The sequence below is a fragment of the Cervus elaphus genome, chromosome 12 (genome assembly GCF_910594005.1).
Source record: "Cervus elaphus chromosome 12, mCerEla1.1, whole genome shotgun sequence".
NCBI lineage: Eukaryota > Metazoa > Chordata > Mammalia > Artiodactyla > Cervidae > Cervus > Cervus elaphus.
Window position 1 is genome coordinate 94,053,318 of NC_057826.1, and position 71,470 is coordinate 94,124,787.

A 71,470-nucleotide genomic window follows, 5' to 3' on the forward strand; every position below is an offset into this window, starting at 1 on the left:
AAATGAAGTAAGTGTTGGGAGCTCCCCAAAAGAAATTGGGATGCTGAGAAGGTAAAATACACAGAAGAAAGAATTTTTGAAAAATAATGTCCCCCCATTTTCACTTGTCTATATATCATAGCTATTTACAGTCACCATGCATCTTCTCCCATTAAGAGATAAAGAATCTGGGCTGGTCGTGTGACTTACTTTGACCAATAGGATAAAGCAGAAGTGAAGGCAACCTTGAATTGCTGGAAAAATGAGACTTGGAACAGAGCCCTGTCAGTCCTCTTGTACTCAGATAGTGAGAAAGCCCTGCCAAGACCTACAGAGCCACCAATTGAGTAAGTTTTGCAGAGCCCAGCTTTGATTGGCAGAAGTGCCAGCCAACATACAGATGCAGGAACAAAAACAAACCTTTATGAGTGCATACTCCTGAGGTTTTTGTGGTTCTGTTGCAGCATCAATGTCGCAAAAGATAACAGATAAACTTTGTATCTACCAGACCTCTCTCTTATCCCCATTCTGCAGGCAGAGGTAGGCATCCCTCCCATGTACTCATAACACTTACTTACACAGCCCATATTATACTGTGACAGTGTTTATACTGAGTTATAATCATTTATTGTAACTACTTGTTTACACATTTATCTCCTTGCCACTAAGTTATTTTAGGGAGGAATTTTTAAAAAATCTTTTTGAGCCCAACACTCGGCACAATATGTAGTAAAGAAAAGAAACTGGTTAAACGTTCTTAGTAATTATAAGTTACCAAATCACTAGCCAGGTTGAATATCTTTCCTTGGGTATCAGGGTCGTTTGTTTTTCCTTCATGAATGTTTCATAGTTTTCTGTATGTGTTTCTACTGGATAGCTTCTCTTTCTTCCTCTTAATTTGTGAATCTTTAAAAATATTGCTTCCATATGTATTCTTTGTCAGATCCATGTATTGAAAACATTTCCTGCCAGCCTGTAAACAAACTCTTTCCCTTTTATTACAGAGTACATGAATTGTCTAATGAGGTTTAACTTTTTAATCTTCCCTTTATATTCCATTCATGCGTGTATGCTCAGTCACTCAGCCGTGTCTGACCCTTTGAGACCCCATGAACTGTAGCCCACCAGACTTCTCTGTCCATGGGATTATCCAGGCAAGCATGCTGGATTGGTTTGCCATTTCCTCCTCCAGGGGATCTTCCAGATCCAGGGATCGAACCCGCATCTCCCACATTGCAGGTGGATTCTTTACCACTACACCACCTGGGAAGCCAACAGTCCCTCTATTTTGTGTTTATTTAAGCATGCCCCCTTTATTCCCCGGTCATAAATGTACCTTCCTATATCGTCTGTTAAAATTCTGGGAGTTTTGTTTTTTTTTATTTCAGTCTTTAAACTGTGTGGAGCTCACTTTCACAGATGGTTTAAGGTAGGGATTCAATTGCCTCAGCATCATTTAATGGATATTTAAACTTCCCCTTCACCTGAAAGTGAAAGTCGCTCAGTCCTGTCCCGACTCTTTGCGACCCCATAGGCTATACAGTCCATGGAATTCTCCAGGCCAGAGGACTGCAGTGGGTAGCCTATCCCTTCTCCAGAGGATCTTCCCCACCCAGGAACTGAAGCGGCTCTGCTGCATTGCAGGCAGATTCTTTACCAACTGAGGCACCAGGGAAGCCCCGACACTGGCTCGCCTTCACCTGGGATGCAGCTAGCAGCGGGTTTCTCTGTGTGCAGGGCTCACGTCTGGCTCCTCTGCTTGGCTGCAGTATTTGTTGTTGCCTGCACAAACACCCAACCTTCTGTGTTCACACAAGTCCCTCCACCTTGCTCTTTTTCTTCAAACGTGCTTTGGCTATTTCTGGCTCTTTATTTTTCCATATTCACTTTTACAGTCACCTTGTCAAGTTATCCGTCACACTCTTATACCCACTAGAGTTGTCAGAATTTTGTTTGGAAGTACATTCAATTTTTAGGCTGATTTGGGGGAGAATTTACGGCTCTAAAAATGGAATCTTCCTATCCGCTAAATAATGTAAATTCACCATTTGTTAGATTTCATCTGCCTCCAAAATATACCCAGAATCCAGTAATTCTCACCATAACCAACTTGGTCCAAGCCACGATCATCTCTCCCCTGGCCAACCAAAGTCGCCTGCCTACGGGCCTTTCTGCCTCCACGTCACTCCTCCACAGCAGCGGGGGGAGTTTTGTGAAGACATAAATCAGGTAATGGCCCTGGCACCATGGCAAATCGATTTGTCTACTCCGTGCCAGATTCCACACTTTGGGAAACAGTGGCTTAAATGAATGACTGAGACGATGCTGGTAACTGGGAAATGATCAAGAAAAGGAGGCGGAGTGGGTAGCCTTTCCCTTCTGCAGGGGACCTTCCCAACCCAGGGATTGAACACAGGTCTCCCGCACTGCGGGTGGATTCTTCACCGAATGAGCCACAAGGGAAGCCCAAGAATACTGGAGCGGGTAGCGTATCCCTTCTCCAGAGGATCTTCCGGATCCAGGAATCCAACAGAGGTATCCTGCATTGCAGCGGATTCTTTACCAACTGAATGAGAAGATGAGTGAGTGAGTGAGAAGATGAACAAGATGCTGGTAACCGGGAAATGATCAAGTAAAGCAGGCGGTCTCCTGGAAACCAAAATGGGAACCGAGGCACTGGCCTGAGCAGAGCCCCCCACCGCCGCGAGGATGAACTTGGGAGTGCCTGACCGAGTCAGAAGCAAACGCGCGGGCACAGCGGTTCCGCTCTTGGACCAGCCGGAGGCTGCGCCCAGAGCGCAGTGACAGCGAGGGCGCGTCCGGGCCTCCTGGCCTCGTGGCCGCGCACGGGGGCGCGCTCCGAGGGCGCGCTCCGGGCGGCGGCTGCGGCGGCGCGCGGGGCCGCCGTGGCGGGAGAAGCGCTTCCGGTGGCGGCGGAGGCGGCGCCGAGCAGGTTCTGAGAGCTGCGCGGGCGGTGGCCCGGAGGGAACGGTGAGTCGCGGGCCTGGGTGCAGGGGGTGGGAAACGCGCAGGGAGCCGGGCGGACGGGCGCGGGCTGGAGCTGGGGCGCGCGCCCGCGGGCGGCTGCTGGGAGACCCCCGCCCCCACCCCGGCTGGGAATTCAAAAGCCCCCTCGGCCCGCCCGCGACTCCCCGGGCCAGGGGTCCCGCACCTTGGAGACCCCACCTGCCGTCCCGCTGCCTGGGCTCCGCACTCCGGCAGCCTGACCTCCCGCGAGCTCCGCCCGGAGCCCTGCGGTGGAGCGGGTCCCCCGGCGCGGAAGGGGGTCTGCATCCGCGCCCGCCCGCGCCCAGCCACGCTGTCCCCGGGACCGCGTGCCGAAACCCGCCGCGGGGCGGACGCCAAGATGGCTGCCGCGGGGACGCGTGCGGGCGAGGGCCGGGCGGCCGGGGGCCCCGACCCCCGCGCCCCAGCGCCTGGTCAGAGCCCGCCCGGCCCCGGCCCTGGAACGGGCCGTCTAGTAGGGAAGACACAGGCAGGTGATGGAAGCAGTCGTGGTCCCGCTCAGAGCTGGCATCTCAGTGCTGACCTCCTGAGCTTTCTCACTTGCCACGGGCCTCTAACCTTCTGAGAACGACAGTAGCCACAATGTCTGCTAAGTGTGTGCCGGCGATCCAGGTCCATGCACTTTTACATCACATTCCTGCAGCCCCGTGAGGTACTTGGCCTTGCCTTCCTAATCCCGATGAGGAAGGAAACTCTGGATCTCAGAGAGGTTGTGTGTCCTGCCTAAGGTCACACAGTGGGTCCTCTGTAGTCTCAGCTTAAGTGTCACTTCCTCAAAGATGCTTTCCCTTGGCTGCCTTGCTTGACGTTGTCTCCTCCTGCACATATCCGTTGTTACATTACCCCTTTGATTTTTCAGTAAGAGAATTTGTCACCAGTTGGAATGAACTGCTGACTTCCTTGTTTGAGTCTCTGCTTGTGGTCAGGGCCTCTGCTCGTCTTGCCCATCTATCTGTTCCCTGCACCAGGGCAGCCCTCATTGAATATTTGTGAGGGCCTGAATGAAAAAGCGTAGCATGGGTGACTTCAGAGCTTGGACACTGAATCACTCCATGAGCCACTCACTGCCTTCTGAACCCCCATAGCATTTTGTTTGTACTTATCTCAAAGTTGTAATCTCTCTTCTGCCTCCTCCTCTAGATTTTTCCTTGCATACCTCTAGCTTGTCTCTTCCTGCGCCCACCCCCAGTTTGTTGAGCTGCTTCCTTGTTTCAGGCCTTGTAATAGGTGTGAGATGGATATGCAAGTGAATAAGGAAGCTTTGCCACTCTTGTGGTGTTGAACTTGGACTTGCCATGTAAGACTGACTTGCCATATGAGAGCCATATAAGATGAGAGGGAATCTGGGTCAATGAGGCTCCACCAGGAGGCTCTGGGACCTCAAGCAGCTCCTTTATCCCCTGAGGACTGTGGGTGTCTGGTTTGTAAAAAATGATGGTGTTTGGAGAGGTGGATATATCAGTTTCTCTCCAGCTCTAATATATAATTGCTCTAAGTCTGTATTCAAGGGTTCAGTTGAGTGTGCAAGCATTTAAAGTCCCATGGACTTTCAGGAAAGTGTTGATACCTGAGTTGCAGTTGTCAGAGAAAAAGCTGTAGCTATAATTCAGAATCAGGAAAATATTTAGAATGCTTTTAATAGTCTGTAGAAGTTTTATGAAATCCCATGTGGATGAGTATAGGAGGAAGCGGAGAGGACAGCACCAGCAGCAGTGACCCTTAGAACAGATACATCATACAGCTCCTTTGTTCTCTGATGCCTTGGAATGAAGGATAGCCTCTAACCTACTAAGCAAGCAGTGGTTAGATGCATTCGATTAGAGTATAGATGTGAGTGGGACAAACCTTTTGTTTGAGGTTAAAGGTAAGCAGTCAGCAGGCAGTCGTTTCTTTAAAGGCTGACGATGGCCTCAACATTGAAAAGTTATTGTCAGAATACAAATCAAACCTACAGTTAGTTAACTTAATTATACAAAGTTCAAAATTATTAAGTTTTTGATTACTTATTACTTTGTGAAATAGACAGTATATATAATCTGTGACTTAATTCTTTAAAGTAGGTGGTAAAATGTGCAACTTGGTATGTCCAAAGTACTAGAGTTTGGGAGTATTTTATTATTTTCATAGGCTGATACCACTATCTCAAGTATAAACCAGTAGAATTTTTTTTTTTAATGGATAAGAACTTCACTCATCATAAGAAATTGATTAAGAAACTCAAAGGTGATCTTGAGGACCATCGAAATATGAACAATGATTATATTGTCACCTGTGTGTTTTGAAGTTCAGCTAAGAATGGGGTCTTCCTTGTGAACTGGGAGGTGGGGGGCGGAAATGGTGGCAGGGAGACAGACAGAAGGCAGTCATTCCCCCATGGCTTCTTGATTCTACATGGGCCCTATGTCTTCATGCAGACCTCTCCCTGAAACAGAGGAAGGTATGCCACAGAAAGTCATTGCTGAGATTTGAAAGAATCTGCTTCTCGGCACAGGATTCAACTTTCTGTCCTATAAATTCATCTCCTGGGTGGCCACACCCATAAGAAAGGAATGCTGTGTGCTAATGACTATGTCAAAGCCAAATTAGGAAATGTGCTTCTTAAATAAATGTTATTGCTGTTGCCAGACACATCACTTTTGGCCTCACAAGGGTCTGGAGTGAAAGAAAGCGTTAGTTGCTCAGTCGTGTCCGACTGTTTGCAGCCCTATGGACTGTAGCCCTCCAGGCTCCTCTGTCCATGGGAGTCTCCAGGCAGGAATACTAGAATGGATTGCCATGCCCTCCTCCAGGGGATCTTCCCGGCCCAGGGATCCAACCCGGGTCTCCTGCTTTGCTGGCAGATTCTTTACTATCTAAGCCACCAGGGAAGCCAAGCAGGATATAAAATCAGGTAGAAATGCCATCTTGGGCATGACAGTTGGTTTCACTGAGTAGCTTTACAAAATAGGGGGAAGTTTCTTAGCTGAAGTGAGAGTTTAGCCATCTAGTAACACATGGAAAGTCGGGTGTCTGGTACACAGTGGGGAGCCACGTCCGCCTCCAGGGACTGGGATAGGGTATATCGCACTCTCTGGCCCTAACTGAGTAAACCAAGGCAACCAGATTCCTTCTCAGCTTTTTCAAATGCAGTTATCTTAACTAACAGTAAGCTTCAGTTTAATAATTATCATTGTTAATCTTTAGCCTGGGTTAAAGGCCTTTCCCAAGTCCCTGGGAGAGCGCATTCCCTGATAGTTTGTTGTCTGTGAAGTAAATAATTCTTCTTCGTCTTTTTTTTTTTTTCACAGTAGTTAAGCATTTTCTTGGCATGTAACTTGAAGTTTGAGATAAAGCCTGTCTTAGGAGAAAAGTGTTTTTCTCAGGTGTTCCTGGTCATCCTCAGGAAGTTCAGGCAGCCAAGCACTGTTATTCCCCTCTGGTCCCACCACACCAGCGGCCACTGTATTTACGGACAAGACTTCATCAAGTGAGGACAGGAGAGTCCGTGTGTTAGTGATGATCCTACATTTGTCTGTCGCTTCACAGTTTAACTAAAGGTCAATAAAGCCCTCCTGTACATCTGTTTTATAATCCTTTCAACTCTGTTAGCCAGCCCTCATCTCCAGCTTCAAGATGAGACATGCTTGGAAAGGAAGTGACAGAATCAAGACTCTAATGCAGACTGCAGTGGTTCAAGTCCAGTTCTCATTCTGTGGGTTGGTTGTCAGGGTAGATGCTCGGGCAGCCAGGACGCAGGGTGAGGGTTCTTCCTCACAGGACCCAGCCAGCATCTAGCGTGGGTGGCCATGGAGGCATCGAAATGTTTCCCCAGAGAGAGGGTAAAAATCTTCCCTTCATCAGAAGAGCATTTGGTTATTAATGTTTACTCACAAGTTTTATGTTCTTTACCACGTAGTGTTTCCCAAACTTAGCTAGTCATAGGATGATGCTGGTTTAGTCACTAACTTATGTCTGACTCTTTGCGACCCCATGGACTGTGGCCCACCAGACTCCTCTGTCCATGAGACTTCCCAGGAAAGAATGCTGGAATGGTTTGCCATTTCCCCTTCCAGGGGATCTTCCCAACCCAGGGATCGAACCTGCATCTCCTACGAGTCATTCATATTGAAGTCATCAGTAAGGTTGATAAGTTAGTTGAAGACTTCAGCAGAGGTAGGTGATGTCCATCCGTAATAAGCTCTATATGGGAAGGGTATCTGTACGTACGTTTGGGGAAATTTAGGCTATAGTCATTAGGATGTGTTTGCTTTTCAGTCTGTTCACTGTGTATCAGGTCTCTCCAAATCCAAGGCCAAGCCAGCGGGGTGCAGAAGAGGACTTCAGTCCTTGGTGACAGACGGTGATAGTGACAGTCAAGTTGCTCAATCGTGTCCGACTCTTTGAGACCCCGTGGACTATAACCTATCAGGCTCCTCCGACCGGGGATTTTCCAGGCAAGAATACTGGAGTGGGTTGCCATTGCTTTCTCCAGGGAGTCCATACTGAATGTGCAAATTAATTTTGTTCTGGGTTTCCCTCGTAGCTCAGCCAATAAAGAATCTGCCTGCAATGCGGGAGACCCTGGTTCGATCCCTGAGTTGGGAAGATCTCCTGGAGGAGGGCATGGCAACCCACTCCAGTATTCTTGCCTGGAGAATCCCATGGTCAGAGGGGCCTGGTGGGCTACAGTCCAGGGGGTTGCGAGAGTTGGACACGACTGAGCGACTAAACCACCACCGCTGTGGCTCCACCCCTGGGCTCCCCAGGAGGCACCAGTGGTGAAGAACCCACCTGTCAATGCAGGAGGTGTGAGAGACCTGGGCTTGATCCTTGGGTGGGGAAGATCCCCTGAGGAGGGCATGGCAGCATTCTTGCCCGGAGAACCCCAGGGGCGGAGGAACCTGGTGGGCTGCAGTCCGTGGGTGGCAGAGTCCGACATGCCTGAGGTGACTCAGTATGCACACAGCGTCACCGTCATCCTCCTGGTGCCTAGCATCCTCCCAAGGGCTGTCCAGCGACATGCCTCCGTCTCCTCTGAGGAAATTCCTACCCGAGAGGCACCTGCTCTGGTGTTGTCACCATCCATTGTCATGACACACTGTGAGAACCACGTCATCAGGTGTGCTCGGGAACACTCTGGAAAAGTGTCTGATCTTTGACCAAAGTCAGCGTTGAGGGGGAGAGAGGGAGGAGCATTCAGGGGTTGTAAGTAGGGGTATGGCTGCACTCCTCATGCGTACACCAGAAACCGTAAACCTTCCCCGACCACGCCGGGGACTCCGCTTCCTTTCCACGACGGGGCCCTGGGTAGGCAGCCCAAGTGTGCAGGCCGGATGACCCCTAAGCTCAGACCCCGCCAGTCGGTGGGCGCCCGTGATGCTGCAGGACCAGGTGACAAGACCCGCCAAGCCTCAGCACCGAGGCAGGTGGAAAGATACTCTACCCAGTGACCCCCACCTAGCAGTCAAGGCCATGGGGTGCTTTGCCCCCAAAGGCGGCTCCTGGGTCAGGAGCCCCCGCCTCGGCCCCCTGCACTTTGGGCAGAGGCTCAGAGCTTCTCCTGGGTCTACAGCTGGGAAGACAAGTGAGCCAGGGCCTTGTCCACCGTGGCACAGTTTTATTGTGAAATAAGAAATAAGTTTCGTTTGTTTTGTTTTCAAACTGGACTCTTACTTATAGAAACTGGTGATTTTATTTAGAGTGGGAAAAAAAGTATAAACTGTTCCTGCGCTTGAAGGTTGGTGCAAGAAAATGCTTGTTCAATTAGATCATGGGAATCCTAGTTAATAATTAAAATTTTATCTGGTTTGAGATCAGCTTGCTTTGTAAGAATGTTCATATGGCATTTCTGATTAGCCTTTATGGTTTTGAAATTGGTGGGGTCAGGGACGGGCTCTCAAGTTTAGGTGGTATGTCTTACGCCAGGACAGAGTTGTATTGAAATCCTTTTTAAATAGTTTTATTTGTTTGTTGTTACTGAAGTTTGGTTGATGTACAATGCTGTGTTAGTTTCAGGTGTATAGCAAAACTATTCGAGTATATTTATACACACACACACACATACACAATAGGTCCTTGCGGTGCACCTGTTTTATATACGTGTGTGTGCTCAGGTGCCTCAGCCATGTCCATCTCTTTGTGACCCCGTGGACTGTAGCCCACCAGGCTCCTCTGCCCATGGGATTCTCCAGGCAAGAACACTGGAGTGGGTTGCCATGCCCTCCTCCAGAAGATCTTCCCGACCCAGGGATCGAACCTGAGTGTCCTGCATCTCCTGCATTGCAGGCAGGTTCTTTACTGCTGAGCCACTGGGATGTATTTTATACAATGTATAGATGTTACTCACAAATTCCTGATTTATCCCTCCCCCGACCCCCACCTTTCCCCTTTAGTGACCGTAAGTTTTTTCCTAAATGAACTTATTTACAAAATCACATCCTTTTAAGTAGTAAAAAGAGTGCTGTGTTTGTAGCCTAATGCTACTTAGCATATTGCTACAAATGTAGTACCTTAAAACAACTAAACCTTATCCTAAAACAACCATGTATTAGCTTATCTTTCTGGAGGTCAGAAGCCTAGACTGGTTCTGTGTTGCCTCTGGAGGCTCCAGGGGAGACTCGGTCGTTGCTCTTGGCAGCTTGCAGAGGCCGTGCCGCTCACTGGGCCCCTGACCCTGCCTCACACCACGCTCTGCCTGTCCCTTGCCACGGCTACTTCCCTGACTCTCCTCTCCTACCTCCCTCTTTCTCCCACAAGGACCCTTGTGATCAGGCCCACCTGAATCATCCAAGGGAGTTTCCTAGTCTTAAGACCTTTGACTTGACTATACCAGCAAAGTCCCTTCGCCACATAAGGTAATAGAGTCAGAGTCTGGAGGTTGCGGGGTGGGCATCTCTGGGGGGCCATGGTTCTGCCTGCCGCAGTCTATACAGAGTGGTTGGTATGAGCTTTCGGTGTTGGGGTTTTGGCAGGCTAGGCCTGGGGTCTGATGATAAGCCTGCTTCCTCCCTTGCTGGATAGCTATGAGTGACTTCTGAGAATCTCACTTTCCTCCTCTGTGAGTTGTGCATACTATGCATAAAGCGCAGGGTTGTGGAAACTGACATAGAATATTCTTCCCCTTGCACACGTAGGGGCTTGAACTCTCGGCAGGCGTACAGCCCTGTCTCTTGTATGCAATGGAAACTCCAAAACTGTTGCGGTGCCTTTCCCTATCAGGCTCTTTCTCCTTTGCTTGTTAAAGAAGAGACTTTGTATACGCTACTATATATAAAATAAACAGCAAGATCTTACTATACAGCACAGGGAACTGTATTCAATATTATGGAAAAGAATCTGAAAAAGAATATACATACAGATACTTACATATATTGATACATATCTGAGTCAATTTGTGATACACCAGAAACTAATGCAACATTGTAAATCAACTATACCTCAACTTAAAAAAAAAGAGACTTTGTGACGCCTCCACGGCAGTCTTCTTCTCATGGATGCTGTGGAGGCACCATAGGGTTAGCATAGCTCGGAGCGTCATGGTGTGAGTATACCTGTTTTTATTTAAGGGAAAAAAGAAGGGCCTTAAAGACACTAGTTCTGTGTAGACATTGATTGCTATAATTTGTGGGGTGGGGGTATAGCTGAAAGAGTGATAGAGAAGAAGGAATGGGCTGGCTGACCAGCACCTGAGTGTCCAGCCCAGCTTTGGGCCTTTGCCCACTTCCTTCTGCCAGCAGCACCAGGGGCACCTCCTGGGCAGTTGTTTCCCCCTCTGTGCCTCTGTTTCCTGTATGGTGGGCACATTGAGGGCATCATTTTTAAGATCCTCTCTAGCTCTTATCCGATCAGAACATTTTTCTTTTATGAAGTACCATGCTATAAAACCGGATCATGTTTTCAATAACGTGACCTTAAGTTTGCCCCGTGTTTAACAAGTTAGAGGTTGGTTTGTCATTAAGAACGAGAATTCTCTGAAAGCTATATTAATTTTTTGTTGTTGCTGTTATATATATTAAGTGTAGGAAATAGTGACAGAATTAGACTTTACAGGGAAGAAGGATGACTTGGTACTCAATTTTATGAGAAGACATCAGTGTCAGATACCCATGGGGGAGCACAGCAGACCACCCAGGGCTGTGAGAAGACTTGGCGGAGCAGAGAAGGACGTGGGGCAAACAGCTCCCAGCCTCGAGCAGAGTCACAGCCCGGTGCCCGGAGAGCCGGAGGCCTAGGCTCAGAGCACCTGCGGAAACACGTGCCGGGCCTCATGCTGGACCTCCTGGATCTGAGTCTCTAGAAGGCTGATAGTGTTTGTCTTTTTCAGAAGCTCTTCAGGTGATGTCAGTGTGTTCTGTTGGTTAGGAACCACCAGTCTGTACTGGTGGCTTCGCAGGAATAATAGTGTCCCGGGGAGGGGGCATTTAACGTGTTGTGTTTTCACTCCCTGCTTGCCACCACCATTGCTTATCATTTTTAGAATTTGTCAAGATAACCATCTTTGCAGTGTCCTCACTCCCCTGATGGCCCTTTGGGAATTGTCTCCACCTCCTCACTGGCCCAGGGTGGAAACAAACAGGGGGATCTTCCTTTTGGGCAGTGGGACAACCAGTAGACTCACTTCACGTGCCTCCAGGACAGCACACTCTGCTGAGTTCCTGTCACTGCTGAGCCCGCTGTCACTCTCTCTCGGCCTCTTTTGCTGTAACTTAGTCTTTCCCGACCTCTTAACACCAGAGGCCTTGGATCCCTTCTCTTTTTACAGGCACATCCCTGTTGATCTCCTCCCATTGCATGAGTTTCCCTAGTCTCTGTGCTATAGCTCCCAGATCTGTAGACAAAACCTCACCTCTGAACTCCAGACTCATTTTCAACTGCCTCCAACTTAGAAGGCCCCTAGGCACTACAAACTTCATTCATCCAAAGCTGAACTTGCTGTTTTCTCCCTAACATCCGCTCCTCTTCCACCCAGATTACCTTAAGAGTCATGCCTTTTTATTCTGTCCCACCCCTCCATCCAAGTTATCAGGAAATCCTCTTGGCTCCGTCAACAGCATATCCAGAACACCAGCACTTCTTGACACCTCCCTGCTCCCACCTGCTCCATCAGCCCTCCTCTGCATGCCTGCAGGAGCCTCAGAGTGACCCTTCCCGCATCTGCTCTTATCACCCCACTGCATCCTCCACACAGCAGCTAGAGAGCCTTTTAAATTATAAGTCAGATCATTTTAGGGCCCTGTTTGGAACCCACCAGTGACTCCTGTTTCCCTCAGGGTAAAACGCAAAGGCCTCACAGTGGCCACATGGCACCAAACAGTCCTATTCCAACTTAAACCCTGCCCCCTGCCTCTCAGACCCCTCATCTGCTGTCTCCCTCTTGCTCTCTCCACCTCAGCTTCCTGCTGTTCTTTGAAGACATCTGCCTCTGGGTCTTTGCAGTGTCTGTTCCTTCTCCCTGGAATGCTGTGCCCCCATTGCCCGCATGCGTCGGTGCATCTCTTCTCTCTCATCTTGCTCTATTGTTATTTTCTCAATGAGGCCCACCCTGCCTGCCCTGGTTAAAAACACAGTCTGTCCTCATGGTGTTTCCTATTCTGATTTTCCCCAAAACCGCCTATGACCTTCTTATATCTTTGATACTTGGTTTACCTTCTGTTTTCATTGTCTAATTCCCCTTCTATTGCCATCATCCAACATCAGCTCCACCAGGGCAGGGATTTTTGTCTTTGTTCACTGATTTAGCCCAAGAATCTGTGACATGGATGCCCAGTCAGTGAACACTAAAGGTAGCAGCATTTTCTAGACTTTAAAGAAAGAAGAAACCTGTACCTGTAAGTCTTGTCTTGGCAAGAATTTCTTCTGTATTTAATCTGTGACCTACTGTAGTGTAGAGTATAGGAACTGTACCTTATAATGGTCCATTCAGAAATAGGAGTGAGTTTGACCACATTATTTGGTTTAATTATTATAGCATAGAAAGTATAAGTATAGAAACAAACTGTGACCTATATGCATAAGTGGAAATTCAAATTATGATCCTTAGGCAAGGCCAGTGTGAACTGTCTGTTACAGATCCATACTGGAAAAAGTACAGAAATTGGAAGTGCTTAGAAACTTTCATAAGAACATGTTAGAGTTCTATTATATTAATATCTGCTGATCCAGTAACAAAAAATTGAGACTTCTTTGTGTCCAACCTTTTTCAAAATTTATTTTTAATCTAGTTTACAAAAGTATTGGTTCATGACAGGGATTGGAAATTAGAACAAACAAACCAGGTTTTTCATCACACGTAGTTCAAGAAGCACTGATCAGATGGACTCCAGGGCTGCCTCAGGAAGTTGGAGTGAAAAATAGCTTGAGACCTTCTGTACCTTTATTAGTCATCTCATAGATCTTCAGATTATTGTCTCCTATAGTGATTTTCAACTTTTTTTTTTTCCTTTTCTTCCCCCCAAGCAGTAGAACCCTATCTTTAAAAGATTGTTGCCATAAAACACAGCTGTAGAGGGCAGAGGAAAACAGACCTGCTGTGGTTGAATATGAATCCCCTCCACTCCCCTCAGTTCAGTTCAGTCGTGTCCAACTCTTTTCAACCCCATGAACTGCAGCACGCCAGGCCTCCCTGTCCATCACCAACTCCCAGAGACCACCCAAATCCATGTCCATCGAGTCGGTGATGCCATCCAACCATCTCATCCTCTGTCATCCCCTTCTCCTCCTGCCTTCAATCTTTCCCAGCATCAGGGTCTTTTCCAATGAATCAGTTCTTTGCATCAGGTGACCAAAGTATTGTAGTTTCAGCTTCAGCATCAGTCCTTCCAATGAATATTCAGGACTGCTCTCCTTTAGGATGGACTGGTTGGATCTTCTTGCAGTCCAAGGGACTCTCAAGAGTCTTCTCCAACACCACAGTTCAAAAGCATCAGTTCTTCAGTGCTCAGCTCTCTTTTATAGTCCAACTCTCATGTTCATACATGACTACTGGAAACACCATAGCTTTGACTAGACGGACCTTTGTTGGGAAAGGAATGTCTCTACTTTTTAAAATGCTGTCTCAGATGATCATAGCTTTTCTTCCAAGGAGCTGGTGTCTTTTAATTTCATGACTGCAGCACCATCTGCAGTGATTTTGGAGCCCAAGAAAATAAAGCCTGTCACTGTTTCCATTGTTTCCCCAACTGTTTGCCATGAAGCAATGGGACCGGATACCATGATCTTAGTTTTCTGAATGTTGAGCTTTAAGCCAACTTTTTCACTCTCCTCTCACTTTCATCAAGAAGCTCTTTAGTTCCTCTTCACTTTCTGCCATAAGGGTGGTGTCATCTGCATATCTGAGGTTATTGATATTTCTCCCAGCAATCTTGATTCCAGCTTGTGCTTCATCTAGCTTGGCATTTCACATGATGTACTCTGCATATAAGTTAAATAAGCAGGGTGACAACATACAGCTTTGATGTACTCCTTTCTGGATTTGGAACCAGTCTGCTGTTCCGTGTCCAGTTCTAACTGTTGCTTTTTGACCTGCATACAGATTTTCCAGGAGGCAGGTGAGGTGGTCTAGTGTTTCCATCTCTTGAAGAATTTTCCACAGTTTGTTGTTATACACACAGTTAAAGGCTTTGGCATAGTCAGTTAGGCAGAAGTAGATTTTTTTTGGAACTCTCTTGCCTTTTTGATGATCTAATGGATGTTGGCAATTTGATCTCTGGTTCCTCTGCCTTTTCTAAATCCAGCTTGAACATCTGAAAGTTCATGGTTCAAATACTGTTGAAGCCTGGCTTGGAGAATTTTGAGTATTACTTTGCTAATGTGTGAGATGAGTGCAGTTGTGCAGTAGTTTTAACATTCTTTGTCATTGCCTTTCTTTGGGATTGGAATGAAAACTGGCCTTTTCCAGTCCTGTGGCCACTGCTGAGTTTTCCAAAGTTGCTGGCATATTGAGTGCAGCACTCCACTGCCCTAGAGGTCACTGAAGTTCTTCAGCAGAGCCCTAAGTCCCTGCACGCAAGTCTGATACCTATTTTCCTGGGTGCGAATTGGAGTTTCTGTTTTGCTTTTTTATGTTTTGTAGATAATACATCTGATACATCTTTTTCTAGTCTTATTTGAAATTTAGACATTTCTTCATACAGTGACCCAGGTCTTTGAAGTGTATCCTCAAATCTCCGGACTTGACATGTATGACTTAAAGGTGCCCAAATTTGACATTTAGACACTTCTTTTATCATAGCTGAACTGGCTGAAAACTAGCAGGGACAGACTTTAGTTAAACAAAGTTGTGTGTATTTCAGTGAGAGAAATAACAGTGGAGGAATTGGGGCTGTCTCAACAACAGAGGAAGAGATAGATCTTTCAGAGCGTCTTGGAGGATGGTGGAATTTTGGAAGCTTAGTGAAGCAACATTATGATTGACTCAGAGCAGGGCTGGCTGTGAAGCTCTGGACCATAAAGTAGCCCCATGACCTTGTTTCCGTGGAAATGGCAAGGTTAAGAAAGATGTGGAATATTGTTTCCAGAAATTCCTTAATCTGAAACTCTCCTCCTGGGCTGGAAATCCAGGCTTCTTTTCTGTGTCAAAAGTGGGATGTTTCATTCTTCCAAGTTCTATTTCAAACAACAAAGTTTCTGACAGTCTGTGATTATGGAGAACAAGGTTTCTTATCCACAAATGAGATAAGGAAGCGGGGTCACCCAAAAAACGGAGTCATTTTGACACCTTTTAGCTGCATTATGAGTTTCAGACAAATATAAAAGGAAGTGTTCATTGCTCAGTCATGTCTGACTCTTTGCGACCCCATGGACTGTATGTAGCCCACCAGGCTCCTCTGTTCATGAGATTCCAGAATGGAATTGCCATTCCCTTCTCCAGGGGACCTTCCCAGCCCAGGGATCGAGCCTGGGTCTCCCACGTTGCAGGCAGATTCTTTACTGTCTGAGCCACCGGGGAAGCCCCTGGGAGAAATACAGTTTCCCGTTAACTTCACAGCTGACTTTATCTGTTTGTCATCTCAGCCTGTTTTATGAATAATAGGGATAATTTTTTACTTTCTCACTCTCACTGACCCACTATTTCATATACACTAAATTCCTCACATCTGTGGGCCTAACATGCTTGATTTTGATCCAGTGGGCCATGATACATGTTAATTTGAGATTCTGATAAAGTTTGAGTGACAGGCACTGACATCTTAAAACACCTATGATCTAGTGAAGCACTGAAAAATAACTTAATGAAGAATGACCTGGAAAAGAAAGCTACTAGAAGAACCAATATTAGAAATGTAAGAAGAGACCAGTGTGAGAAAGCAGTGGTTCAAAGCCATAATAGTGACCAAATCCTTCGACCTTCTAAGATCGTATAGAGAGATATAGTTTAATTTAAGGAAGTCACTAGCTATGAGGGAAAAAATTAGTAGACAATGATACAGCATTACTTCTCGTAGTGAAAAACTGAAAATAACATTAACTTTGAAGGTGTTGCTAAATACCCCAAATGAATATTTAGTGCCATAGGGAGTGCTTATGGAATAAATGCAAGAAACAGGATATTAAAATACCAGATATGAGATCAACTTTGTTATTTGGTTTAATTAGATGATAATATGTATAGAAAATATCTGCAAGGAAATATACAAAGAGAGCAACAACAGTTATTTCAGAATGGCTAAATTATAGTAGATTTTGTTTCTTTATTCTTTATTTTCTACCATAAGCTTATATTATTCAAAATAGTACAATAAGCATGTATTATAACAATACAGAGCAGTTCTAACAATAAACATATATTACTCAGAGAAAGAAATTAGTTACTTTAGAAAAAAGTAAGGGTCCTTAGCCAGAAAATAAGTATTTTATAAGGAAAATTATATGCTCCTATTATAGAAAGTTATTACTATTCATGGGGTTGTCAAAATGTGTTTTCCCCCTTATGACCCTGTTAGATTGAAGAACATGATTTTTCATTTTTGGTTGGTGGTTTTTACACTGAATAAGGCTGAATGAATCTGAATCTTTTTTTAATTGCAGAATTTTCAGCATGTAACCCTTTTTTGCATAATTAGTCACTTCTACTTGTAGGAATAACAGATTTAGTAAACCATAACGCAGCAGTAGTTTGACGTTGGTTCTTTCACCCAGAAAAAGGATTTCAAACTTCAGTGCCTATTATTCTTGATGTTATTTCTAACTTTTCATATTTTAATTTCTTTCTAAAGGATAGGTTTTCAAAAGTAAGGGATGATGAAATACTATGTCCTTTTAAAAAGAACTGTGTGGGAAATTATTGAAATTTGGTTAGGATCAACTGATATTTGCAAACAAATTTAGCTTTGGACTTAAATTGTCTCTCTGCCATTTATTACAAAGTTATTTTCAAAAACTGAAGTGTCTGTAACTCTTTAGTGTGATTACAAAGTTTCCAAATATATGGTAACATTGTAAATCTTAAATCAGCTTGTCTTTCTGATCCTCTCCAGTCCAGGAAGATGTCTGGAGAACTTCCACCAAACATTAACATCAAGGAACCTCGATGGGATCAAAGCACTTTCATTGGACGAGCCAAGCATTTCTTCACTGTAACTGATCCCAGGAACATTCTGTTAACCAACGAACAACTGGAGGCGGCGAGGAAAGTAGTCCATGATTACAGGTAACATTAGTGGTGTGCGTTTTGACTTAATGTGTTAACAGATCGTGCTGGTGGCCTCTTGTCTTAAACCCTCCCTTAGTGAGTTTTCAACATGTTTTTGCAGTTGAATCCTTTTTATCAAAAGAAAAAAAGAAGTGAGAAATAAGAAGACAGGTTTTGTACCCCATTGCTGACCCTTAACAGAAATGTCCAAGGTTCATAATAACCTGAATATAAGACAACCATCCTCCAACTCATAAGTGCCAATCTGTGAGGCGCCCTGCTTCCCACTCTCTAATACAGCTGCCCCAGCATCCACATCCTTCTGTTTCCAGGTGGAGACCACCTCTTCCAAAACCAAGTTGTCAAGAATTAGGGTAGGTTGGTCGCTGCTTCTTAAAGCCTCAATGAGTAAACCCCACGTATAGTAGCTTAGATGGGAAGGATGCTGGTGGCATGGTGCGTAGGTTTGGGATGGATTTTGTCAGTTCAAAGAGCCAGGCATGAGGTAGAGAAGAGGCGTGGGCTCTGGGCAATAGTCACAACTTTCGTTTATTTTTAAAATTTTAATACAGTTTTAAAAGGCTGTACTCAGTTTACAGTTGTTAACAAAATATTGCAGTTATATAATAAAATATTGCTACATTTTGAATATTGCTATGTTTTGAGCCTTATACCCAGTAGTTTATACCTCCCAGTCTTCCACCTGTATATTGCCCCTCCACAACTTATAACCTCTAGTTTGTTCTCTGCATCTGTGTGCCTGATTCTTTTTTGTTATATTCACTAGTTTGTTGTATTTTTTAGATTCCACATATAAGCAATAATACACAGTGTTTGTCTTTCTCTGTCTGCCATATTTCACTTAGTTAGCATAATGCCCTCCAATTCTATCCATGTTGCTGCAAATGGCAAAGTTTCATTCTTTTTTATGGTGAGTAGCATTCTGCCACATCTTCTTTATCCACTCATCTGTTGATGGACATGAAGCTTTCTTGATAAACGACCATATAAGAAATATTAATATTTGAAGTTTCGTGGACCACAAAGGGTTTCCATCTTATTCTGCATGCTCTGTCTATTCTTGCTAATTTCTTGGCTGTTTGCTTCTTGGTTGGTTGGTTGGTTGTTTTACAATCCTTTAAAAAACAATAGAAAAACCACTCTTAGCTAGCTAGCCATATAGGCCACAGACAGTAATGCTGACTCCTGCTCTCAGGGAAAGTTAGAAGCTGAGAATTGGATTAGTGGGAGCTAGGAGCCTAAATGTGCCATAAATAATGCATGCAGGGTACATACTTGGCTGTCATGTGGGTAGTCGGGGAAGCCAAGGGCAGTCTATAAACTGTCGCCGAGCACTGAGTCTGGTCAGGTCCTCGCATGCGCAGGCTTGCAGAAGGAGGGCTCCCTGGGCAGAGAACGTCTTGGAGCCCTGTGAGCAAGTCCTGAGAGAAGAGGCGGCGAAAGAGAGCAGAAATGTTATTTTGGGAATTCTGACAAGTAAAATGTTCCGTGATTCTGGAACAAAAGCCAAGAAAAGAAGAGAGGAAGAGAGGTAAAGACAGCTAGAGGAGTTGAAATGAAGCCATAAAGGAGATTGCAAAGCCCCTAAAAAAGAGCAAAATTAAAATCTTCACTGGAGCCAGTGGTGGCGAACTCAGGATGGCAGTGGTACCGAGAAAAAGTGAAAACAGAGATGCTGGGGATAAACCTGAGTCGCTCTCCAAGGGTGAGAATCCACGGTCAGTATACTTTCTAAGCGAAGGGCCAGATGGTAAACATTTTCACTTTTCGAGCTTTACGGTCTTATTCTTCTGTGTTGTTTTGCATGTTCACCACCCTCTAAAAATGGAAAAACCATTGTTAGCTTATCAGCCATTTAAAAACAGGATGTGACTTGTCAACTTCTGACCCAGGTGAAAAAGTGAGTGTGAAAAAGATTATATTTCAGGGGAATAGAGGATGGTGCGTGAAGACATAATTCACTGATGCTTCTCAAGGAGAAATTAGAAAAATGTGAAGAAAGTGATATTAAGTGAATAAAGAATTTTCCTCTAGTGAGGAAAAATATCTAGAAATTAAACTCACCCAGTTGCAGGCAGAGACCTCCGCAAAATGGAAATTTTTTTCCTTTTCTTTTTCTACAAAGAAACTTTTAAAAATTTTATAAGCATCCAGAACAGGAAAAAAAGTTTTTTAAAAAAAGAACAAATGACAGAGGAATCAACCTTTTCATCTATGCATTGAGCTCATGAGGACAGCAAAAAATGTGTGCTGAGTTTCCTGGAGAAAGCATGTAACCAAGGAATTCTATACCAGAGAGTCTGTTTAGAGAGGCAACAGAAAAATATACAACATCAAAAATAAACTCCTAGGGACTTCCCAGGCTGTTCAGTGATTAAGACTTCATCTTCCAATTCAAGAGGTGCCTATTCGATCCCTGGTCTGGGAACTAAGATCATGCCTCAGTCAAAAAGTCAGAAGATAAAACCGAATCAATATTGTAACAAATTTGATCAAGACTTTAAAAATTGGTCCACATCAAAAAAAAAAAAAAAAAAGCTTTAAAAAAATTAAAAAATAGACTCTTCATCAATCCTTCTTGTGAGGTCAGGAAATAAAGCAAAATTGAGTTCAAGAATAAGAAATCTATGGTATGCAGTGTTTCTGCAAACAATTCAAAATGGAATTACCATATATCCAGCCATACTGCTTCTGGGCACGTATCCAAAAGAATAGGCAGCAGGGTCTTAAACAGATATTTGCATACTGGTGTTTATAGTAGCATTACCACAGCAGCCAAAGGTAGAAGCAATACAAGTGTCCACGGAAGGATGAATGAAAAAATAAAACAGTATATTCACGCAATAGAATACTATTAGGCCTTGAAAACAAAGGGAATCCTAATACATGCTCAGTTCAGTTCAGTTCAGTTCAGTTCAGTAGCTCTTTGCAACCCCATGGACTGCAGCATGCCAGGCCTCCCTGTCCATCACCAACTCCTAGAGTTTGCTCAAACTCATGTCCATTGAGTTGGTGATGCCATCCAACCATCTCATCCTCTGTCGTCTCCTTCTCCTCCCGCCTTCAATCTTTCCCAGCATCAGGGTCTTTTCCAGTGAGTCAGTTCTTCGCATCAGGTGACCAAAGTATTGGGGTTTCATCTTCAGCATCAGTCCTTCCAGTGAATATTCAGGACTGATTTCCTTTAGGATGGGCTGGGTGGATCTCCTTGCAGTCCAAGGGACTCTCAAGAGTCTTCTCCAACACCACAGTTCAAAAGCATAAATTTTTCGGAGCTCAGCTTCCCTTATAGTGCAACTCTTACATGCTACATGACTACTTGAAAAAATATAGCTTTGACTAGATGGACCTTTGTTGGCAACATAATGTCTCTGCTTTTTAATATGCTGTCTAGGTTGGTCATAACTTTTCTTCCAAGGAGAAAGTGTCTTTTAATTTCATGACTGCAGTCACCATCTGCAGTGATTTTGGAGCCTAAAAAAATAAAGTCTGTCACCTTTTCCACTGTTTCTCCATCTGTTTGGCATGATGTGATGGGACCAGATGCCATGATCTCAGTTTTCTGAATGTTGAGTTTTAAGCCAACTTTTCCACTCTCCTCTTTCACTTTCATCAAGAGTCTCTTTAGTTCTTCACTTTCTGCCATAAGGGTGGTGTCATCTGCATATCTGAGGTTATTGATATTTCTCCCAGCAATCTTGATTCCAGTTTGTGCTTCATCCAGCCTGATGTTTCTCATGATGTACTCTGCATATAAGTTAAATAAGCAGGGTGACAATATACAGCCTTGACATACTCCTTTTCCTATTTGGAACCAGTCTGCTGTTCCATGTCCAGATCTAACTGTTGCTTCCTGACCTGCGTACAGGTTTCTCAATAGGCAGGTCAGGTGGTCTGGTATTCCTATCTATTGAAGAATTTCCCATAGTTTTTTGTGGTCCACACAGTCAAAGGCTTTGGTGTAGTCCATAAAGCAGAAATAGATGTTTTTCTGGAACTCTCTTGCTTTTTTGATGATCTAACAGCTGTTGGCAGTTTGATCTCTGGTTCCTCTGCCTTTTCTAAATCCAGCTTGAATATCTGGAAGTTCATGGTTCGTGTACTGTTGAAGCCTGGTTTGGAGAATTTTGAGCATTACTTTGCTATCATGTGAGATGAGTGCAACTGTGCGGTAGTTTGAGCATTCTTTGGCATTGCCTTTCTTTGGGATTGGAATGAAAACTGACCTTTTCCAATTCCATGGCCACTGCTGAGTTTTCCAAATGTAACACAGGCTACAACATAGATAAACCTTGAAGGCACTGCTCAATGAGATAAAGGGATAAATTGTTGCATAGTTCCACTTAACGAGGTCCCTAAAGTAGCAAATACATAGAAACAGAAAGTAGGATGGTGATGGCCAGGGTCTAGGGAAGGGGAGGATCGGGAGTTATTTAATGAATACAGTCTCAGTTGGGGACAATGAGAAAACTCTGATGATTGATGATGGCGAGAGTTGGACGATAACATGAATATGCTTAGTGTGCTAAAACTATACTCTTAAAAATGGTTAAGATGGTAAATTTTATGTTATGTATATTTTATTACAGTAAAAAAAAAAGTAAGGAAGCTATAATATAGACTAATGATGGATGCTGAAATAGTTAAAATAGAAATGGTTGTTGCATTTCTAGTTATAAGGGCTTCCCTTGTGGCTCAGCTGGTAAAGAATCCACCTGCAATGCGGGAGACCTGGGTTTGATCCCTGGGTTGGAAAGATCCCCTGGAGAAGGGATAGGCCACCCACTCCAGTATTCTGGCCTGGAGAATTCCATGGACTGTATAGTCCATTGGGTCGCAGAGTTGGACACGACTGAGCGACTTTCACTTTCACTTTCTAGTTATAAAGCATTGTAAAGGCAAAGAGAAATTTTAAATGTTTTGTAAAAAAAAAAAAGTATCTACCTGAATCTAAAGCTCTAGATTGTAGTATCAAGAAAAAAAAAAAAAAAGACTAGGAATTAAAAGTATACCAAATATTTATCTTAAATAGGTGTGTGCTCAGTTGCTCAGCCGTATCCGACTCTTTGTGACCCCCTGGACTGTAGCCCACCAGGCTCCTCTGTCCTTGGGATTTCCCAGGCAAGAATACTGGAGTGTGTTGCCAGTATTCCAGGGGATCTTCTCCAGGGGATCTTCACAACCCAGAAATCAAACTCGGATCTCCTGCATTGGCAGGCAGATTCTTTACCACCAAGCCTCCTGGGAAGCCCATTTTAAATAGGAGGTGGTCTCAAAAATATGTATGATTTGGCTCTTCACCATATTAGAGAAATGCACCGTATTGTAGAATGGTTTCAAGAATCTTAATGGTAAGGTCAAGTTAAGTCTTAGTATGTGTTGGGCTTCCCTGGTGGTCAGACAGTAAAGCATCTGCCTGCAGTACGGGAGACCTGGCTTCGATCCCTGGGTTCAACAGATCCCCTAGAGGAGGGCCTGGGCAACCCCCTCCAGTATTCTTTCCTGGAGAATCCCCATGGACAGAAGAGCCTGGCGGGCTACAGTCCACGGGGTTGCAAAGAGTCAGACAGGACTGAGCGACTAAGCACAGCATAGCATGTCTTCTAAAATCCCAAAGTCATAAAAACAGACTGTGTAATAAGTGTAACAAAGATAAAACCAAAAACCTGACATTGAAGTTTTTTAAATAACATCAAATAAGATAAAAGAGACCAGAGAGTCCAGTAACAACAGTACACGTAAAAAAGGGTCAAAATCCTCTACTAAAATCAAAGACTTTAAAATAGAGTAAAAATTACCTAAAAAGCTCACCAGTGATGTGGCATCCCAGTAGGAATGCAGGAGGGTTTCCAGCCACATGACTCATCTCTGTATGAGGTCATCGCAAAGGGAGAAATAGGGTGTCTTCCTCCAAGAACCGCTGAACACTGCACTTTCTCTTCATATAAACCCTTAAAGTCTGTGTCATAAATTGCCTAGGCCTGCTCCACTGGGGATTAGGAGTAATGCTGCTTTAATCATGTCTGCTTTTATATGTATTATATGTAATATTATATATAAGACATATATATTCATTTGTAAAACCAATTGTTGAATTAATGACTAAGAAATACCCCAGAGTTCTACTTCTTCCACCAAGAGACAAATTATCTGACCTTTCAGGGGAGGATATCTCAAAGGGTTAGTTGGCATCAAAGAAGAATCATGTATAGTGTGGCTTCAGAAAGTATGAATACTAATAACCTGTAGTCTTTGAGAGATTCCAGCAATGCCACTTTAACGTAAACCCAACAGAAGGTAACAAAAATGGCTAACATTACAAAGCAAGACAAAGGTAACTGCAAAGAAAAAGGAAGTTGTATGAAAATCAGACAAAATTCAATTCAGGGAAAATAGATCAGAAAAAAATGGATATTGAGAAAATGAATATATTCGGTATTCATGAAACAGCTAATGTTGCATCAAATACACAAAGAAAAGACTGTTAGAAATACAGACAGAACTTGATTAAACACAATCATCTAATCACATCAGAATTGTTCAATACTTTCCCTTAATTGTATGAAAAGAAAAACCAAGAGTAAAATCACAAAGTAAAAATAATGAGAAAATTAATATAAAAACTTAGGGGATTGTGCCAAAATTGTACTGTGAAGGGAAGTTTCTAGTTTTACATGTCCCTCTGATTAAACATTAAAGGCTGATGACAAATGAACTGAGACTTCAGCTTAAGAAATTAAAGAGCAACTCAAAATAATAAGAAAATAGCAATACCACATAGCACATGCTGTGGGCTGATACTGCCTGAAGCACTTTACATGCATTCATTTAAGCATCACAGCAAAAGTAAATGCTAGTCATGTGCCCATTTTTCGGATGAAAGAATTAAGGCAGGAAAGTTTAACTGGCTCTGAGTCCTGCCACTGTTAAGTGACAGAGCCAGCATAGGAACCCAGACAGTCTGACTCCAGAGTACATTTTGTTAACTACTCCATAGACTGCTTTTCAGGGAAAACAGAGGGAAGTTCATATTTGTTTAAAGCCAGGAATTAATAGAAAAATAAATGTAAAGACTAGTTCTTTGATAAGCCTAGAGAAAGATAAGTCTCTAGTACATCTGCTGCTGCTAAGTCACTTCAGTCGTGTCCACTCTGTGCAACCCCATAGACGGCCACCCACGAGGCTCCCCCGCCCCTGGGATTCTCCAGGCAAGAACACTGGAGTGGGTTGGCATTTCCTTTTCCAATGCATGAAAGTGAAAAGTGAAAGTGGAGTTGCTCCGACTCTTAGCGAACCCATGGACTGCAGCCTACCAGGCTCCTCCATCCATGGGATTTTCCAGGCAAGAGTAGTGGAGTGGGGTGCCATTGCCTTCTCCGCTAGCACATCTAATCAATATAAAATAAATACATAAAATTCAAACTATATAACAAGAGGATAAGAAAGTTTCCTGTGGGGAATATAAATATAAAAATAAAGCCTACTATTTAGCTGTTTGCTATAAATTTCAGAAATCTTAGTAAAATATCTAACCTTCTATGAATATACAAATTACCAAAATTGACTCAGTGCAAAAGAAGGCAAGGAAAGAGAAAAAAGGAATAAGGAAGAAATGAGATGAATAAAAAATAAAGAGAAAAATGGAATAAATAAATATAAAACTTTCCCACTAAAATCTCTCAGACTAGTTAGCATCGCAGGTGAAAGAAATTTCTTCATAGGAAGAAACAATACCAATTCCATCACAAACTTTCCCAGAAAATAGAAGAGGGGGAAAGTCTTCCTCATCCATTTTATGACTCTACTGGCAGCAAAGCCAAAGGGATTGCAAGAAAAAAATTACAGACCAATATCCCTCATTAACATAGACACAAAAATCTTCAACAAAGTTAACAGCTTAAAGCTAGTCATATATAAAAAGGATAATACCCAAAATAAGCAGAACCCAAATGTGGTTTATTACAACAATGCAATTTCATTTTAACATTTGGAAATTACTGTATTAGTAGACTATGACAGAAAAACACATGGTCATCTCAATAGATGCAGAAAAAGCAGACAGAAGAATCCAACGTCAATTTACTATAAAACTCTCAGCAAACTAGGCATAGAAGGAATAAAATATATCTAAGAAAACCCTAAAACAGACACCGAATTTAATGATGAAAGAATGAAAACTTTTCCCCTGAGATCAAGAACAAAGCCAAGATTTCAACAGTCACTACTTTCATTTAGCATTGTGCTGAGTAGCTAGTAGTCCAATAAGGAAAAATAGCAACATAAAAGATGTATGGATAGGAGAGGAACTAAAACTGTCTTCATCCACAGAAAGCATGATCATCTGTGTAGGAAAAATCTACCAAAAATGCAAATAGGGTGTGCTTAGCCCAATCATGAGATATAAGATCAATATACAGAAATCAATTGAGTTTATATATACTAACAATTAATAACTGGAAATAGAAATTTTAAAAATAGTATTTTCAGTAGCAACAAAAATATTACATGCCTGATTTCAAGATTTACTATCAAGCTCAAGTAGTCAAAACAGCATAACATTGGCATAAAGATAGGTATATAGGTCAGTGGAACAGAATAGAGGATCCCAAAATAGGGTTCTCAAGATAATTCGGTGGAGAAAGAATATTCTGTTTGATGAGTGGGTCTGGAAAAATGGATTTTCATATTAAAAAAAGCATTAATCCTTAAACAAAACCATAAACATAACTTGAAATGAATAATAAACCTAAATATACAAAACTATAAAACTTCTAGAAGAAAGCAAGATAAAATCTGTATGACTTTGGGATAGGCAAAGATTTCTTAGGCTGTAAGCATGAAGAATAAGGGAAAAGTTTATCTCTACACTTCAGAAGACACTGTTTAGAAAACAAAAATGCAGTTCACAAACTGGAAGAAAATGTTTGCAAAACTTGTAACTCATAAGGGACTTACATCAAGAAGAGATAAAGAATTCTTTTAAACCCAGTTTTTTAAAATGGGTCCAAAGATTTGAGTAGACTGCTGACACTCAACCAAAGAAAATATGGAAATATCAAGCAAGTATATAGAAATATGCCGAGCATCATTAGTTGTTAGGGAAATGCAAGTTAAAACCACAATGAAGTATCATCTCACACCTGTCAGAATCAAAAAGACAACAAATAACAACTTTCTGTGAGGATGTAGAGAAAAGGGAGCCCTCATGTCCTGTTGGTGAGAATGGATAGAATGGAGATTCCTTTAAAAATTAAAACTATTAGGTGGTGCAAACATAATTGCAGTTTCGGATCGTGAATTTTAAATCATTATAACTAGGCTCAAACACATCTTTATTAATCAAAATAGAAACCATTATAATCAACGCATTTTTGCCAATGAGAAATAAGTTTTATTTATTCCTGTAGCATAAAAATCCATGCTTCAGGATTCAACAAACTCTTGGAAAGCATTTTCCAAGCCTCCTGCTGGTTGTGGAAGCATTTTCCCTGCAAAAAGTGATTCAGATGCTTGAAGAAGTGGTAGTTGGCTGGTGAGAGGTCAGGTGAACGTGGTGGATGAGGCAAAACCTCGTAGCCCAACTCGTTCACCTCTTGAGGTGTTCAGTGTGCAAAGTGTGGTCAGGTGTCGTCATGGAGAAGATCGGGGGCCATCCTGTTGACCAGTGCCGGCTGCAGGTGACAGTTTTCGGTGCATCTCATCAATTTGCTGAGCACACTTCTCAGATGGAATGGTTTTGCCGGGATTCAGAAAGATGTGGTGGATCAGGCCAGCAGCAGACCACCAAACAGTGACCATGACCCTCTGTTTGGGTGCAAGTTGGGCTTTGGGAAGTGCTTCGGAGCCTCTTCTCAGTCCAGCCACTGAGCGGGCCGTTGCTGGTTGTCATATAAAATCCACTTGTCGTCACACATCACAGTCTGGTTGAGAAACAGTTCATTGTTGTTGTGTAGAATAAGAGAAGACAACGCTTCAAAACGACGATTTTTTGATCTGCGGTCAGCTTGCGAGGCACCCACTTACCGAGCTCTTTCACCTTTCTGGTTTGTTTCAAATGCCAAACGACCGTAGAAAGGTCAATGTGGAGTTCTTCAGCAACTTCTTGTGTAGTGTAAGAGCATCAGTTTCGATGGTTGCTCTCAATGGTCCTTGTCAACTTCCGATGGCTGGTCGCTGGGCTCCTCATCTTCAAGGATCTTGTCTCCTTTGCAAAATTTCTTGAAGCACCACTGCGCTGTATGTTCATTAGCAGTTCCTGGGCTGAATGAGTTTTTAATGTTGCAAATTGCCTCTGCTGCTTTACAACCCATTTTGAACTTGAATATCACTCAGATTTGCCTTTTGTATAACATCATTTCCTAGTCTAAAAAAAATACGAAATATATAGCAAGTAATAAAGCATTTCACAACAAACTGTGGAAAATTCTTAAAGAGATGGAAATACCAGACCTCCTGACCTGCCTCCTGAGAAATCTGTATGCAGGTCAAGAAGCAATAGTGAGAACTGGACATGGAACAACAGACTGGTTCCAGATCCGGAAAGAAGGACGTCAAAGCTGTTTATTGTCACCCTGCATATTTAACTTATATGCAGACTACATCATGCGAAATGCCAGACTGCATGAAGCACAAGCTGGAATCAAGATTGCTGGGAGAAATATCAATAACCTCAGATATCCAGATATCCACCCTTATGGCAGAAAGCAAAGAAGAACTAAAGAGACTCTTGATGAAAGTGAAAGAGGAGAGTGAAAAAGTTGGCTTAAAACTCAACATTCAGAAAACTAAGATCATGGCATCTGGTCCCATCACTTTATGGCAAATGAATGGGGAAACAGTGGAAATTGTGAGAAACTTCATTTTCTTGGGCTCCGAAATCACTGCAGATGGTCACTGCAGCCTTGAAACTAAAAGATACTTGCTCCTTGGAAGAAAAGCTATGACCAACCTAGACAGCATATTAAAAAGCAGAGACATTACTTTGCCAACAAAGGTCTGCCTAGTCAAAGCTATGATTTTTCTAATAGTCATGTATAGATGTGAGAGTTGGACCATAAAGAAAGCTGAGCACTGAAGAATTGATGCTTTGAACTGTGGTGTTGGAGAAGACTCTTAAGAGTCCGTTGGACTATAAGGAGATCCAACTAGTCAGTCCTAGAGGAAATCAGTCCTGAATATTCATTGGAAGGACTGATGTTGAAGCTGAAGCTTCAATACTTTGGCCACGTGATGCAAAGAACTGACTCATTTGAAAAGACCCTGATGCTGGGAAAGATTGAAGGTGGGAGGATGAACTGCTTGTATGGCATCACTGACTCGACGGACCTGAGTTTGAGTAAACTCCAGGAGTTGGTGATGGACAGGGAGGCCTGGCATGCTGCAGTCCATGGGTTCATAAAGAGTCAGACACAACTGAGCCACTGAACTGAACTGAATAAGTCATAGTGAAAAACAATAAAGCAAGGAATGCATATTAAAATGATGTATAACATAACCACATTTATTTAAGAATGTTTTACAGTATCAAATGGCAAAATTCAGCAATGCAAAACCAAAATTACTTTTGCACCAACCCCATACATACAGTCCATCAGTTCCACTCCTGGGTATTCAAAAAAAGATATATGTACACCTGTGTTTATTGCAGCATTGTTTACAATAGCCAAGATATGGAAGCAATCTAAGTACCAATCAATAGATGAATGGATAAGAAGTTGTGATAAATATATATATGTAAAAAATATATTACTCAGCCATAAAAAAAAAAAAGAATGAAATCTTGTCATTTCTGAGAACACAGCTGGACTTGGGTGTGTTATGCTAAATGAAACAAGTCAGAGAAAGACAAATACTGTATGATTTTACTTGTATGTGGAATCTAAAAAATGAAACAAATGAACAAACATAACAAAACAAAAGCAAGCTCACAGATATAGAGAACAGACAGGTGGTTGTCACAGAAGAGGAGGTTGTAGAGAGGAGAGAAATAGGTGAAGGGGATTAACTCCCAGTTGGTACAAACTCCCAATTACTGAATTGTTGTCATTGTTCAGTCGCTTAGTAGTGTCCAATTCTTCATGACCCTAAGGACTGCAGCACACTAGTCTTCCCTGTCCTTCACCACCTCCCAGAGTTTGCTCAAACTCATGTCCATTGAGCTGGTGAGGCCATCCAACCATCTCATCCTCTGTTGCCTCCTCCTCCTCCTGCCCTCAATCTTTCCCAGCATCAGGGTCTTTTTAATTACAAAAGAAATGAGTCACAGGTATGAAATGTACATTGTGGGGATATATCAAGAATCATAATTTTAATATCTTTGTAAGGTGGCAAATGGCAGCTAGACTTACAATTTTGAAACGTACAGAAGCACTGAATCACTGTGGTGTGTACCAGGAGCCCACGCAGTGTTGTAGGTCAGTTATCCTGCAAAAACAAACTCATAGAAAAAGAGCTCAGGTTTTTGGTTACCAGAGGCAGGGGGTAAAGGAGAGGAAGTGGATAAAAGCAGTCAAAAGGTACAAACTTCCAGTTACAAGATAAGTACTTGAGATGTGATAAATGATAAATGAACACTTCTATACATTATATGTGAAAGTTGTTAAGAGAGTACATTCTGAGTTCTCATCATAAGGAACAATATCTTTTTCTGTTCCTTTAGTTTTGTATCCGTATGATATGAATGTTCACTAAACTATTATGCTGATCATTTCATGATGTATGTAAGTCAAGTCATTATTTTGAACATCTTAAACTTATATGGTGCTGTATGTTACCTATATCTCAACAAAACTGGAAGGAAAAAAGGGTATATACTGGAAAGTCTAAAGTAAAAGACAAAAACAACAAATACCACTTTATGCCTATTGACATTGACATTTACCAGTCGCTCAGTCGCCTCCGACTCCTTTCGATCCTATGGCCTGCAGCCTACCAGGCTCCTCTGTCCGTGGGATTCTCCATGCAAGAACACTGGAGTGGGTTGCCATTTCCTTCTCCAGGGGATCTTCCTGACCCAGGGATCGAACCCAGGTCTCCCACATTGTAGGCAGACGCTTTACCATCTGAGCCACAAGGGAATCCCCTTTATGCCTATAAGAATGGCTAGAAAGAGAATTGATAAATGTGAGGCAAGTGCAAGACCGCTGGGCGTCGTCATTAAAAGAAGTCCTTTGAATAACTGGAGGAATATGTGGTAGGCCTGGATATGGTACAGAGGTTTCAGATCTCTCCAGATTAATACAGTTTTGGTCAAAATACAATTGTGATAACCTATAAAATTAAAATAATAGCGGAGGTACTTTCAAAAAAGCAGAGGAGTAACGGAGTGAAGGACCTTGGTCTACAAGATACTAAGTGGACTGTTGTACAGTGGCAACTAATGCATCATAAATCAACTATATTCCAATAAAAAATTAATTTAAAAAATAAATCATCGATTAAAATAGTGGCTTCGACACCATCAGATGAGGGGATTACTGTGGAAAGTCCAGAAAGCAAGCCTAACGTTCATAAAAGCTCAAGTGATGATAAAGAGAACACTGAAATCCTTGTATTGGAATGGAGGACCAGCCAACTGGAAACAGAAGTTAAGCACTTCCTCATATTTGTATCTTAATGTGAATCCCAAATAGATTAAAAACTTTAAGTGACAAAAAAAAGACTATCAGGAAAATGCAAGAAGTGTCTGTGAGCATACCTGTGATCCTAAAACGGGTCACACCTTTCCAGGCAGAGCCTTCTTCTGTTCCTCTGCTGTGCTGTGCTTGGTCGCTCGGTCGCGTCCAACTCTTTGCAACCCCATGACCTGAATGCATAATAATAAAGATTTTCATGACAGCAGATAACCTAACTAGACAAAATTATCCACATTGTATAAAGGGTACAACAGGTTACCTAGATAATAATGATGGTACCGCTGCTGAGGATAAGAAAAGGGACCTACTCAAGTAGAGAAAAAGGATAAAATATGTACAGTCTTAATATTCCACATAGTTTTCATCTCAGAGAATATACTCATTTCTTTCTAAATAATCTTGGATGTGGGAAAAGTTTTATTTATAAGGATGTTTACTTCCTCATCCTTTACCAGTGGAGAAGGTTAAATGCAGTTACAATGTCCTACAACGGGGATTAGGATGATTTCTATGATTGCCTTAACACATTACCACAAACTGAGTGACTTAAAACAGTGGAAATGTATGGTCTGAAATCAAGGTGTTGGCAGGCCCGTTCCCTCTGACAGCCCTAGGGCAGGCCCTTCTTTATCTCTTCCAGCGTCTGGAAGCCCTAGGCTTGTAGCCGTGCCACCCAAATCTCTGTCTCCCTCATCACACACCCTTCTTTATGTGGCTGCGCTTGGTCTTACAACGACATCGGCCATTGAACTTGCCCCCACTTCCCTGCAATCCAGCATGACCTCATCTTAACTACATAAGTAACAGCCCTGTTTAGAAATAAGGTCATATTCTGAAGTTCCATGAGAATGTGAATTTTTTGGGGGGAAAGTATTCGACCCAGTATAGATGATATAGAAGAATATATAAAGATACAGAGAAAGGTTTACCTTCATTGATAAAAAAGGTGATAAACGCATCATGTATATAGATCTAGAAAAGCCTGAAAGGGTATTCAGTAAGCATTACCAGTGACTGAATCAGGGAAAGCTTGAACGGTTTTAGTTATGCTAATGAATTTCTGTATATTCTAAATTTCTTGCAAGGAATATGTGTTTCTTTGATAAGGAAATATAATGAACCTTTCTAGTCTAAGGTTTTCAAAATACAGGTTTAAGAATGATTTCATATTCTTGGTTGCCACAGCTTTTGTCTAATGAGGTAAAAATATCTTAGAGTTTACAGAGTTCAAAGTACATTTTTAAAATGTTGTTTAAAACAAAGAATATTTCAACGTTGAATAGTTCCCTATTATACAACAAATTTGTGTTTTTCCAAATTATAGATAATTTGAATTTGTGGGTTTAAAATGCTTATTTTAAGTGTATACTCTCCTTTGTGTTATTGGAATTTCCCTGACTCTATGAAATAGTTTGATTTTTCCCTCTATCTAGACACAGATGTTCTAGGTCTGCTGAGATACTTGGAATGAACAATTGCTATGTTGTTTGTTGCTGTTTTCCTAGGCAAGGAATTGTTCCTTCAGGTCTCACAGAAAATGAATTATGGAGAGCAAAGTACATCTATGATTCAGCTTTTCATCCTGACACTGGTGAAAAGATGATTTTAATAGGAAGAATGTCAGCTCAAGTTCCAATGAACATGACCATCACAGGTTGTATGATGACATTTTATAGGTAAGTTCTGGCAATGTAACAACAGTTTGTTTTCTATTCCAGGAGCTTAAAGCACATTTTTGTACTTGAATGATTTTATTGAAATAAATGTCATTTCATGTGGCGTTTCATTGTGTATAAAAGTTACAATCCTAGGAGGTTGTTTTACCTTTTCCTTCTGTTGAATAGAACTCTCCTTGTTGCCCAAAAGGAGGTCGAATTTCTCCCTAAGTCTTAGACCGAAAAGAAAATGAGAAAGAAAGTTTGGAAAGCCTCTAAGCAGATTCTCTTTGTAATTGATTCATATAATATAAGTGTAAGTATATATGTAGGTGTAAACACCTAGGCTTATACGTAGAATGAGGAGGGATGAGAAATACTTAGCCTACAAGTAGCTTCTTTATGTAAGAGGAGGGACCTGACGTTAGTCACAGTAAGTGAGTGCCTGCTCTTTGCTGGGCTCCCTTACAAGTTTAAGACAAAATTTAACTCCATCCTCACCTTAACCCAGCAATCCCCATCCTCCAGGATCTAATGCCTGATGATCTGAGGTGGAACTAATGTAATAATAATAGAAATACAGTGTGCAATAAATGTAATGAGCTTGAATCATCCAAAATCATCCCCCACTCCAGTCCGTAGAAGAATTGTGAAACCGGTCCCTGGCGCCATAAAGGTTAAGGGCCACTGCCCTAGCCCTCTTAAGTCTGTTGCATCCATAGTTAATGAATGAGGAAGCTGAGAATCAGAGAGGATAAAAATCTGCCCAGCTCCACTGGTCCTCAGCCTCTGACCCAGAACATCCAGTCCTGGACCCCGCACCCCCCTGCTCCAGTCCGTCGCCTGTCTGGTTCCTGGCCTTCGCGTTGTCTGTTCTGCGTGACGGGCAGATCCCAAGCGGTGGTGGTGGTGTGATGGATCTCTCTATTTCAGGACCACACCAGCGGTGCTCTTCTGGCAATGGATCAACCAGTCCTTCAATGCCGTGGTCAATTACACCAACAGAAGTGGAGATGCTCCCCTCACTGTCAAGTAAGACTGGAAGGTTTCACCAGCCTCTGCATTCTTCTGGTGTTCATTTGATCCAGTGGTGATGCCCTCCTGGTGAAAAAATATATTTGCACCAATTGTGCATGTGGTTCGGAATCGTAGGAGCCTGTGTCTCAGTAGTGTGTCTTTTCCTCCCTCTCTATCTAGATGACAGTTTGCCGCAGGCTGCCTTCTCAGGCATCACCCGTGCTGTGAGTGGCGCTGGTAGGAAGGCAGGGCTCCCGCACCCGAGGGCACATCCCCTTCACCCCACGGAACACGCAGCAGGCAGCTGAGGGCAGGCCTTGAGAAATGACCTGCTCTGTACCCCCATCCACCCTGTGGGTTACACAGAGAGCAACATCAGCAGTGGGGGTCTCTGCAGAAATCCAGGGGGGAAAAAAAAAGAAATCCAGGGGATTTTATATCTGATTTGTCTTTAAAATAGGATGTCTCTGGAGCCCAAAAGCAAGTGAATGGATTTAAAATTTTGCCTCCTGTGAAAAAATGTTCAGGCAAGCTAAAGTGATTAGTTAACCAAAATTTTGAGCCTAACTTATACAACATTTCAAAGAATTTTTGGTTTTGTTTTAACTCTTAAATTGAGTTTGATCACTTATATTCTTCTGTTATCATCCTAGGGAACAAAGAATATTGAAATCTGCAACCCAGCAGTGCTGATCGCACCTTCATTTCATCCAATTCTTGAATTAAAATTTATTTAAAAATAATAGAGAACTGCTTGGGCTTACTTGTATTTTGAGGATAAGACTTTTAGTATCTTTATACAGTAAGATGTCATTTTAAGAATGGCTGCCCTGCATTTTTACTTTCAGTATGTATAGCAATATTTTGAGAAGTATTTTTTATTTAAGTCCATATGCTACAAACCTTTAAGCTAATATGCATTTCTCCACATTTGTAGCTTCGTGCCCAGTCACAGCTTCCTTCCTTCCCCTCCCCCAGACACACATATTCTGCATGTCTACATGTTCGGCATGATAGTTCGGTTATATGTGCAGAATGCCATTTTTATGTGGGTCTGCTTCCTTTTTCTATGCTGCTGGCAGAGCTGAATATATCACTGATGAATCTTTTTTTTTTAATTTATTTTATTGAAGTATGCTTGATTTACAGTGTTGTGTTCCTACTGTGCCACCAAGTGATGCGGTTAAAATGCACATTCTTTTTCATGTTCTTCCCTGTCGTTGTCTGTCACGGGATGTTGAATGTGGTTCCCTGTGCTGAGCAGGAGAACGCTGTTGTTGATCCGTTTTATATACAGTGGTTTGCGTCCGCTAAACCCAAACTCCCAGGCCCTCCCTCCCCGCCCCTCTTCCGGCTTGGCCGCCGCAGGGCTGCTCTTGAGCCTGTTCGTGTTTCATCAGCAAGTTCATGTGTGTGATGTTTGATGGAATCTCTGTTCTTAGTCTTCCTCATTTCTTCCCAAAATGCTGGCCTTGGGTTTTCCGACATACACTCGTTGTTGATGTGCCGTCTTCCTCCTTTTCAGTGAACTGGGGACAGCTTACGTTTCTGCAACGACAGGTGCTGTAGCGACAGCGCTAGGACTCAACGCGTTAACCAAGGTACTCAGGCTTGTGTCTCCGTAGTAAAGCGTCTTAATTTGTTCTCACCTACCTGGCCCTCAGTCTCTCTGTTATTTCTCAAAATAGTTCAAGTCTGATGACTTTCTTATTATAGTCATCATCTTCAACTGGTTTTTTTTTTTAATTATATCGTCACTAATAACATTTGCCAAGACACTTGTTTGTACCTGACCCTGTGTGTTAAGTGCTAAATGCTTCCCCACCGCCCGCCACCGAGGCTGGGCGCTGGGCAGGATGCCTCAGGGCACCCCTCTGAAGAGGCAGAGGAGTCCGCACCTAAACCCAAGACTTTGGGCCCTCAAAACCCCTACTCCCTCAGCCACGTGCAGCCACCAAAATGTCATGGGTGCCCTCCTGGTCCCAGGATGCCCAGGCTGGCAATAGAAAAATAACCTCTAGGAAACAAGTTTTGAGCATAACTATGGCCTGCGTTTCTGTACAAGTAGGACTCTGCATTGGTAATGGTTTTTGAGGAGAAATAAGTATTTGCGTTCAGTGCTGTAGAAAAAGTAAGATCTCGCTTTTGGAACTGTCTTTTCCGCAGCATGTCTCTCCGCTCATAGGACGCTTCGTCCCCTTCGCTGCTGTGGCTGCGGCCAACTGCATCAATATCCCGTTAATGAGGCAGAGGTAAGGTCAGTGTGCCCTCCTGGAGAGGGCTGTGCGTGACAGTAGGAGCTCTTCTAGTAACTTGCTTTGTTGAAACTTTAAAAACTTTTGTTTTATTTTAATATTTGCAGGTGAAATTGTATGAGATTTGCTTCCATATAATCTGGTAACGGGGTGAGGATGGGTTCGTTGATGAAACAGGGTCCGCTCTGAGTTGCTGATTATTAAAGGGGACTGATGAGCATATGGGATTTGGACTAGTCTCTCTACTTCTGTATGATACAAAGTTTAAAAAAATAGATCTCAGACTTAGGTCTGTGCCCAGAAAGCTTATTCTATAAAATAGGTTCTTCCCCCACCCAGATTCCCTTTTAGGGTTTAAGATAATATTAATCTGTATCTTTGGAAGTATTTTTTAGTACTGGCAAAAATTAAAGGAGAAGGAAGAATGAAAAAAAAAAGCATTTTGGAATGGATAACGAAAAACAGGGTAACAGAGGAGCTATAATTATAGCATTAGTGACCACAGTTAAATATTCAATAGTGCCTGTACTTGCCACTGCCCTATCAGTGTAGTTAGTTTACTTAATGATGCTGTGAATTGTATCTGTCTCATTTTTTTTTTTTTTTTTAGAAATTCAGGCAAGGCTTCATTGTTAGGGCAGATCCTGGAGAAAAGATACAAAGAGACCAAAAAAGCCAGCTCCCACTTTTGGAGAGCCTGGAGCAAAAGCAGGGGGCTGGGGCGGGCACAGGCAACCTAAGGACTGGGCAAAGTGCCTAAGCCACCGTCCGCTGGGCCCCTGGACACACCCCTACCCTCAGCCCACATAAGGAGCAAGCTGGCCCCCAACCGAGGGAGCTAGCAAGCCCCTAGGGAGCCAGCAGGCTAGAAAAGGGAGCTGGTACTTGTTGTCGCTCCCGCTGCTGCCCAATTAAGCCTTGCCTGCATTTCTTTAAGTTACCTATTCATCCTTTGAGTTCTATTGTTATTCAAAATGCTACCTTTTTTTTTTTTTCTTTTACAAAGTTTGCCAGTGTTGTTCCCTTCTTGTATCTATCCCACAAGGATTAAGCTTGTTCACGGCATTTAAAAATAAGGCTTATTAGGGCCAAAAATGACTCTGGAGTGCATTTTTGGATTAAGTAGGGACTGGATCTTTCACAGCCTAAGTGCTGTTTCCAGCTGTTCCATGAACCGCCTGTGCATGAACTTTGCACGTGTCTTGCTCTCCAGGGAACTCAAAGTTGGCATTCCGGTCACAGACGAGAACGGGAACCGCCTGGGCGAGTCGGCAAGTGCTGCCAAACAAGCCATCACGCAAGTAGTTGTCTCCAGGATCCTGATGGCAGCCCCTGGCATGGGTGAGGAGAACCTTGGCATCTGCTCGTGTACTTGGCACGTCTTGCTTGAACAGGCGTTGGTGTGCCAGTGAGCACCAGCCGTGAAGGATCCCTCCTGAGGCGGCATCTGGCGGGGGAGGCAGAAAACTGGCCAGATAAGTCAAATGTGTAATCTGTGAGATGGTTATCAGGGCTCAGCGGATACCGAGGGTAGGGATCTCGGAGTGGAGGTGTTATCAAACACAAGTCTGTGTGTACAGTGAGGCCAAACAACACCAGAGGACAGAGTCTGGAGAAGAGGAACACCTATTGCAGGGCTGTGCAAGGGCAACAGCGGCTCAGGCCCTGAAAACCCCAACGCATTAAAAAGCAAAGCATTTTGAAAGGCCACACGGTGGGGAGGGGTGCCGCGGGGCGTGTGGCTGGCTCCGGCACAGTTCCCAGATTGGTTGATGGTAAGGTAGCAAGGGGTTAGCAGCATCAGTCCTTAGGCACCGGACAGTCTGGGGGCTGTGTGCTCATGATCATCCTGAGATACTGTTATCTGGGTGCTTCAGAGAGGAGCTGCAGCAGAGGATGTGGGGGACGGGGTCTGTCCCAGGAAGACCCCAGAGGTCCTGCTCGGTGACAGAAGTAGATTGGGCAGATAAGGGGGAGGGTGGTTCCAGGGATGCATCTTCTGGGGCAGATGGAACAGCAAGAGATGGCTGAGGCACGCCTGGTGGCTTGGAAGCATCACAGGGCCACGTGGGGAGAGAGAAGGGGGCAGGGGCAGTAGACGGGAGCCGGGCTGACGGGGGCAGAGCATGGATGGCTCTGCAGGCATTTGGAGTCCTGGCTTTAATCCGAGGGGTGGGAGGCCATGCAGGGTTTTGAGCAGGGAAGTAGTGATAATAACGCAACTCGGGCTTGACCTGCACGGCTCTGGCGCCATGTTGAGAGTCAGCTGAAGAGGAGCCGAGACTGGTGATTGGAGACTGGTCAGGGCGGTGGACGGACCAGGGCAGTTGACAGTATGGGTGATGAGAATTCGAAGAGAAAGAATTTGGTCTTTATCAATCTTGACAAGAAACTTCTAACAGTTCTTGAATAAGAATATTTTATACTGAGGATTTATTTGTATCAATTGGAAACCATTGGAACACAAACCAAGTTGGGTTAATTCCAACAACTATGAGTAAAATGGCTGCCAGTATGGACTCAGTTTTGTCCATTAGACTTGGACTCAGCATGACGAAATGCAAAAGATCTCTGTTGTGACTTAGTTCCACGGAGAATCTCTGATCTACTCCTAAAGTTTTTCAGCTACACTCAGACCAGGACTCTCAAGGTTCTCAGAAACCACAGGGCCCAAGAGTCTGTTACTCTTTAAAGAAAAAAGAAAATAGAAATGAGTATCTTCAATTTCCTTGTGTAAATTGAATGCAAACAGCCCTTGGTCATTTACTAAGCCCTCAAAGGAAGCATACTTAATTGATTGCTGTCACGTTTCCCCAGGGATATTTATTTGTTTCTTGCTTTAAATTCCTTTTGTCTCTGAGAATGCTCATCAGCATTCCTCACAAGTAGGAGTGAGCACACAAAAGTTAAAGAAAACTTTCTTCCATTCCAACTACTGGCACTCCAGCTAATTGGTTTTCTGATTAAAAAGCAGAGACATTACTTTGCTGACAAAGGTCCGTCTAGTCAAAGCTGTGGTTTTTCCGGTAGTCATGTATGGATGTGAGAGCTGGACCATAAAGAAAGCTGAGCACCAAAGGATTGATGCTTTTGAACTGTGGTATGGAGAAGACTCTTGAGAGTCCCTTGGACTGCAAGGAGATCCAACCAGTCCATCCTAAAGGAACTCAGTCCCGGATATTTATTGGAAGAACAGATGCTGAAGCTGAAACTCCAGTACTTTGGTCATCTGATGTGAAGAGCTGCCTCATTGGAAAAGACTGATGCTGGGAAAGATTGAGGGCAGGAGGACAAGGGGACGACAGAGGATGAGATGGTTGGATGGCATCACCGACTCAATGGATATCAGTTTGAGCAAGCTCCAGGAGTTTGTGATGGACAGGGAGGCCTGGCGTGCTGCAGTCCATGGGGTCGCAAAGTGTCAGACACGACTGAGCAACTGAACTGAACTGAACTAATTAGCCACCGTTAAGTGATTTAACAAAGACATCATTGTGCAACAGCGGTGTGCACTGTAGGGGTGGGTGAACTGAGGAAACCACAGTCATGAAATGTAGGCCCAGAGTCTGCAGAGTCAGGGGCCAGCACGTTGTCACTGACCTGCGAGGAGGTGGGGAGGCCGCCTGGCACACCTGCTGAGCCCAGGTCTCCAGATTTTATGAGACCAAGGTGGGCCACTCCAGCTTCTGCACTGGGTAGGCTTTTGGTTTTGCTCTTTCCCATTTTGAAATACAAGGCTCCTCTTTGGAGTTTAGTCATCCCAACAGATTTGTTTCCACTGGCTTGGTTATCTTAAACATTATTTAGTCCCAGGAGAAGAGACAGTCTTTATAACCCAGCAACATCTCTAAAGGTAATTGACGTATTGAAATTGCTGTGACAGTTTAGTCTGATGGATAGTTTAGTCTGAATCATGAGTAAATGAACTATGCTATCTGATGTTTTACGTGCATCATTGCAGCTTATCGTCCTGGCTAGTTCGATACAGTTATCCCTATTATATAGATGAGGAAACAGAAAACGAGGCTCAGAGCAGTGAGGTAACTTTTTCTGGATCACCCAGCTAACAAGTGGTCTGTGTGACTCAAGGCAGGAATTTTTCTACTGTACTCCACAGGGGTGGACATCCGGGGACGCCTGCATTTGTATCATTGGTACAGGAGGGGAAAGTTGTTGATGTTTGCATTGTTGCATATTTAATGTTAAAGTTCTCTTCAAGATCACAAAATTTTCTAGCTGGCATAGAGCGTTGTGTTATTTTTCAAAACTTTAACAAATGGAAACAGTGGGAGTTTTTTTAATGCTAAGATATTTTAAAGAATATTGCAATTGCTTTTACTCTGCCAGTGTGAAACTAGTCTGCAAGTAATATAAGCTTTTCGTGAAATTCTTGAGGGAAAAAAAAACATGAGCTGAAAATAGACATTAACCACGATTTAAGCGGGTCTGTCTTTACTTGCAGCCATCCCTCCATTTATCATGAATACTCTGGAAAAGAAAGCCTTTCTCAAGGTAAGTCCCAGTTCTGTTTATCCTTGTCTCAATCCTTACAATTTGTCTGCAGACCTCAAACTATACAGACTTGTTTCCCACGTGGATAGTGAGGAAAGAATTTGAAGGCCAGTGGAAATTGGACACTTGATGGAATATTTTATTTCTAATAAATATTTGAAAAAGCTCTCATAAATCTTTCATTTGTTGAATGCTGCCACTCTTGCGTGGCCATAGCCCAAGGACACACTTATCTTAGTTATCAGTCAGGTCCCTCGCTGAGTAATCATGAAGAGAGGGTATGAATTTGGAATGATTTGTTTATAAGTCCCTGAACATACTATCTGAAAAGAAAGAATAATTGGGAGTAGTAGCTTCACAGAATACTGAATTAGTGCCTAGATGTATTTTCCTGTGGTAATCATCTATAACAATCCCTTAATCTGTCAGCCGCCTCCCCTCAGAGTCTGAAAATATTCCAGGATGAAACTGGAACTGAGAAACCGCAGGGCATTGTCTGCATTCTTGCGGTCTCCACGACTCAGACGCAGCTGTATTTATGCTTCACCTCAGCTTTCTAGTTTCTTGTAATGGGTAGGAAAGAGGGGATGGGGTAACTCCTCTGGCTCCTGCTGTGCTTGGAATCTGACACCTTTACTCCTACCGGAGGAACGATCCAGTTCCTGGCTGGGGGAGCAGGTGTGTTGTAAACACTGCAGCGCTCTCAGGGTGAACTGCTTTGGGTTTTAGCGACAGAACCGTCACATCGAGAGAACTACCAGACTTTGAAAGAAGGACATGGTTCATAGACCTGACGCTTTCTGAATGATTTCTGTGATTAGGAAAATTCTAAATGTCTGACAAGTCAATTGACCTGTATTCACCCTATGGGCTCCGGAAGGGAAAATTAAGGCCAACACCAAATACTTTCAATACAATCACATTCTCAGACAATAAGCCAAGAAAGTATGCTTTGAAAAAACAATAGTATTGAGTGCCTCATTTGACCGGCATGTCAGATGTACCAACCCCATGTTAGAACAAGAAAGAGGGCCCTCTCCTCGGCAGCCCGCTCATTCTCTCCCGGGAGCTTCGGAGCTTCTTCCTCTAGCAGTCTCACGCTGCGGTGTGAATGGTGTGATGGGGTGTCGCACTGTCTCTGTAGTGATCCAGCCGTTCTCCTCAGAGCATTCCGGGCAACCCACAGATCCCTGGACTGCCCCCAGGAGGCAGCTTTCTCACCTGCCTTCTGAGTCTCCATCCATCTCCTGGTGGACTTCTACAGTCTTAATTGTAAGATTAAACAAAAATGTAAGACAGTTTCACTGATTTAACCAGTAAAGCTATTAGTGAAGACCAAAATGTGAAGGTGACCTCATTTGACATCTTACCTACTTTGATAAGCTCTTACTTGAGGATTCATGAAAAGGCTTTGCTGAAGTCTCTTTCCTCTGCAGAATTTAGAAACGATGAATTCTTTAAAGCTGCTCAGGGATTAGTGTGTGTGCTGGAACAGGGACTAGATCTTGAAGCTGCCATATTATGTAAACAGATGAACTCTTTAAAGCTGCCAAGGAATTAGTGTATGTACTAGAACAGTGACTAGATCTGAAAACTACTAAATTATGTAAACATCTAAAACTCACCAACTTTGATGTCTCAGTGATTTTCAGATAATCTAAAAAAAAAAAAAAAATTGACGCTCCTTTCTCTATCTATCCCTGCTTTCCTTATGGGAAGTGATTTAGGCTTTGAAGGAGAAAACCCATCAAATGAACTTAGAGAGGGGCCATCAGCATTATCCTCCAGGATGCTAGTCGGAAGTAGAACATCTAGTGGCTCCTTAACTTTACAGATACGGAATTGATACACTGTGTTCTTCACTGCTAGCTCTTGATCTGATAAGACGTTGGGATTATAGTCCTTCTGCAAGGGCATATGTTGACCCAGGCAACGTTTGTATTTTCCTGATTGTTAATTTCTTGAGGTATTGGCAGGCCAGCTTCAGGGGCAACAGAGAATCAAAGAACATATTTAATAAATCCAACCTCCCCCTCCTGCAGACTTTAAGCAAAATCAGACTTTTAAAGCAAGATCAGATTTCCGAGTAGATACAAGGCTTGGAGACAGTCATCTCATCCTGTTTGTCTGGCATAAAAGTAAACTTTTGCAGGAGAGGAATACTAAGTGTGGGTCATTCCACCAATAGTGTATGATTGTCGTGAATCAGCAACTGTGAATGCAGTGGGGAGACCACCTTCAGTGGCAGTGTCCCCACCATCAAAGCTTTCCCAGTCCTTTCTCTCTGCCTCTCCAACACCACCCAGCACCCGATTAGCAGAGCGGTGTCAGCAGCCCACCTCTGCAGTGAGGCTCCAAGTCTGGCCCTTTGCCACTGCTGTGGGGACGTTACTCCCTGGCCGTCTCACTCCTGGCTGTGGGTATTGAGCACGCATGGGTGCTCATGTGGGCTTGGGATTCCAGAAATTCCGTGAGAGAGTCTGCATGCAGACCTACATTCATGCTGAAGTTAGCTCACCAGAGGAAACAGTGACGTGAACTTGATCCTTTCTCCTGACTGTCATGCCCTTGAACTCCCGGGGCTTCAGTGTTGTTGGCAAAGTTGCAGCCGTTACTCTAGTATCTTGGTAACAGACACTGGCCAGGAGACAGAGTTGGGCATATTGCATCGTTTTCCTGCTGGGACAGACAGAAATTGCTACAGATACAGCCTGGCATGTTCTTCCATGAAGCAGCCAGCAAATGATGCAAGCAGTTAGCCCTACTCCCACGTGGCCCTAGGGTTTTTCACATGGAAAATGAGTAACTGTTGTGTTTGTCTTCCTTGTCCTTCCTCCGTGGGTTGTGGTTTTCGGCTTGCTTGGTGCTGTGCCCTTCAACAATAATTTGGAGGTGGGCCGCCTTGCTTCCCCCTGCCTGCCCCACTCCCCCTCTGCAGGCCTCACATTGGGCGGGAGGCTGCTGGCATCAGAAGCCGTGGGGCGATGAGGGCAGGCGGTCAGAGCGGATCATGGATCCATCCAAGGGCCTCACTGGCTGTCAGGGTCTGGCTGCTGCTCAGCTGGTTCAGACCTCTGTGGAGGATGATGCTTTTGGAAAAGCTATGGCTACATGTTGAGCTCCTCAGACATACATCCCACTCCCCCATTCAGGGTTGTTGCGTCAGAATACTGCATTTTTGCCCACGTAGCGAGGACTGTAGGACTTCACTGATAGTGTGGCCGTTGTGAAAGCAGATGTGGAAGCAGCTTATTTTTGTGTCCATACACTTCCGTCTGCAGAGCGCTTTCACATGCTATTCGGAAAGGGAGGCTTTTCTGAGCCCCTTTTACAAAGGCTCAGAGATCGTCTCTCCAGCCGTGCATCATGTCCACGTGGGCGGCCACGTCTGCCTGGGTCGGGCGGCCCTCTGCTCCCACAACTCCAGCAGGCAGATGTGCCTCCCTGCAAGGAGGTACTTCTCGGGGCTTTCACCTTGGATGTGACCAAACTCCTCTGCAGACGTGAAAGGAATTGAATGTTCTTGGCTTTTTTAAACGGTGAGCTTGGGGAGCATTCGGCGTGACTCATCCTCCCCCCACGCCCTGTCTTTTTCCAAACGGAGTGCTAGCAAAAAGCATCAGCTGTGGGCAGGTGACTCACCGAAATCTTTGCAGTAAACCAAAAGTTCACTGCTTAAAAGCTGGTGCTTTACCCAGCAGTTTTCTTGAAGAATAGCTCCTGTGGTCTCTTTACCTTGCTGGCACTTTTCATTGAGAACAAAGTTGATATGAATTGGGTCAGATAAGAACTCCTCATTCCTGAAGTTCTTGTTCATTTATATTTTCTTTAATAAAGATGGACGACTCTGTCTACTCCGTAGATTTTCAGGGTTGTCTGCTAATGGAGTGTGACTGGAGCATTTATTTGTCCATTCATTTGATGCAGCAGGCCTTGGGTGAATGCCTGTTGCACGCCAAGCAATGTGCTGGGTGCCATTATCATAGGAATAAGGCTTGGGCCCTGCTCTCAGGACCATCCGGTGTGGTGGTGGGGAGGGCACGGGGTACATGGTTCCCATACATGGTGAACAAGAGTGTGGGGCTTGGAGGGGGCATAGGGGAGTTTCTCCCCCAGCTGCAGCAGGTGAGCGGAGACCCCTGCAGATGACAGGCACTGCAGAAGTGCAGAAAGGCACAGAGTTGGGAGGGAGGCCTGTGTCTGGTCAGGTTGCTTGGGCTGTGGACTGTGGGTAGGGAATTGATGGTGTACATACATATACATATCAGCCCCCAGTGGTTCATGGAATCTAAGTGTAAAAGTCTACAGTTGTCACACTTCTAGAAGAAAATAGAACATTTTTGACATCTGGAGTTAAGCAAAGATTTCTTAGACTTAACACCAAAAGCACAGTCCATAAAAGAAAAAAATGGACAAATTGGGCTTCATCAAAATGTTAAAATTCTGTTTTTTGAACGCTATAAAGAGAATGAAAAGACAGGGAACAGACTGGAGAAAGTTTATGCAAAGTATGTGTCTGATAAAGGACTTGTATCCAAAAGATACACTTATTCACGAAAACAACTCTATTTTTTTAAAGGGCAGAAGGTTTGAACAGATATTTCACCAAATATACATAGATATCAAGTAATATCACATGTAAAAATGCTCAGTATCTTTAGTCACTGGGGAAATTCAGGTTAAAAACCACATTAGCTACCTCTAAACACCTATTGGAATGGCTAAAATTAAAAAGACTGACCATAATAAGTGTTGGCAAGGATGTAGATAGAGGACCTGAAACTCTTATTCCCTACCGGTGGGAATGTAAAAGATACGACCACTTTGTTGTTCTTGTTCATTCTCTAAGTCGTGTCCAACCCTTTGCAACCCCGGGGATTGCAGCACACCAAGCTTCCCTGTCCTTCACTGTCTCCTGGAGTTTACTCAAACTCATGTCCATTGAGTCAGTGATGCCATCCAACCATCTCATCCTCTGCCACCCTCTTCTCCTCCTGCCCTCAATCTTTCGCAGCATCAGGGTCTTTTCCGGTGAGTAAGCTCTTTGCATCAGGTGGCCAAATTATTGGAACTGCAGCTTCAGCATCAGTCCAGTGAATATTCAAGGTTGATTTCTGATAAGATTGACTGGTTTGATCTCCTTACAATCCAAGGGACTCTGAAGAATCTCTGGAGAATAGTTTGGCAATTTCTTAAGTTAAACATATGCTTACCATGCAGTCCAGCCATTTCACTCCTAAGTATTTACCTAGAAGAAATGAAAATGTATGTCCATAAAGGACAAGTATTCAAAGCAGCTTTATTTGCAATAGCCCAAAACTGGAAACAGTCCAAATGTTCATAAACAGGAAAATGGATTATCAAATTCCATTCACACAATGGAATACCTAACCCAGCAATAAAAAGCCCTGAACCATGCATATATACAACAGCATGAGTGCATCTCAAAATAATTATACAAAAGAGTAGATACTGTATATAAAATCCTGGAAATCATAAACTAGTATGTAATGACAGAAAGTAGATCAGAGGTGGCCAGGGAATGGGTATAGGGTTTAGGAAAGATGGTGGAATGGCCAAGGGCACAAGAAACAAGGATGATAGCTACTAATATTTAATTATCTTGATTGTGGCAATGGCCTCACAGCTGAATTCCTGTCAAAACTTCTGCACGGTCAGTATGTACACTTGACTGTATTTCATACACAGTATGAAGTAAAGAGTAAAGATCATTGGAAAGAGAAAGAATTTACTCATACTAACTTTTTGAGCTTTTACATCATTGAATATGTATCTTTTTAAACTTGTGATTACTCTCCTTAATTCATTTAAAATATCCTGTTTCCACAATTCTGTGCTATGTCCCTCCCTCAAGTTCTGTGATTATTTAGGGGAAAACCAAACATCCTCAGCTCACTTTTAAAATCTCGGACCAAGTTCTGTTTGAAGTCGGGGTGAGTGAGGTGGGAGGGGGTGCTGGAAAGGAGTTGGGAGTGGGGATGACATCCAGGTTGAGCTTCGTGGGAGAGATCAGAATTATCCAGCATCCTTGTGGTGACTGAGAACCCTTCCAACAAAACCCTGTGCATGAGCCCCCGCCAGCCTTTGGTCTCTGCACACCTGTTGTTGAGATCACACACGGCTCTTCAAGAGTCCACTTGAGAAGCAGAGGCTGCTCTTGTGGGCTCTCGTGGGCCTGTCTTCCAGCAAGATCTTATTCAGTTCTTAGCTTGCCTTCCCATCGCCAAGTCTGTGCTCCCAGACTGATGAAAGGAGGAATGCTAGGAAGACGATTTACCTTCTCCTTATGAAAATCCTGCAGCGTCAGTTGGAGCCAGCTGCCCCAGATGCAGTATTTCCTTCTGCCATCCCTTGAGGGGCAGGGCCCGTCTGCGCGAGCTCTGTGGGCCTGTCTCTGCTTGCTGACATCTCTCCCTTTCTCTCCCTTAACCCACGGGATGTACCTTTTCACCAGAGGAGCCTTCTCGGAGACCAGGGTACGCCTCTCACACAAGCCCCCTGGGGATCCTGATCTTTTAATTAACCACTCGTGTTAACTCTGGCTGATTTCATTACAACTAGTTGGCAACTTGGTGGCAGCTCTTTCAGTGGCCTTACTTATATAATCTATATATCTCTTTGCTCCTTACATTGCATATTATGCTTTTGTAAAATTCCCTTTTGAAAACTAAAAATCTAATAGCACTTACTCTCCGAAAAACCAACCAACTCACTCGTTTCCATTAGTGAAAAAGTGGCAGCCAAGAATTTGTTACACCAGCAGTTATTTTAACCTTACTGACAGCAATTAAAACCAAGAAAGGAGGGGTGCGGGGTTGGGGGCGGGGCAGCAATGCCTTTTGGGTTTCTGAACATTCCAGGCACAGTGCTAGGTGCTTGATAAATGTTACCTGGTGTATCTTCACGCACAGGCTTTTAGGAAGCTGTTGGGATCTTCATTCTACAGAGAAGGAACCAGAGTTGGGCTGGGTGGACTCTGCCTCCCTCTTCCCACAGTGGGGGTGAACTGGAAGGGCAGAGATCTGAATACAGGTTTGTTAGTCTTCCGGATTTGGAGCCACACTCCTCCCCAGCCAGGAGACAAATTATAGCTAAGCGAGAACAGTTTCTCCAGCTCCCATTTACAAGCAGGCATCTCTCTGATTCTAAGCGCAAGGGAGGAATATGAGAAGCCACCTGCCCCTTGCATGTGCATCATGGCCAGATCGCCAAGAGCTGCGGGAAGTCAGGACTAACGTGCCGTTGCAGTGGTACCCCCACACCTTGCTAATCGCATCCCAGCTGGATCTGTAATGTGGCCACACTCCTTCCAGTTAACCAGCAGAAAAAACTGTCTCTGAGAGCCTATATAAAAAGTATTCAAAATTGCTTATTTCTCTACCCAGAGGTTCCCATGGATGAGCGCACCTGTTCAAGTTGGAATAGTTGGCTTTTGGTGAGTAGAATTACTTCAATGTCATTCTTTTTTTTTTTTAAGATTAATATACAGTGTATGAAAGTGAGGGCTAATATGGGACATGCATTTTGAAAACTGAGACCAGTCATTAGCTAGAAAGAAACTAGTCTTTAGAGAAACCTGCAACATTTGGGGCTATTTGTGTGATTCTTTTTTAAAACTCCTTTTATCTCTTTGATTTTTTTTTTTTAATTACTTTGGCAGACCTTAGTAGTAAAATTACACAAACAGGACATATTTTTGTGTTGGCAGTATAATACTCAAAAGAAAGAAAGGGGATTGTTATCAAAGTAAAATAGAAAAGATCTGAAAACTAGACCATTTCTAAAACGCTCTGATGTGTCTTTTCCGTTCTTTTTAAGCTTGGTATTTGCCACACCTCTGTGCTGCGCTCTGTTCCCTCAGAAAAGGTATGTATTTGTTGCTCTTCAGAACGATCATATGTTTTAACCCTAAAAACTAGTTGAAGACATGGGTTCATTTCACTAGGAGGGAAGTTGAGTCTCAAAAAGATAATGAAGCCGAGTCTCTAAAAGGAAGAGATAGAGGCAGAAATTAAATGCACGTCTATTTAGCCGAGTCTCTAAAAGGAAGAGATAGAGGCAGAAATTAAATGCACATCTATTTAATATCAAAACTCTCTTTGCCCAGCTCTTTGCTACCTGCTATGATTACATTTGAAAATGCTTTATTCTTGTGTCAGACCCAGGTTAACTCTGGGGCAGATTTGCTCTTATAAAAATTTAAATATGATTCACTGATGTCCAGTCCATTGGCTCAGGCAGAAATATTAGAATTTAAGTTCTACCCCCAGGGAGAGCAACTGTATGCACTTAACTTTGGTGGTTGGTATTTTAGCTTTCCTTCTTCATACTTGAGTTTTTTTTTTTTTTTCTTTTTGCCTTAAAAGCCTTATTGTGCATATGTCTTTTATCACAAGTTGCCCTTGAATCCTGCCTTTGATGTAAAAACTGGATTAACTGGCATTAAATCAGCATCACATAAATCTGAGGCTTCAGCCTTTTTCTCGTCTAACGTCAAGGCGCAGAGGGGCAGCATTCTGCTGTTTTGCTGTGATTTCTGTTACCAGTCCTGCCTTTATCATGCCCTTCATGGGCCGACAGGCCCCACACAGATGGCCTTTACCGCCCTAGGCTTTCCAGTAGCTTTGGGATGCGGTAGTCTCTTCTAGAACTGATTTCATCAGGTCCCCCTATCTGATAGAGACATCCATCTTTTATCTGGTCTTTCACTTCTGTCTTTGACCCCCACTGTTGTTAGCTGGGGACTTAAATTTCAAGGAGAGGAAAGCTTCATCACCTTGATGCCCATAGTTAAGCCCCCCTTGGAGAGGTCAGGAGGTTCAGAACCTGTTGTGAAGCCTGATACAGATGAATTTCCTGAAGAGGAGCACTGTTTAATTGTGCGAACCCCAGAATCTCAGGGCTTCAGGTAAGAAAGTTTTGTTTCCTTAGTGTAGGCGCTGGAATATCAGTGTTCAGCGCTTGACCTTGACTCAGTGACTTAGGAGCATGGCATTTGGGTCGAGAAGGATCTGACTTCAAATCTCAGCTGCACCTCTAGTTTCCTTATCTATAAAATTAATATCGTACTGACTTTCCAGGGTTTTATAAGTGTTAAAAACACATAATGCCTGACCCAAAAATTGAGCACTAAGTCATAGCCATTATCATTGCCATTAGCAACATTATTTTAAAATTACCCAAGGTCTCCCTATATAGAAGAAAAAAACAGCCACTGTGCTTTTTTCTATATTCATAATTTTTCTTTTTTTGCATTATGTCTATAAATATATATCCTATCTTTTTGCCTCTTAGTTTACCACATCTCAGCTATTGTGGTGGTGGTTTAGTCACTAAGTCCTGTCTGAATCTTACTACCCCGTGGACCGTAGCCCGCCAGGCTCCTCCATCCATGGGATTTTCCAGGCAAGAATACTGGAGTGGGTTGCCATTTCCTTCTCCAGGGGATCTTCCCAACCCGGAGATCTCCATTGCAGATGGATTCTTTACTGACTGAGCCACCAGGAAAGCCCACTCAAGTAAAGAACAATTCTTTAGAAACTAATTACTAGTATTACCAAACCCAAGGTCAGCTGCTTCCAGCTCAGAAGCCAGTAATTCAAGACACAAGTGTCAGTAGAAAGGAAAGATGCTTTAATCAGGGAGAAGGTGGACTCATGTCCAGAGACCAACTGCAAAGATTTTGCTCAGTTGTGACAGTTGGTTTTTTTTCCACGTAATACCTTTTATTTAAATAAAAAAAGAAAAAACTTTTAATTTTTGTACTGGAGTGTAGCCAGTTCACAAAGTTGTGACAGTTTCAGGTGAAGAGCAGAGGGACTCAGCCATAGGCATACATGTATCCACTCTCTCCCAAACTGCCCTCCCATCCAGGCTGCCAGGTAACTTTGAGCAGAGTTCCATGTGCTACACAGTAAGACCTCATTGGTTATCCATTTTAAATATAGCGGAGTGTACGTGTCCATCCCAAACTCCCTAACTATCCCTTCTCCCCATCCTTCCCCCAGCAACCATAGGTTTGTTCTCTAAGTCTATGAGCCTGCTCCCGTTTTTTAAGCAAGTTCATTTGTATCGTTTCTTTTTAGATTCCACATATAAGGGATGTCATACCATATTTCTCCTTCTCTGTCAATCATGACAGTTTTTAAAGGAAAAAAAAGGAGGGGAAAGAACCTCAGTGAACCACCGACTCTGTCTTCAGATGTTGTCTTGCCCGAACGATCTGCCTGCAGATTGCTTGGCAAGGGGCAGAGTGGAGGGGTGGGTATTGGGGATAGAGAGCTCATCATTTTTTTAACTGCTTACTTCTTCATCTTCTTTCTATCTATCTAGGAAAAGAACAGGTTATTCAGGAGAGCGTAAGTCAGGAGTCAGGCTAAACTGCCTGGTGATCTCATTCCTATAATTAGTTTATTTTAAGATTAGAGGGGAACCGAAATGGGCAAATAGTAAAGGGGCAAGTGAGCTTTCCATAACAGACAGTCAACAGTCTTGCTGGCCAGTTTTTCTTCATCCTCTTATATATTAAGTATGCATTCTTAATGAAAAATAAGCTGTAATACATATGCACATATAAAACATTCAGGTACATTTTTTACATACACAAAGCAAAGACTCACAGGAGTCCTTCTCAGTAGTGTGACTACAAGAGATGTTTTTTCTCATATATTTTCATATTTTCTAAAAGTTTCAGAATATATATCACTATACAGTGGACAGAAGCACAGTAATGCAAGTGAATTTTTAGTGCTAAACATTCCACTGAATGCATGTATCTTTTTCTCATGAATGGTGAACATTTATGTTGTTTTTCTTGGGAAGTGTCCTGACCACAGATTATTTTCCGATACATCAGGGTCTGAGAGTGTCATTACCATACTGCCTTGCCAGCGATAAGTGGGTTTTAAGGCTTTTAGTAAGATGAGAGATTAAAAAGGGATCTGATGGTGGCTTTCTTTCTGATTTAGTGATAGTTTTCTGGGACACGAAGCATTTTTCAAACAGGGCTCTTGCACCAGTCATGGGGGTGGACGGGGGTCCTCACTTTGCTCTCCTCAGGTTCGAATTTCCACCTCCATCCCGGGGATGACCCTGTCGTTTTCTCCCTTCTCCCAGTTCCATGTCTGTGACAAGCTTGGAGGCCGAGCTGCAAGCCAGGATCCGAGAGACCCACCCTGAACTACGGCGTGTGTACTTTAACAAGGGCTTATAAAGCAGGTTAAGAAGCGTCTTCAGAGGAGCCTGCCAGCCTCGAGCCTGGTGCAGCCGAGTTGGAGGGGAGTAGCCTGGGCGGCCGGGTTCTCTCGGGGACAGAAACCTGTTAAAGACCCATAGAAGCCTTTAGAGTCCAGCTGCTACTTAGGACACAGCCGCTGGGGGTCTGGGTGCCTCACCTGCCAGCCCCTGCCCCTTACATTTGAATCACGGTGTGATTCACAGACCCCTTCCTGTAGCTTCTATAGTCACTGTTCTTTCAAAGCCAGTGTCCCGACTCACACCCAGAGTTTTCCAGAGCACCGCTAGGCATAGAGTTAGATGTTCAGCATATTGATTGTCAGTCGGTGGAAAGGAAATCTGTTTAAAATACTGAATTTTTATCCCACTCTTGTTTCAAATCAAGGAGAGCTGACTAGTGAGTTGAGAAAACACAAAAGCCCTGAGGCTAAACTGTAAAAAAAAAAAAATGACTCGTAAATATTAAGGACAGTTTGCTTTTCTGCCCAGGTTGGGCAGGAGGCAACCTGAGTAGATGAATGTTTTGGATTTGTAGGATAAAAGCTCCTTCATATACCTCCTGAAAGTCAAAATAATAGACAGTTGTGATGCATGGAGGCCGCTGTCAACAACTGTAAGCTTTCCTATTGCTGGTGGCTTTCTTTGACTGAATTTTAAATTTATTATGTTTTATATTCTTATGAAGGTATTAATCTTACCTTGCACTTCTTGACTTTATATTTAGTCATTTAAATCAACTAATTAAGTAACTGAAATGCACAACTGTCAAATTTAGAGAGTATATTCAAACCAGCACTATATGACTGGGTTGAATCTGGCTTTATTTGTTTTTTTTAGAATCAAAAGAACAGTCTCATCTACCTACATCTCTTTTCTTGTCATCCTATAAGGTTTCTTTGGCTTTCAGAAAGATACAGAAATAATGTGTATGTGAATTAGTGACTCAATGGATTTTACTTGAATGTTGTATATTACATTCCACCCCATTTGAAAATAACCAGCCCATGGACCACTGTTTACATCACCTGTCCTAGTTTCACATGTAATATATTTAATGTAACAGATTATGCTGTAATTCTATAGAGGTTCAAAGGCATATGTGAGGTGATTATTTCAGTAAGTGTAGACTACACACTCAATACGATGTGTAATTCAGAGACCTGTAAGTGGAAAAACACGTAGAAACTAATTTGGGCAGATTTTCCTGCCGATGTGAGCAGACTGAATCTCCTCATAAAGAAGGAATGGTGTGTGTGCCTGAGTCTGTGCTTCTCTTTTCTCTAAAGCGGTGTGTGGACCTGAAGCTGCGGGCTGCTCTGAGCCCTCCTCTGTGCGCCCAGAACTTTCTCATGTACATTTTCTGTCCTAAGCCATTTGAAGCAAAAGCGCTTCCCTGTGACTTCTGACCTTGGATGTCTTTTGTTGCCATTTTTGCTTCTCTTTAAAAATTGGTAAAAGCTAGAAATTTGAGGCAGAGCTCCACGAGGTGCTTAAAGGGCACTTTTAACAAGAAACTAAGGCGACTTGAAGGGCTTCCCCAGTGGCTCAGATGGCAGAGAGTCTGTCTGCAGTGCAGGAGACTTGGGTTTGATACCTGGGTCAGGAAGATCCCCTGGAGAAGGAAATGGCAACCCACTCCAGTGTTCTTGCCTGGAAAATCCCATGGATGGAGGAGCCTGGCGGGCTACAGTGCATGGGGTCGCAAAGAGTCAGACACGACTGAGTGACTTCACTTTCACTTTTAAGACCTTGAACCCCCACCCCCACCCCCCCAGCCTCCCGCCCCCAGCTAACCTCAGAATTCTTAGCCCTGGATAATTGGCAGCTCCATGTTAGTCTTCTTGAAAAATGAGTGACTGGTTGAAAGATTGACTAACCAGAAGTTTAGTGCATACCAGAATGAGATGACCAGAGCCTCATGACAAAAGGGATAATGAGCCTCAAGATGTGTCTTTTTAAACGTTATCTGTTGAAGCTTCTGATTTTTGATGCTTTATAGAGAAATATGAACTGTAGATTTGAATCATGGTTTATCAAAAGGAACAAAATGAACCAAGATTGGCAGTTTGCTGATCTCTTAGGAATACCTTTTCTGGAGAAAAGTTCACATGAAGTGCAATAAGCTTGTAAAGGTAAATAGTTATTAATATTTTGGGTAACATAATGAATTATGATTATAAGTATGAACTGACTGGCAGCTTTTATTTCAGTATTAGCAAGTGTCTGGTCAGTGTTGGAGCCCATGTATTATTTCATTTCAACTGGATGAAATGTTAAATAAACTCAGAATGAAAATAAATCCTCTCTTTTATTTGTATGTAAAGGATGAAGCAGTTTTTATGTTATGTCTGGGTGCCATCAGCAATGCCTGTATTAATCAGGTGATAATTTCTAGTTTTGGCCAATGGTTTTCCACTTTCTTGAACACCATAGCAGCACCCAGCACCCGCCATGAGCCCCACAGTGTAAATTCCAGGAACATTCATCATGACACAGGGAATGAGATTCTGCCTTTGGCCTTGGTGACTAACACCCTTGCACACGATGCTGAGGTCAATTTGCTTTTATATTGTTTGTCAGATTTTAACATGGACCTAGCATTTGCCATAGTTCACAGAGAAAATGTAAATTTAACCCAGGGTCTGGGGAGTGCCTTATTAACAGGAGTAATAAAGAACCGAGCATTTTACCCTCCTTGGTCACATCTCTGAGCCTGTTTGACTGCCAAAACTCTGTTCATCACTTAAATCATGGAGATATATTTGAGATATATTCTAGGAGTCAGACAGAGCCAGTACAGTCTGGATTGTACCTGTTTTTAAAATACATGTATTTGGGCTGCTGACATTCTTTGTGACCTTCAGTTTTATTGGTTTGGATTGTTTGGGCAGAATAAGTGGATCTGCGTCATAGAGCTATTGTAAACAAGATAACTCCCGTATAGCGCTTCACATATTGCCCAGCACACTCAACGGATGATTGTTCATCATGTATTTGTTTAAAGACTCTGGACGTGCATTCAAAATGCCAGTGTATCAATATACTGGTAAGATTTGAGAATCCCAGCAACTTCCCTAGAGACAACCCACAACCTCACTAAAAATAGCAGATTAAAACGGTCACAGGAAGACACTTGAATCAATCCTTTTAAAGTCCCTAACAAGGGTTTGCCTAAATGAGACAGAGGTAGGGAAGGTTTCTGCACGTAGATGAGAAAGCTGGGGCTTCGATAGTACAAGTTCAAGACTGTCCCCGGTCGCTTGAGAACTATAGTGGCGGCCAAGGTCTGACACCCAAAGCTACAATTGGAATGCTCTACTAAAGTTAGTTTTTCAGAATTTGTGTATTCTCATGCATTCAGAGTTTCACTGAAAGCCAAAGAAAAGGTTTTATTTGGTAGCAGTGATACAAGGATCGCTTAAACTCTAGATATTCAAAGTGTGGTCCATAGCCCAGCAGCATCCAGGTTTGTTAGAAACGCAAGTTCTTGGGCCTCAGCGTCTGCAGAAAGAGGAGCCGCAGCATTCCTGCACGTGTCACAGCTGGAGAAGGTCTGCCGTGCCGCATCCCCGCGCTCCCAGAGACCCAGGTTTCCCTCGGTCAGTTTCAGGTCAACCTCAGATACTCTGAATGTGTGTATCCACCCCTCACCAGACTCCAAGGAAGCTTCCAGCCTCAATGTGGACAGTCAGGGACACGATCAACACGCTTGCAACCTCTGTTTTGTCCACGGCCACAGCTCCGTCACCTGAAACGCGTGGCCCCAGTCGACCCGTGATTACCCGGTTCATATGGAATTTGAGTTCTTTCCAGGAATCTGAAGAAGGGTCCTCACATTTCCAGTTTCCAGTTGTGGCAAAGAATCCACTTGGTGTCACGGAGAGGTCATCCCCAGGAGGTGGGAAAAACAAGGAATCTCAAGGTTTCTAGAACAGCTGGAAGTGAAGGTTACCCATGGGAGCCGAGCGGCAAGGAGGCTGGGACCAGCCAGGTTGTGGCCATTGTTCCTGAGCCGACCCAGCTGTCACGGAGGCCAGCGCTGCCCCTGGAGCTTCCAGGCAGAAGGAGCGCTCCAGACGATACACAGAGGGCTTGTTGGACCCTGGGGAGCCCAGGATATGCCGTCTTCAAGGGAAGGCCTGTGAGGCTCAGACAAGAGGGCTGATTCGTCTGATATCACGTGGGGGCCAAACTGCCACCTCAGTCCAGGCCTGTCAAACCCGAGTGTCTGCCACTGTGCTTCCCAGCTTTTCCATCAGTAGGCATGCCTAGAACTAGCTTTGGTACCAAAGCTAAATCACAGCCTTCAGTGTGTTTTGTTTTTTTTTTTTCCTGCATACATTACTCCTTGTAATACCCCCAAGAGGTTCCTGTGAGCGTCACATCCATTAAAAAGGTGGGAAAACTGTCTTGAAGAGGTGAAATCACTTACCACAAACCAAACAGGGTGAATTCAAAGGACTGTAGAAGATGTATTCACGTTCCCACATACAACCCCACAAACAAAAGGTTTGTAAAACATACAAATTCAAATAAGCACCCAGCCAAGGTGAAAGGCAGGTCAACAGGCCCATTTCCAGATGGGATTCCGTATTAGAGTAACGCGAGCAATGATTCTCAAAGGACGGTGCCTGGGCCAGCAGCGTCAGCGTGGCTAGACGTGTGTGTGTTCTGGCCCTTCCTGCTGTCCTGAGTCAGACACTAGGGTGACTTCCAGCGAGCCCCCCGAGTGATTGTGACACCGCCCATGCACACTGGAGCACTGTTAGGCAGATGTTAGGATGCATGCTGGAGCTGGACTCAGCTCTGCTCTAGGAACCGAGGAAGCCTAGGCTCTCTGACCCTGTTTCCTCATCTGTAAAGTGAGGTTAATGCTGCTTCCCTTGTTGACTTACTGCGGGGATTCAGTGAGAATTAACAGATGGACAGCCCTGGGACCTCTCTGGTTAAGACTGTGCTTCCAATGCAGGGGGTGTGGGGGTGAGCCCTAGCCAGGGGACTGAGATCCCACATGCTTTGCAGCACAGACAGAAGATAAAAAATAAAATAAATGGACAGCACTGGTGTCTGGCACACGGCACACTCAGCAGTGGTAGCTGAATTTCTGTGACCCCAGGGCTGGAAGCCTAACAGCGCTGTTGGTGATCCCGCTGGGAACAAGCACTCTCATGACCACTGGGGACATCCAAACTTTCCTGTAAGACAGTTTGGCAGTATTTATCAAAACTTATAAAAACACATACCCTCCTTAAAGCAATTTCACTTCTAAGAATTAATCCCCCAGGTGAATACACTCGGATTCACAGGAGGCCTGGCTACTCCTGGGAGACTTATGAATGCAATGGTCGAGGAAGGTGAAGGAAGGGGGAGGTTGGAGAATGTTTTCAGAAACTGCCAGGTAGGAAAAAGAAGTGTATGTCATTATAGGGTAATCCAAAGTATGAGTATAAGTACCCTTGGGGAAAAATTCTTCTAATTTCTGAATTGGATTTTTGCAAGAGAAATAATAATTGATTATCACAAATATAAAGTAATTTGGAAAGAAATCGTCTCTCTGGATAGTGCGATTTTAAGTAATTAAAAATTTTTTTCCTTTGCCTTTCTAATTTTCCATTTTTTCTTCTGCTTCTGAACTCAGGACATGTTCAATACTTTAAAAAACAAGAATGTTAACTATGCATATAGACCCAGTTTTGTAATAAAAAATGCATTGATATGTATAAAAAGATATATTCCACAATGGTGAAAAGCTGGTGTCTATGGATTTACAGGGAAACTTTATTTTCTTTACAATTTTCTGTTTCTCCGATTCTCTGGACTGCTTCTACATTGGTTCTATTTATAAAATCAGAAAGATGTCAAGTTCGGGCCGTTCAGAGGCCCCAGCTCAGACTCGGAAGAGGGTGCCTCTCAGCTCCCAAGCCCTGGGGTTACCGAGCCAGTCATCGACCCTCCCCTTGATTCCAGCTCCCGGTTAGCAACGATGGAAACAGAATCTGCCCCCGAGACCAGCCTGAACCTGGGGTTTCCGCGCTCCAGAACAGAGAGAGCCGCAGCGCCGAGAGACGCCGCCAGGGGGAAGCATAGCCTGCAAGATCGCGCGGTTGGAACCCGCCGATCCCCAGAACGGCAGGCAGAGGACGCGGGGCCGCAAAGGGCGGCCTGGGAACGTGCATCTCTGGATTTCCGAGGCCAGGTCGGGAGGATGACGCAGGAAGCTACGAGAAGGACGTGCGCTCTCAGGCAGCAGGAAGCTGGGAAGATGCGGAGACAGGCAGGAACGGAGTCATCCCCTGGGGCTTATTGTGCAGAGCACCTGATTCCCGACGGAAGGAGTCACAACTGAACCCAGAACCGCTGTGAGCCGAAATCTCTCCATGCCCTTAGCCGTCGCGCCTGGCCCTGGACAAGGGGCCTGAAGCCAGCTTGCAGAGGGGAGTTGGGGGGTGGGAGGGCTTTAAGGAATGGTATCCCAGCTGATACTGGAAAGAGGAGGAGAGATTTTTCCCTGGGAGGAGAAAAGGGGCTGGGAGAAAGCGAGGGCTCCTGGTACAGAAAAGGCTTCACCTCACCATGAAAAGACCTGGAGGCCCGGGAAAGTGTGGCCGAGTGGTGTGTGCAGGCAGGGAACTGTGGGGGAATGCCGCCGGTATCTCAGGGTTGGGAGGGCCCTTCAGCACCCAGTGACGAGAGCCGGCTTCATCCGAAAGCAGGCAGTCCCTATGCAGCGTTTGTCCGAGGGAGGAACAGCAGTCTCCCCCTCGCTCGGCCACCCCGGTGCATCAGCCAGATCCCCTCTCTGAGCCTCAGTGTTCTCATCTGTAAAATGGAACAAATAAAACCTACATTACGGTCTTGCTGTGAAGCTTAACATGGATAAACGGAGAGCCTGAAGTCATGACTTTCCTTCCCCTTTCCTTTCATCTCTCTGCAGTAAAGCTGATAGAAAAGACTGACCAGCAAGCCCTAATTTACAGAATGTCACAATGGCAGCTCAGCGAGCATTACTAGTCCAGGGGAGTCGTCCCAGCTAGTTTCCAGGGACCAGGAAATCATTTCATCCTGTGTGATTGCAATCAAGAACAAGTTCTTTCGTCTTATTCCCGTTTATAATGAAAATGTATTTTAATCATGTGCAGCCTCCAAGAAAGATGGTAGCAGGAGAGAAGAGTGTTTTTTGATAAGAAAAAGCTAAAAATAGAGATGAAGATGTCGATTCTATTGAAATTCCAAAGGATGCCAACATCGCGATACAAACTCTGAATAATAATTTCGGTCCAGACGGTAGGAGGGGGCACTGCTGGGAACCCTTTCCCCCCGTGGAACCATCTCAGGTGCAGCCAGAGAAGGGCTGTGCAGCTTTCTGGCTGGGCCGCGTGGGTGCAGATGGCTGAAATGGGAAAGAAAGAAAAAGTTTTCTTCCAGCAGCCTTCTCACCAGCAGGGTGACTCACATCTGTAAATCCAGTGGTGATGACCTGGTGAGGAGGAAGAGGGTGCTGTTACTGACAAAGAAGCTGAGAGGGAATTTTGCTTCCACGGTGAGCCTCCAGCTTCCCCGAGCTCCTTTGCAAGGCAAAATCTGGACAATGGGGAAAACAAAACAAAGAAACCCCAGGCTGTTAAGTAGAGCCTGACAGTAAAAATGGAGGGAGGGAGAGGGGACGTCTGGACAGAACGCTGCCTGGATCAGCTGTGGGTAGTAGCTCTCAAGTCTGAAGGTTGAAAGCAGGTCGGGGTCGGGGTGGGGGGCGAGGGAAGAGGGGTGAGGGTGGGGTGCAGGTTTGGGGGGAGAGGGTGCCAAGAGGCAGCACATGCGGGGCTCCCGTCCTTGAAACTGCACAATAAGAGGGCGCCCCAGTCTGGGGGGAGGACAGGGTCTCTCCCCTCGCCTTCTGCAGCAGCATCAGGAGAGCCTTTCACAAGTCCCACTGCTCAGGCCCCATCCAAGCCAATCACATCCCCACGAGCAGAGGTGGCCTGGGAATCGGCATTTTCGGCTCCCCAGGCCTTGGGTTCTGAGTGCAGCCGGGACTGAGGACGGTTGTTCTCAGGACTGAGGAGTACACGGAAGTGTCTTCACGGCTTTGGAGGCGCGGGAGTTGCGGGGGGCGCGGGGGCGGGGGTGAGGCTGATGCCCGGCAGTGAGGTGCGGCTCCGCAGGGAGCTCGGAGCGAGGACGCGTTATCATTAAATGCACGCGCCTCCCCAGGAGCCGGTGACAGACGAGGGGTGGGTGGCGGTGAACTGTGACTCCAGAAGCCACCAGCTCACGGGTGAAGCGGCGGCCTTTCGGGCGCTTGCCAGGGTCGGCAGGGCGCTCCCGGCCCCAGACCCTCCGCTCGGCCCGCCGGCCGTCGCGGCGAGGGGACGACCAGCCTTCCGACCCCGGGGTAAGAGGGGACCCGGACCGTCGCTGGATGCCCACAGCACACGTCCGCAGGAACGCAGCAGCGCGGGAATTCTGGAGGCCGTGGGTCTGCAGAGCTTGCAGCCTGAGTGCAGTGATGAAGCTGCGGGAGCCCCGCAGGGCGCTCTATTCCGGGCACGCAGCTGCCTCCTCCAGCCTTTCCCACCCCATCCCCGCTCCCGCAGGTTCCCCCTGGCACGCCTCTTCCTTCAGCGGTCTGTTCTGCCTCAACCTCTCCGACCTAAGAAGCTCTTTCTTTTCACTACCAAAATAATACAAGCTCACAAGGATAAACGAAGATGACACAGGAGTGTGTAAAGTGATCACTTCCTTCCTTCTAATCCCAGTCCCAGCCCTGCCTTCTTCGGGGGTGGGGGGTGGGGGGTGACTTGTATTGATCTGTGCTCATCCCGGGCTTCCCTGACATCTGTTGGTGGATTCCCGGGTGGGGAAGATCCGTTAGGGAAGGGATAGGCTACCCACTCCAGTATTCTTGGGCTTCCCTTGTATGGCTCAGCTGGTAAAGAATCTGCCTGTAATGTGGGAGATCTGGTTTTGATCCCTGGGTTGGGAAGAGCCCCTGGAGAAGGGAAAGCCTACCCATTCCAGTGTTCAGGCCTGGAGAATTCCATGGACTGTATAGTCCATGGAGTAGCAAAGAGTTGGACACAACTGAGCAACTTTCACTTTCATCTGGACCTCGCATAGTATGCCATTAAGTGTAAGTGTGTTCAGGTTCCCCTGTTGGCGCTAGTGTGGAATCCGCCTGCCAATGCAGGAGACGTAAGAGATGTGGATTTGATCCCTGAGTTGGGAAGATCCCCAGGAGGTGGGCATGGCAACCCACTCCAGTGTTCTTGCCTGGAGAATCCCATGGACAGAGGAGTTTGGTGGGCTGTGGGCCATAACGTTGCAAAGACTGAGGCACAAAGTGAAGCAACTTAGCACATAAGTATATTTGGTTTGACTTTGTACAAATGAAATACACATATTCTCCTACAAATTTATTTTTCCCCTTAAAATTTTCATATTTTTAGGTAATATTTATAGCTCTTCCTCATCCTTGCTAAGAGCTTCATAGAAGTCTGAAACAGTAATTCCTATAATTTATTAATCATTCCTCTGTTGATAGACATTTCTGTTATTTCCACATTTTTGCTACTACCGAAAAAATAAAAAATTCTGTCCTGAATACCCTTGTGCAAAGATTTATATTGTTAAGCTGTTGTTTCTGTAAAAGAGGCTCCTATAAGTGAGATGAGTTAGGTCCTAGGAGCATTTAAATTTTTGGTGGTGATGATCAAAGCCAGCTGTTATTAGTGTTTATTTTGATGTGCATGATAAGCACAGTTTATTCATCATCCCATTTTAGCCTCATATCAACTCTGTAAGATAAATTCTATTATTAGCCTAATTTTTCACACAATACATTGAGACCTAGAATGGCTGACACCCTTGCCCCAAATCCCACAAAGATCATATGGATTGTCCTCCAAAAGGGTATTTCACTCTAGCAGTAAGGGCCCACACCGTCCCCAACACAGGATATAATTGTCTTTTTAAGAACTAAAAATCTAAAGGTAACCTTTAAAAGCCTTTACCCTGTTCCTCTCCCTGCCTCCTCCCGCTTTGGTCTTTCATGCACCTGACGCCTGTCGCTGCCGTCTACACAGCCCTCAGGCGCCCGAGCCCTGGTTCACTGCTGCTCAGGCCCCACAGCAAACCTGTTCAAGAGGAACCGATCATCCTCCTTTCATAGGAGAGAAAACTGAGGCGCAGAAAGGTCATATGACTCCCCTGGGGTCAAGGTCAACGGGAGGAGGAGCCAGGCTCAGACTGGGGACAGCGTCCTGCACCTCCTACAGACCAGGTGCAGAGCAGCTTGCCATCGTTCACACTGCTCCATCCTCTCACCCGAACGCTTCCAGGCTCTCATTACCTCATTTTAAAAACACACTTTCCATCCTGGAATTTGTCCAGTTGGGAAGTGATGCTTCCTGGTAATCTGGTCCTAAATTGCTTAGCAAAAGCTGCAATGAAAGGCTTGTCCTCGGTGAAGTCACATCAGAAGTCCCATCTTGGAGATGCGAATCAGATGGTGGAAAGGAGAGTGTCCCATGTACACAGAGCCGGGGGGGAGCTGCCTAGGTCTCCCCAAGATCTGCAGCCGTCAAAGACCAGAGACCCCAGTTCTGGAGATGCTACAGTTTAGAGAAAGAGCCAGGTTGGCTGACCCCTTGCATCAGAAATGCACCTCCAACCTACACTGTTGGTGGGAATGTAAATTGGTACAGCCAGTGTGAAAAACAGCATGGAGGTTTCTCAAAAAACTAAAAATAGAGTTATCATATGATCCAGCGCTTTCACTCCTAGGCATATATCAGGAAAAAAAAAAAAAAAAACAACTCTAATTTGACTAGATACATGCTTCCCAATGCTCATAGCAGCATTATTTACAGTTGCCAAGATATGGAAACAACTAAATGTCCATCAACAGGTGAATGGATAAAGATGTGGTGTACATATACAAGGGAATACTACTCAGCCATAAAAAGAATGAAATTTTGCCATTTGCAACAATGTGGATGGATTTGGAGGGTATTATGCTAAGTGAATAAGACAGACAGAGAAAGACAAATACTGTAAGATCTCACTTATATATGGAATCTAAAAAATACAAATAGTGAACATTTAAAAAATGAAGAAGACTAGAAAGAAAAAGAGAAAGAAAGAAGGAAAGGAAGAATGGCCTCAAAGAATGACATGGGTGGTTCCAAGGATGGTGGCTGCCCCAGTGTAGACATGACACTTTACCTGCCCCTCTTGTTCTAGGACGCCCACCAAGAGTCAATCAGACAGAGGATGGCTGAGAGAACTTACTCCTTTATGACTCTGAAAGTAGTGAAGTGAAAGTGTTAGTCTTCAGTCATGTCCAGCTCTGCGACCCCATGGATTGCAGCCCACCAGGCTCCTCTGTCCAGGGGATTCTCCAGGCAAGAACACTGGAGTGGGTGGCCATGCCATCCTCCAGGGGATCTTCCCCACACAGGGATTTAACCTGGGTCTCCTGCATTGCAGGCAGATTCTTTACCATCTGAGCCACAGGGAAGCCCCCCTTTATGCCTCTAGTAATAATGAAAACACTGATGACCTTTCCCCAGGGCTTGACTGAGCTCTTCTCTGGCTCAGACCCCCACTTTCCTCAGTCTCTCATGACCCATAGATCTCTCCCCGCACCTTCACCCCCACCCCCACGGAGGGGGTCTTCGAAATCCCTGCTGAATCAGGCTCTTCACTCCAAATCAATGAAATAGACACAGAACAGAATCAGCCAGGGCATCTGTCCCAGGGACTCTGCCGCGGACCATGACTCAGTTCCTGTGTGCCTCTTTGAGCCCTGGCTTTCTCATTTGTACAAGGAGGCAGTAGTAGGAGCTGCCTGCCGGGGATTGTGCGAGGGGCTCGTGTGGCGATGCTCAGAGAGGAGGAAGCACCGCCTAGGGCACGCACGCCAGCATCTAAGCTGTCCTGTCCCAGTCCGCTGGGGCTGCTCTAACAGAAATACTGCAGACCAACCCGGTGCCTTATAGACAATGGAAATTCAGTTCTCAGATTTCTGGAGGCTGGGGAGTGGGAATCATGGCCCTGGCGATTCCGTGTCTAGGGGGGACCCGCTTCCTCACTGAGGGCCATCTCCTCACTATAACCTCACAACCTCCCAGGTTGAAAGGGAGAGCTGGCTCTCTCTGTTCGGTAAGTGCCGGGCCAGCCGGAAGATTTCAGCGAGCAACACTACGCGTTCCTTTAGGCTAAGAAATAAGGAGACAGAACAGATGGGGTCGAGAGGATCGCTGCAGTCAACGATGATTCTTTATTTCTCAGGGTTACATATATACTAAACCAAGAAGAGAGGCATCCCAAAGAAAATTCTTCCCCATGTACATCATCTTTAAGATAACAATCACCAGAGCTCTCTCCTGGCGCCAAAGGCATCCTACTTATCTTAAGGGCAGTCGTGCAAAGCCATCTATCTGCACCTTGTGTGCATTCAAGGCTCACTAATGGTCTGTTAGGAGTTAACTTGGATAGTAAATTTCAGAGGGGTGGCGGGACAGAGAGCTATGTCTGCGAACAGACCCTCGACAATCAATCAAGGCAGCTCCCAGAGTCAGCTCTTTCAAGCCGCTCCCCGCAGGTAAGGGACCTTATCCCAATGCTGAGGGTTCTGCTCACATGGCCTAATCACCCCCGCAAAAGCCCCACCTCCCTAGCAGCATCGCATTGGGGATTAGTTTCAAATGTGAGTTTCAGTGGTTGGGGACACAAATGTTCAGCCTGCAGCAGTTAGCATCTCACCCGGGGGGCCTGGTCCTCAGGGAGCAGGACTGGAGTTCGTATGTTTTTAGTGAGGTGACACCAGGAAGCACGAGGGGGGAGCAGGGGGCGTGACGGGAGCCAGCCAGGGCCGGCTGTGGTTTGAGCTGGCTCCTGTGTAGGTGCCTGGGGCTCAGCCCACTGAGGAAGCGTGGACTCACGTCCCTGCCATCTCCCCGCACAACGCGAGGGAGGTGGGGGCGTTCATCCGGACTCTGAGCCCCAAGATGTAAGCGTTGCCCTGGGAGGTGGTGGCCCGCCCCTCTGAACGTCTGGGCACAGCTGCGTGAAGAGACAATCCTGTGGCAGAGAAGAGGGATGCAGACGCTGGAGGAGGGTGGTGCTTGGCCTCAGGCCCGCCCTGGAGGCTCAGGAGCATGGCAGGGGCCTCATGGACTCTGCTCCAGTTACCACATCACCGGTAACAAGAAGTGTGCCCAGCGAGGAGTTTTTCTGTTCACTGCCCACTTAAGTGTAACAGAGCACTTTGCCCACCTCGGCACGCGTGCACACGACCAGCTGGATCTAGTTTTATTGTTCTCTGGGCTGCTTGATGGCTTCCCAGGGGGCGCTCGTGGTAAAGAACCCAGCTACAGATGCAGGAGATGCAGGTTCAGTCCCTGAGTCAGGAAGATCCCCGGAGGAGCGCATAGCAACTGACTTCGGTCTTCTAGCCTGGAGAGTTCCAGCGACAGAGGAGCCTGGAGGGCTATGGGCCGCTGGGTCACAAGGAGTCAGACAGGACTGAAACGACTGAACACACGCACGTGACAAATACTTTAACAGCCTCCCCGGTTCGTGCAAAGGTAAGAAGGGAAATGACCAGTCTCGGAGGGCTTCTGTGTGCCAGCAGCCGCGCTAAGCGCCCGATCCTCATACAGCTCAAGCACGTGGGGGTTCATAGCGCTGTTTTGTAGGGAGCAAACCTGAGGCCTAGAGAGGTTATGCATCTTGTCCCGGATCACACAGCTGGTAAGAGATTCAAATACATGATATTTAAAATTCTGGCATCAGTCATCCCAACTGCTGCTGGAGTGGAATGAAAAGGGCTCTATTTGAAGGAGTCCAAAGATCTGGTGAGTGGGAAGGACAGAGCAAGGTACTCAAAGTCAGATGCCTAAAGGGCTGAGTTAATGACCTTAAAGACACTTCCCACAGGTCCTCCTCCCGAAGGGTTTCTCTTTTGTTCTCAGGAAAGCCAGGTGATGAATTGAACACTGAGGTGGAAAATGGTCCCGCATCCCGTTGACTGGGCATCATTGATAAAAGCACCCCCTTCTGTTCCCAGTCATCTTGGTTTGGACAACGAGCTGTCTCCCTCTACACAACGGTGGCTCAGATGGTAAAGAATCTGCCTGCAATATGGGAGACCCAGGTTCCATCCCTGGGTTGGGAAGATCACTTGGAGAAGGGAATGGCTACCTATTGGAGTACCCTTGCCTAAAGAACCCCATGGACAGAGGAGCCTGGTGGGCTACAGTCCATAGGGTCGCAAAGAGTTGGGTACAACTGAAGTGACTTAGCACACACACACACAAAAGTTTAAAGAGCTTCGTATGGTTTATTTTACTTAATGCTCCCCACAATCTTGAGAGTTGGACTATAAAGAAAGCTGCACTGAAGAATTGATGCTTTTGAACTGTGGTGTTGGAGAAGACTCTTGAGAGTCCCTTGGAGCAAGGAGATCCAACCAGTCCATCCTAAAGGAAATCAATCCTGAGTGTCCATTGGAAGGACTGATGCTGAAGCTGAAACTCCAATACTTTGGCCACCTGATGCGAAAAGCTGACTCACTGGAAAAGACCCTGATGCTGGGAAAGATTGAAGGCAGGAGGAGAAGGGGATGACAGAGGATGAGATGGTTGGATGGTATCACCGACTCGATGGACATGAGTTTGGGTGGACTCCAGGAGTTGGTGATGGACAGGGAGGCCTGGTGTGCTGCAGTCTGTGGGGTCGCAAAGAGTTGGACACGACTGAGCGACTGAACTGAACAATCTTGAGAGGGAGCTGTTTCTGGCGCCACTTGATGAATGAATTTGAAGAGAGACCCAGAGAGGCAAGATAATTGGCATGAGGCCACGCAGCAAGCCCCCAGTATGGCTGAGACTGGATCCCAGATGCTCAGTCCCAAAACCCGTGTCCTTTTTGCTCTGCCGTCCTGCACTGCTCTTAGATTGGAATCCATCCATCCATCCATTCTTTCTTTTTCTTATGGGCACACGAAGCCAGTCCTCGTGTTTGACTCTGCTTCCCAGAAGCTTAGAGTCCAGGACACAAAATCCAGGCTTGCCCCTCAGCCCGAAGCCCATGCGATTCTATGAGGGGCACATGGTGTCACTCTGTGAGCCTGCCTGTGGGTTTCAGTCCTGGTTTGGGGGCTAACAAGTTGAGTGACTTCACCTGGGAGACTCTATCAGCAGAATTAGATAATCCAAGCAAGTGCCTGCCTCGTACAGCTGTTGGGAGGATGAAAGGAGATAATGGTCAGAAAAAGGGCTTGGCACTGTGCCAGCATACAGGAAGTGCTCAAAAAAAAAAACAGTGAACCATTCTTTTCTCTATCAGGTAGGAAACACCACCCAGATCTGAATCTGGATGATAGAGTCTCTAGGAAGCCAGAAAATTGGGGTTTTGTTTTTGGTTTTAGCATGCGGCTGGGAACAGTGATTCAAAATTTATCTTTCCCCTGGGAAACATGGACCACTTTCCAAAGAAAACAACAGGGCCTGTGGAGAGGAGAGTTATTTGGCTTCTGAGGGAACGGGACTTGAGAAATGTGGGTCCTTTATTTCTGCATCTGTGCGCCATTTATCCTGAGAGTCTCCATTTAATCACACAGGGAAGGCGGAATCCAAGGGGGAGGGGTATTTGCATAATAAAAGAGGTGATTGAATTTAAACGTGTGCAGTCTCTACCTTTCAGAGCCCGCAATCCTTTTGTTCTCTGTTCTAATCATTTCTGGCAGTTTTTTCAAAGGCTAAAACATGTGGCAGGGTGAGATATCAATTCAGAAGGAAAGAAAATATGGTCATAAAAGGGGTTAATTTGAATCGTGGGTAGAAAGCCTTTTTTTCTTTCTCTTTTTTTTCCTGTGAGGGCCCTGACCCAGAAGGGGAGAAGAGTGACTGCCAGAAGCAGAAGGAAAAGCAACTGATTTCCTGGTTTCTTTTTCCTTTTCTTCTTCCCTACCCTACCCAGCAAGGGTGGAGGTGGAGGAGAGGTATTTCTTCAAAGTGGAATTTTAAAACATTTTGAATACACATCTGTTTTGTTTAAAAAAAAAAAAAAAAAAGGTGTAAAACTATTCCATAAACACAAACAAAACACTGAAAAATATACTTGAGTTTCAGTTTTATGACCAGCTGGAGAGACTGAAAGCACAGACTTAAGGACAGACCATATCCTTAATCTTCTCAAAGTCTTTTGATGTGTTTATATTATTTCCATTTTACAGATGAGGAAATGGAGGTTTAGATGGTTCAAGAAAGTCTCAGTAAAGTGCTTAAGGAAGGGATTATCTCTCATTGTTTTTCCTGCAATGAAAGCAATATCGGTTCAGTTCAGTCACGTCTGACTCTTTGCGACCCCATGGACTGCAGCACACCAGGCCTCCCTGTCCATCACCAACCCCCAGAGCTTACTCAAACTCATGTCCATCGAGTCGGTGATGCCATCCAACCATCTCATCCTCTGTCATCCCCTTCTCCTCCTGCCCTCAATCTTTCCCAGTATCAGGGTCTTTTCAAATGAGTCAGCTCTTCGCATGAGGTGGCCAAAGTATTGGAGTTTCAGCTTCAGCGTCAGTCCTTCCAATGAACACCTAGGACTGATCTCCTTTAGGATGGACTGGTTGGATTTCCTTGCAGTCCAAGGGACTCTCAAGAGTCTTCTCCAACACCACAGTTCAAAAACATCAATTCTTTGCCGCTCAGCTTTCTTCACAGTCCAACTCTCACATACATACATGACCACTGGAAAAACCAAAGCCCTGACTAGACGGACCTTTGTTGTTGCAAAGTAATGTCTCTGCTTTTTAATATGCTGTCTAGGTTGGTCATAACTTTCCTTCCAAGGGGTAAGTGTCTTTTAATTTCATGTCTGTAATCACCATCCGCAGTGATTTTGGAGCCCAGATAAATAAAGTCTGACACTGTTTCCACTGTTTCCCCATCTATTTGAGAAAGATAAAAACAGATACCTCCCTCCCACCCCCCCGAAAGAACACATGAACAAAGAAAGAGAGAGAGGAATGACTTCTTGTCGTGGTCCATGTTCCTGTTGGAAAAGAATTTCCAGGCACGAGGCAGAATGAGAGGAGAATAAGGGTTTTTAGAGTGGGAGACACTGTTAGTGGGCTGGCTCAAAGGAGACCTGAACCCTTTTGCAGGCTAGTAGCCAATTTTTGTAGCCTTAAGAGAGAGAAGATTCCTACTGGAACGGTGACATCAGGTGATTGGTTAGGGTGCTATATAGTTGCTGTTGTTCGGTCACTCAGTTCTATCCTACTCTGGACCCCAGGGACTGCAGCACACCAGGCTGCCCTCTCCTCCTCCATTTCCCTGAGTTTGCTCAAGCTCATGTCTCTTGAGTTGATGATGCCATCCACCCTCTTCATACTCTGTTGTCCCCTTCTCCTCCTGCCTTCAATCTTTCCCAGCATCAGGCTCTTTTCCAGTGAGTCAGCTCTTCAAATCAGGCGGCCCAAAGTATTGGAGTTTCTGCTTCAGCGTCAGTCCTTCCACTGGATATTCAGGGTTGATTTCCTTTAGGATTTCCTGTCTTTGCTGTTAAAGGTATTCTCAAGTGTATTCTCCAGCAGCACAATTCAAAAGCATCAGTTCTCTGGTGCTCAGTCTTCTTTATGGTCCAACTCTCTTATCCATACATGACTACTGGAAGAACCATAGCCTTGACTATAAGGACCTTTTCCAGCAAAGTGATTAAAAAGTGGTGCTTTTTAATACACTATCTAGGTTGGTCATAGCTTTCCTTCCAAAGAGCTAGAGTCTTTTAATTTCATAGCTGCATTCACCATCCACAGTGATTTTGGAGCCCAAGAAAATAAAATCTGTCACTGTTTCCACTTTTTCCCCTTCTGTCTGCCTTGAAGTGTGGGACTGGATATCATGATCTTAGTTTTTTGTATGTTGAATTTCAAGCCAGTTTTTTCACTCTTCTCTTTTGCCCTCATCAAGAGGCTCTTTAGGTCCTCTTCACTTTCTGCCATTGAAGTGGTATATGCATATCTGAGGTTGTTGATATTTCTCCTGGCAATCTTGTTTCCAGCTTGTGTTTCATCCAGCCTGGCATTTCACATGATGTACTCTGCATATAAGTTAAATAAGCAGGGTGACAATATACAGCCTTGACGTACTCCTTTTCCAATTTGGAACCAGTCTGTTGTTGCATGTCCAGTTCTAACTGTTGCTTCTTGACCTGCAAACAGGTTTCTCAGGAGACAAGTAAGGTGGTCTCATCCTCCCATCTCTTTAAGAATTTTCCAGTTTGTTGTGATCCACATAGTCAAAGGCTTTAGTGTAGTAAATGAAGCAGATATTTTTCTGAAATTACCTTGCTTTCGCTATGATCCAATGAATGTTGGCAATTTGATCTCTGATTCCTCTGCTTTTTCTCAATCCAGTTTGTACATCTGGAAGTTCTTGGTTCACATACTATTGAGGCCTAGCATGAAGAATTTTGAGCATTACCTTACTAGCATGTGAAATGAGTGCCACTGTGCAGTAGTTTGAACATTCTTTGGCATTGTCCTTCTTTGGGATTGTAGTGAAAACTGACCTTTTCCAGTCCTGTGGCCACAGATGTACTTTCCAAATTTGCTGACATATTGAGTGCAACATTTTAACAGCATCATCTCTTAGGATTTGAAATAGCTCAGCTGGAATTCCATCACCTCTAGTAGCTTTGTTCATAGGAGTGCTTCCTAAGGCCCACTTGACTTCACACTCCAGCATGTCTGGATCTAGGTGAGTGACCGTACTATCTTGGTTATCTGGGTCATTAGACCTTTTTTTGTGTAGTTCTTCTGTGTATTCTTGCCAACGGTTCTTCATGCATACTCCTCATGACTGGTTTGCCACAGGAACCCAGGGCAGCTACCTATCTGTCTGCCCACTGTTTCTTTGAGAGCATATTCCTGCTTAAGTAAATCCTCACTTGACCTCCCTTTCTCATTTCTGAATTCCATCGATTGTAAGAACCTTTCACCAGGAACAGTCTGTCTGGAGGGCAGAGAACGTGGATGGGCCTACAAGACTGCCCTGCACAGCGATGGAGGGGGTCTGGGATGACCTGGAAACTTGAGGCTCTCCAAAGTGCCAGGAGAGAGACAGAGTCAGCGAGGAGGGGAACTGCAGAGAAATAGTGTGCGATGCAGCCAAGGTAGAGTGTATGTGAAAGAAACCCAGCACCAGACACGTGTTAAAGGCAGCAAGACCGATTTTACTCAGACCAGAGCAGAAGGGCAGAAACTCGGGTCCAAAGTGAGCTCAACTCTAACTGGGAAAAAGGTGACTGAAGCTTTTAAAGGTAGAACAGAAAGGGGACTTTAGGAAATGGAAAATCACGGAAGGGAGTTAAATGAAGAATTACTGAAAATAGTTTGACAATGTGGGTTGGAACAAGGTACATTTTGTGGTTTGGCTTAATTTTTTTTTTTTTTTTTGAGTGCCAACTACAATTGGCACTTGCCATCTACCTCTA

The 71,470-nt window shown here is 44.6% G+C and overlaps 2 protein-coding genes across 2 annotated transcripts; both read left to right on the top strand.

Annotated features, from left to right (window-relative positions):
- The first annotated feature begins 2,415 nt into the window (after positions 1–2,415).
- SFXN1 (sideroflexin 1) lies at positions 2,416–54,263 on the top strand. The gene is made up of 11 exons (XM_043920033.1): positions 2,416–2,970; positions 17,460–17,632; positions 32,775–32,945; positions 33,858–33,956; positions 35,467–35,542; positions 36,108–36,193; positions 37,410–37,537; positions 40,659–40,708; positions 48,115–48,164; positions 48,548–48,595; positions 51,845–54,263. Exons 2-11 carry the CDS (start codon positions 17,469–17,471, stop codon positions 51,939–51,941), a joined length of 969 nt encoding a protein of 322 aa, XP_043775968.1. The 5' UTR covers positions 2,416–2,970; positions 17,460–17,468; the 3' UTR covers positions 51,942–54,263.
- On the top strand, positions 2,604–5,774 carry LOC122705866 (translation initiation factor IF-2-like). Its single transcript, XM_043921125.1, has 3 exons — positions 2,604–2,611; positions 2,758–2,906; positions 2,976–5,774. The coding sequence occupies exons 1-3, from the start codon at positions 2,604–2,606 to the stop codon at positions 3,569–3,571; spliced, it is 753 nt and encodes a 250-aa protein (XP_043777060.1). The 3' UTR covers positions 3,572–5,774.
- Positions 54,264–71,470: the final 17,207 nt, after the last annotated feature.

What these genes read in the sequence shown, in the direction of transcription:
- LOC122705866 (XM_043921125.1), top strand. An exon ending in TGGCGGGAGAAGCGCTTCCG is followed by an intron (nt 2,907 to 2,975) that starts GTGGCGGCGGAG and finishes GGGAACGGTGAG; the next exon opens with TCGCGGGCCTGGGTGCAGGG.
- SFXN1 (XM_043920033.1), top strand. Translation starts at nt 17,469, where the DNA reads ATGTCTGGAGAACTTCCACCAAACATTAACATCAAGGAACCTCGATGG. An exon ending in GATGCTCCCCTCACTGTCAA is followed by an intron (nt 33,957 to 35,466) that starts GTAAGACTGGAA and finishes CCTCCTTTTCAG; the next exon opens with TGAACTGGGGACAGCTTACG. An exon ending in GTTGGAATAGTTGGCTTTTG is followed by an intron (nt 48,165 to 48,547) that starts GTGAGTAGAATT and finishes GTTCTTTTTAAG; the next exon opens with CTTGGTATTTGCCACACCTC.